This window comes from Procambarus clarkii, chromosome 79 (genome assembly GCF_040958095.1).
Source record: "Procambarus clarkii isolate CNS0578487 chromosome 79, FALCON_Pclarkii_2.0, whole genome shotgun sequence".
NCBI classification, from domain to species: Eukaryota; Metazoa; Arthropoda; class Malacostraca; order Decapoda; family Cambaridae; genus Procambarus; species Procambarus clarkii.
In genome coordinates, this window is record NC_091228.1 from 1,541,430 (window position 1) to 1,613,518 (window position 72,089).

The 72,089-nt window shown below is 43.1% G+C and overlaps 1 protein-coding gene across 1 annotated transcript; it reads left to right on the forward strand.

The window, feature by feature from the left end:
• The first annotated feature begins 8,107 nt into the window (after positions 1-8,107).
• On the forward strand, positions 8,108-17,953 carry LOC123764608 (zinc finger protein 16-like). The gene has a single exon (XM_069314429.1). It carries the CDS (start codon positions 8,165-8,167, stop codon positions 9,188-9,190), a length of 1,026 nt encoding a protein of 341 aa, XP_069170530.1. The 5' UTR covers positions 8,108-8,164; the 3' UTR covers positions 9,191-17,953.
• Positions 17,954-72,089: the final 54,136 nt, after the last annotated feature.

A 72,089-nucleotide genomic window follows, 5' to 3' on the forward strand; every position in this document is an offset into this window, starting at 1 on the left:
CACTGGACTTGTGATCCTGTGGACCCGGGTTCGATCCCGGGCGCCGGCGAGAAACAATGGGCAGAGTTTCTTTCACCCTATGCCCCTGTTACCTAGCAGTAAAATAGGTACCTGGGTGTTAGTCAGCTGTCACGGGCTGCTTCCTGGGGGTGGAGGCCTGGTCGAGGACCGGGCCGCGGGGACACTAAAGCCCCGAAATCATCTCAAGATAACCTCAAGATAGATCCGTGCCCGTACACCCGTTACCTCTGCTGTTAAAAAAGTAGTCAGGATTTCCTGAACTGAAAAAGGTACAGAGTCGGGCATACGTGGTTGTCGTAGCTCAGTCGATTAAGGCAGTGCCTGGGATGACATTTTACCGATGTCAGGGAACGGTAAAATCCTGGTTTGGGCCTCGGAGAGGCTACGGGATCCAGTAAGTTCAGTAGAACTTCGGTTTCACTTTTTTTACCCTGTCGTAGCTCAGTCGATTAAGGCAGTACCTGGGATGCTCCCGGACGCGGACGCAGGTTCGAATCCTCATCACGGCCCTTGTGGATTTGTTCATTTGATGCATCACGTTAGTGTGATCTCTGTGTGTATCAATGAATGATTTTGCTTTTGATTTGTAATATTTGTCCAGTGGATCTTCCTTCAGTCCTAGCCCAGCCGTGATGAAGGAAAGGTGCGTCATGGAGCGCTCTAGAAAGTTGTGAACTTATGAACTAGTGACTTTGATTTCAGAACTTCAGTTTCAACTATTTTACCCTGTCGTAGCTAAGGCAGAGTCTGGAATGCTCCCGGACGCAGGTTCAAATCCTCGTCACGGCCCTTGTGGATTTGTTCATTCATTGATAACTTTGAACAATTCTATGGAAGAAAGGACATGTATGCTCGGGATGGGGTGTATCTATCTAGGGCTAGGGTTGTTGCTGTTGCCAACTAGTTGAAACCTGTGATTGGAGGGGGGTTTGTTTGGGTTTAAACTGTTAACATAAGAAAATGGTAACTGCAGAAGGCCTATTGGCCCATACGAGGCAGCTCCTATTTAAAACCACTCAATCCCACTCATATCCATGTCCAACCCACGCTTGAAACAATCAAGGGACCCCACCTCCACCACGATACGCGGCAATTGGTTCCACAAATCAACAACCCTATTACTGAACCAGTATTTACCCAAGTCTATCCTAAATCTTAACTTATCCAATTTATACCTATTGTTTCGTGTTCTGTCTTGTGTTGATACTTTTAATACCCTATTAATATCCCCCTTTGTTATGTCCATTCATCCACTTGTAAACCTCTATCATGTCACCCCTAACTCTTCGCCTTTCCAGTGAATGCAACTTAAGCTTTGTTAATCTTTCTTCATATGAAAGATTTCTAATTTGGGGAATTAACTTAGTCATCCTACGCTGGACACGTTCAAGTGAATTTATATCCATTCTATAATAAGGCGACCAAAACTGAACTGCATAATCTAAATGGGGCTTAACTAGAGCAAGATATAGCTTGAGAACCACACCAGGTGTCTTGTTACTAACGCTGCGATTAATAAATCCCAGTGTCCGATTTGCCTTATTACATCTTCCCCAATCTTTCCTTCTTCGTAAACCTGTCCTTGAGTCTCGTCCTTTAGATTTCTGCACTCATCTTCAGCTTCCCTATAATGATCCCTTCTCTCTCTCTGAACTTCGTTCTGCCTTGGCCCTCTGCGGTTCTACGGCGGCGGGCTCCGATGGTATTCATTATGAGATGCTTCGCCATCTCCCTCCGAGCACGTCTCAGTATTTACTGAGTCTGTATAATCGGATCTGGGAGTCGTCGTCAGTCCCTGAGGACTGGCTCGATGCCGTTGTCCTCCCTGTTCGCAAACCGGGGTCTCTGGGTACTTCCCCTAAGGACTTTCGCCCTATTGCTCTCACAAGTTGTGTCTGCAAACTCTTTGAACGTATGGTTAACGTTCGTCTGATGTGGTTCCTGGAACACCATCACCTCCTCTCCCCTTCTCAATTTGGTTTCCGCAAGTGCCGCAGCACGACAGATGTCCTGGTGAACTTGGAGGTCTATATTCGTACTGCTTTTGCTGCGAAGACCTCCGTTGTTGCCGTCCTTTTTGACCTAGAAAAGGCTTACGACACCACTTGGCGTTATCATATCCTATCTCAACTTCATTCTTTTGGCCTTCGTGGTCATCTCCCTCTCTTTCTCCGCAGCTTCCTCTCTCGTCGTTCCTTTCGGGTGCGCCTTGGTACCGCTCTCTCTCCCTCTTTTCAGCAATACGAAGGTGTGCCCCAGGGTAGTGTTCTGAGCACTACTCTTTTTCTGGTTGCCCTCAATGGTCTTCTTTCCTCTCTTCCTTCTGGTGTCTTCTCCGCTCTCTATGTCGATGATCTTACCCTTTGTTGTCAGGGTGATGATTCGCCTCTCCTTCAACGCCGGCTTCAACTTGCAATTGATGCCGTGTCGTCTTGGGCCACAGGTCATGGCTTCAAGTTCTCTACTTCTAAGACTTGTGCCATGACTTTTACGCGGAAACGGGTTGTTCTTCGTCCCTCTTTGTCACTTTATGGTCATCCCCTTGAATACAAAGATTCCGCGAAGCTTTTGGGGTTATTCCTTGACACTCGTTTGTCTTGGTCTCCCCATATCTCTTACCTCCGTGTTGAGTGCTCTAAGTCCCTTGCCCTCCTTCGGGTCTTGTCCCATACTTCTTGGGGGGCAGATAGGCGCACTCTCCTTGCTTTACATTCCTCTCTCGTCCTGTCTAAGCTCGATTATGGTTGCCCTGCTTACTCGTCTGCTTCTCCTTCTACTCTTCGCCGTCTTGATGCTTTGCACCATACTGGGTTGCGCCTCAGTTCTGGTGCCTTTCGTTCGACTCCCGTCCTTAGCTTGTATGTTGACACTGGCTTCCTGTCTCTCCAGGACCGCCGTGATCGCTACTGTCTTCGCTATCTTGCGCGGTCCTTGCAACATTCTTCCTCTCGTCTCTGTCGTGCTTTAACTTTTACCCCTCCTGCGGTTCCTGTTCCTCTTCACCACCTCCCTCTTTCTGTCCGGTTATCTCGCCTGCAGGATTCTCTTTCCGTTCGTATTTCTGATGTTTCTCCTCGTGTTGTTCCTTCTTTGCCCCCGTGGAGGGTCCCTCTTCCGCGGTTTTGTACATCCTTGACTCGTATCACTAAAGCTTTTACCCCTCCTGCAGTTCTAAAACGCCTTTTCCTCGAGCACTTTTCTTCTCACTCCCGCTCCGTTTCTGTCTTCACCGATGGGTCTAAGTCAGCGGACGGTGTTGGCTACTCTGTTGTTTTTCCTGATCGCACTTATATGTGTCGCTTGCCTCCGGAGACTAGCATCTTTACAGCGGAACTTTATGCTTTTCTCTATGCTCTTCGTCTCCTGCTTTCTCGTTGTCAGTCTTCCTTTGTGGTTGTTGTTGACTCTCGTAGTGCCCTCATGGCTCTCGGGTGCTTTAATCCAGTTCATCCGGTAGTTGTCGAGATCCAGCATTGGCTGTTTCTCGTTCACAGTAAATTTAAGTCGGTTGAGTTTTGTTGGGTTCCCAGCCATATTGGCGTGTCTTTAAATGAGCGTGCGGATGCTGCCGCTAAGGAAGCTGTCCGCTCTTGTCCCATCTCTCGTAAAGGCATTCCGTATTCCGACTTTTACCCGGTTATCCATTCCTCAGTCCTTACCCGTTGGCAGGCTTCTTGGTTGTCTGTTACTGGTAACAAGCTACGTACTCTTAAATGTTGTGTTTCCTCGTGGCCGTCCTCCTTCCACCGTAACCGGCGGTGGGAAACAGCTCTAGCGAGGTTGCGTATTGGCCATACTCGCTTAACCCATGGTCACTTGATGGAGCGCCGCCCTGCTCCTTATTGTCCTAGTTGCATTGTCCCTCTTACGGTCGTGCATGTCCTTCTTGAATGTCCTGACTTCCAGGACGAGCGTGTGTCTTGCTTTCCGACCGCCCCTCGCGGTCACCTGTCCCTCGATAGAATTCTTGGTGACTCGGATACTTTTGATATCGTTCGCCTTATGCGTTTTTGTTCTCGTATTGGCATCCTTGGTGATATTTAGCGCCCTCTGATTATTTTGCGTATTTGATGGTGCTACATAGCCTTCCCGGTTTGGTGCCTTCTTTTGATAATTACTTACTTACTTTGCCTTATTACGAACATTTATGCATTGATCCTTTTGTTTTAAATTCTTGCTAATCATAACTCCCAGATCCCTTTCGCAATTCGACTTCGCAATCTCAACACCATCTAGCTCGTATCTTGTAACCCTATCATCATTACCTAACCTCAGAACTTTACATTTATCAGCATTAAACTGCATATGCCAATCCTTCGACCATTTCAAAACCCTATCTAGATCAACTTGAAGTGATAGTGAGTCCTCCTCCGAATTAATTTCCCTACCAATTTTCGTATCATCGGCAAATTTGCAAATGTTGCTACTCAAACCTGAATCTAAATCATTTATATATATTATAAACAACAGAGGTCCCAGGACAGAGCCCTGAGGCACCCCACTTACAACATTTTCCCACTCTGACTTGACTCCATTTATACTAACTCTCTGTTTCCTTTTGTATAGCCATGCCCTAATCCAGTTTAATATACCACCCCCCAATACCATGATCGAGACTAACTTTTTAATCAGTCTTTCATGTGGCACTGTATCAAAAGCTTTGCTAAAGTCAAGGTACACAACATCGCAATCCTTACCACTATCAACTGCCTCAACAATGCTAGAATAAAAAGATAACAAATTTGTTAAACATGAACGGCCATTTATAAAACCATGTTGCGACTCAATTATTAATTTGTTTTTCAAGATGAAGACGAATCTATAATAGCAAATAAAATTCGTCTTCATCTTGAAAAACATAAATTAATAATTGAGTCGCAACATGGTTTTATAAATGGCCGTTCATGTTTAACAAATTTGTTATCTTTTTATTCTAGCATTGTTGAGGCAGTTGATAGTGGTAAGGATTGCGATGTTGTATACCTTGACTTTAGCAAAGCTTTTGATACAGTGCCACATGAAAGACTGATTAAAAAAATAGAGTCTCATGGTATTGGGGGTGCTATATTAAGCTGGATTAGGGCATGGCTATACCAAAGGAAACAGAGAGTTAGTATAAATGGAATCAAGTCAGAGTGGGAAAATGTTGTAAGTGGAGTGCCTCAAGGCTCTGTCCTGGGACCTCTGTTGTTTATAATATATATAAATGATTTAGATTCAGGTTTGAGTAGCAACATTTGCAAATTTGCCGATGATACGAAAATCGGTAGGGAAATTAATTCGGAGGAGGACTCACTATCACTTCAAGTTGATCTAGATAGGGTTTTGAAATGGTCAAAGGATTGGCAGATGCAGTTTAATGCTGATAAATGTAAAGTTCTGAGGTTAGGTAATGATGATAGAGTTACAAGATACGAGCTAGATGGTGTTGTGATTGCGAAGTCGGATTGCGAAAGGGATCTGGGAGTTATGATTAGTAAGAATTTAAAACAAAAGGATCAATGCATAAATGTTCGTAATAAGGCAAATCGGACACTTGGATTTATTAATCGCAGCGTTAGTAACAAGACACCTGGTGTGGTTCTCAAGCTATATCTTGCTCTAGTTAGGCCCCATTTAGATTATGCAGTTCAGTTTTGGTCGCCATATTATAGAATGGATATAAATTCACTTGAACGTGTCCAGCGTAGGATGACTAAGTTAATTCCCCAAATTAGAAATCTTTCATATGAAGAAAGATTAACAAAGCTTAAGTTGCATTCACTGGAAAGGCGAAGAGTTAGGGGTGACATGATAGAGGTTTACAAGTGGATGAATGGACATAACCGGGGGGATATTAATAGGGTATTAAAAGTATCAACACAGGACAGAACACGAAACAATGGATATAAATTGGATAAGTTTAGATTTAGGAAAGACTTGGGTAAATACTGGTTCAGTAACAGGGTTGTTGATTTGTGGAACCAATTGCCGCGTAACATTGTGGAGGTGGGGTCCCTCGATTGTTTCAAGCGCGGGTTGGACAAGTATATGAGTGGGATTGAGTGGTTATAGAATAGGAGCTGCCTCGTATGGGCCAATAGGCCTTCTGCAGTTACCTTTGTTCTTATGTTCTTATGTTCTTATGTCAATAGATGATACTGGAGATCTGTGGAGGTGCGACTGCACCCTGCGTGACGGGAGATGTCTCCCGTCTGCCGGTGGTGATTGATTGATTGATGATTGATGAAGATTAAGCCACCCAAAAGGTGGCACGGGCATGAATAGCCCGTAAGTGGTTTTAAGCCATTCCCAGTATCAAGAGCTGATACTGGAGATCTGTGGAGGTGCGAATGCACCCTGCATGATGGGAGATGTCTCCCTTGTGAATGTGTTAAGATGAAGATGAAGCCACTCAAAAGGTGGCACGGGCATGAAATGGTAAGTGGTGGCCCTTTTGAGCCATCACCAGTATCAATAGATGATACTGGAGATCTGTGGAGGTGCGACTTCACCCAGCGTGACGGGAGATGTCTCCCGTGTTTTAAACAGAAGATGAAGATGAAGCCACCCAAAAGGTGGCTCGGGCATGAATAGCCCCTAAGAGGTGGCCCTTTTGAGCCATCACCAGTATCAATAGATGATACTACAGATCTGTGGAGGTGCGACTGCACCCTGCGTGACGGGAGATGTCTCCCGTGTGAATGTGTTAAAATGAAGATGAAGCCACCCAAAAGGTGGCACGGGCATGAATAGCCCGTAAGTGGTGGCCCTTTTGAGCCATCACCAGTATCAAGAGCTGATACTGGAGATCTGTGGAGGTGCAAGTGCACTCTGCGTGACGGGAGATGTCTCCCATGAATGTGTCCAAGATGACGATTAAGCCATCCAAAAGGTGGCACGGGCATGAATAGCCCGTAAGTGGTGGCCCTTTTGAGCCATCACTGCCGGTGGTGGTGGCCGGCTTCTATTTATATGGAACTTGACCAATGTAGGTGGCGCTGGTGTGACGATAACTGGGAGCGGGCTCAGACAAACTAGCAGAGTGCTTGTTCCCGGCTGGTGGCAAGAGCTTGCCACCACCAGGTGTGCTGGGGGTCACTGGTGCTGGAGATTAGGGGGGGAGTAGACCACTGTCTAGACGTCTGAACACTAGCTGTTGTTGTTGCTGTAAATTCTTGAGTGCAATGTCAATGTCAATCCTGACCTTAAAGATTCCTAGAAGGTTGTAACAGATCCCATGAGCACCACACCAGAAACAAATACCTATTTGATATTCCAAGAGTACGACTTAATCAAACTAGAAATGCTTTACAAATCAAGGGACCCAGAATGTGGAATGACCTTCCCAATTATGTTAAAGACTGTACCTCACCCAATCAATTTAAGATAAAAACTAAGTACTACCTAATTAACTCCATGTAAACTACCTCACCCCTAAAATGTCAACCCATGTTTACTATTTTAAACAATGATGTTTGTCGACCAAATTGTATATTTGCTATTTTTTCTGCCATGTTCCCAACTTTTCTATTTTTTTATTTTCTCAACACAATTTATACTAATCTCAATTAGTATTAGGTTTCAGTCTTAGTGTTTTTCCTGCCCGAAACGCTTTGCGTAATAATGGCTTTAGGCATTGTATGTACTAGCTCTATCTATAAATCCATCAATGTTTTGTATCTCACCTTGTATGTATGTACTTTACCTGAATAGTTAGTTTAGTTAGTTTAGTTCATTTATTATGCACCCCATACCCATCTTGTGGGCGGTAGTGGAAAGGGTTACAGAGGCACATAATGGGCTCAGGGACTGAACCCCACAATTCATTTAGCTAAGCAAGTTACAATCTTGATGAGCTAGTTACAAAATTCAATATAAGTCATCACATCAACAATGGGTTCGAGATCGACCTCAAGTACAGGTTCTAAATTAAGCAACTGCTTTACCTGAATAAATATTTGATTTGATTTAAAAATATATATATCATATATTATAGTCTGCCCAAACATTGTCCATAAAAAACGTAAAAGTGTACGTAGATCCCTAAGTGACATGTTACCACAACAACAACCATCACTAAAATTTCCAGTCACATGTACCGGAATACATCCTACAGTCATCAGTAGTAGATAACATAAAACAGAAACTACCAATCATAAAGATGTCGAAACCTCACCAGTGTCCAGTGTGTGGGAAATCTTTCAGCCGTCTTGGATCTGTGAAGACTCACATGTTGCTGCATACGGGTGATAAACCTCATGAATGTCCAGAATGTGGAAAAAGTTTCCGTCATCTTGGATCTATGAAGACTCACATGCTGGTGCATACTGGTGATAAATCTCACGAATGTCCAGACTGTGGGAAAAGGTTCAGTCGTCTTGGATCTATGAAGACTCACATGTTGGTGCATACAGGAAATAAATCTCATGAGTGTCCAGAGTGTGGGAAAAGATTCAGCCACCTTGGCTCTGTATCTAGACACTTGATGGTGCATACAGGCATTAAGCTGCACGAGTGTCGAGAATGTGGAAAAAACTTCAATCGTCTTGAAAGTATGAAGTCTCACATGATGGTGCATACAGATGATAAACCTCATGTGTGTCTAGAGTGTGGGAAAAGATTCAGCCAACTTAAATATATGAAGGCTCATAGGATAGTGCATACGGACGATAAGCCTCATAAGTGTCCAGAGTGCGGGAAAAGATTCAGACAAGTTGGATCAATAAGGAGGCATATGATGTTGCATACAGGCATTAAACTGCACCCGTGTCCAGAGTGTGGGAAACACTTTGGTCGTCTTGAAAGTATGAAGGCTCACATGATGGTGCATATTGGTGATAAATCTCATGAGTGCCCAGAGTGTGGGAGAAAATTCAGTCAACTTGAATCTGTGACAAAGCACATGATAGTGCATATGGGTGCTAAATTGCACGAGTGTCCAGAGTGTGGGAAAAAGTTCAGTCGTCTTAGAAATATGATGAGGCACAGAATGGTTCATACAGATGATAAACCTCACATGTGTCCCGAGTGTGGAAAAAGATTCAATGAGCTTGCAAATATGAAGAGGCATAGGGTAGTGCATACAGATGATAAACCTTTTGAGTGTACTGAGTGTGGGAAAAGATTTAGGCAACGCAATAGTATAATACTACACATATTAACACATCCTGGTGACAAACCTCAATGAGCCTTGTGTCCTGCTTTTTGGAAAAAAGTCTTAATTTTATTTGGCTCCCAAATGATGTTTATAATTAATTTTGTTGGCTTCATTTTCAGTTCCATTAATTTTAGTACAGTATATTTTGATATGCAAATCAGGACATAACTACCAACCAATTCAGTATACTTTTTGGAAATTGAGAGCTACATTTTAAAAATACCATGAATTGACCATCTCAGTTGGACATCTTTAAAAGGTATTTTTGTTTTTTCCATAGTTTTATGTGAACAATTTGCTTCGTCACAAAGGCACAGCTCTGTAATACATGGTACAATTCCTTATATATTTATATATTACATTTATTTATTTATTTATTTATTTATTTATTTATATACAAGAAGGTACATTGGGTTTGTGAGAATACATAGCATAGTATTTACAATCTTGTAAAGCCACTAGTACGTGTAGCGTTTTGGGCAGGTCCTTAATCTAACAGATAATTTTAAGTAGGTAAATTCTAGCAGAATTAATAAAGTGATAAGAAATACATTGCAATACAGAAAAAAAATGAGATGAGAGAGATTAGTAAGTATATTAAAGCACATTGTTAATGTGCTTGATTAACATGTTAATCATCTGTTCTTTAGTAAAAATTACATGCACCTCATAATCCACAGAAGCACAAGAAAAATTGCGATGGTAAAAATACTTCAAATTGTTCATAATGTAATCAAATATTTTGTGTTTTTCCAAGATAAAACAAAATTTAGAACATATTATTAGCATATTTATTATATTTTATTTATTAATGATCTCCATTTAGGTCCCATTAAGAAATATGTCAGCCCATCTTCCTGTTTTGATAGTACTTATAGTAATAATGAGGACCACAGTACATATATCAACGTACAACCTAATTAGAAAGTGGAAATCGGTACTATTGAATTTGGACAAACTGTAAAAAGATTTTCTATTTATGTTGCAAAGACAAGTTAACCTAACCTAACCTTCCTAGACCTAATACATGCTGTCTGAGGCCTAATATAATACTGTACTTATGTGTGCTATACTAGGCCTAGGAATATTTAAGTTTGTTTATTTAAGTTTCATTTTTAGGACTTTATAAACTTAATAGTACCAATTTCTACTATGCCATATACTGCAGGTATGCCAAACCTGTCATATGCTGCAGGTACGTTGACGACATATTTATGCAGATACCTGATAATGGGCGTTTGCAGCCGTTGAAGGAGGCATTTGAGCAGAGTTCGGTGTTAAGTTTCAATTACGAGATTTATAGTGATGGGAAGCTGCCCTTTCTAGACGTAGCAGCTGTGGAAAGGAATGGAGGTTTTCATACTGCAGTCTACACTAAGGAAACGAACATAGAAATGTGCCTGAATGCTAACAGTAACTGCCCGGACTGGTACAAGCGGAGTGTTGTCAACCGAGCTTTCATGCACAGCTCTGGTTGGAAGCGTCAACAAGGAACTATGTAGAGTAAGGCAGATCCTAGTCAATAATGGCTTCTTGAAAGGTTATGTTGAAGGCTCCATTAAAAGGAAGGTGTCATGCCATGCAACCCAGGAAGAAGCAACAAATACAACATTCATACCCCTATCTGACTGTTTTACAGGAACTTCTTTTCCATGACTTACAAAATGAAGGAAAGAGTCCTGGAAAGACACTATTGATAGGAACATTATTCCCCACAGACACCAATCAGAAAATACAATCAACAATATACAGTATTACAAAAACATGAAGACCACTAACCTATTTATGAAGAACTCTCCAGATACCAAATAGAATGCCTTAAGAGAGACCTATGCCTTCACATGCCCACTTGGGGATTGTCAGCCCTAAAGATCTCAGTATATAGGCAAGATCACAACATCTCTAGGCGATTAACAATGCACAAGCAACAAGGCTTCATCAAGCAGCATATAATCTCCTCATACAACCAGACCATCACTAGAGACACCTTAACAAGCAACACTGAAATTATTGACAGGTATGTCGACAGCAAAAGGCTGGACATAAGTGAGGCGCTACACATATAAACGTCAAGACTAGCAATCAACAACCAGTTAACACATAATTACATCCTACCTACTTCAAGACCCCGAGCCAACGCAGAGACAGGATCTAATGATCCTGCCTTAGAAACAAAAACAGCCGTTCCACAAAAACAGCAATTATACAAGTTTAACAAACAGTATTAATTGAAAATAGCAGGACATGGGTTGACATTTAGGGGTAAGGTAGGTTACATGGAGTTTATTAGGTAGTACTTAGCTTTTCTCTTAAGCTAATGTTCTCGCTCTCTCTCTCTCTCTCTCTCTCTCTCTCTCTCTCTCTCTCTCTCTCTCTCTCTCTCTCTCTCTCTCTCTCTCTCTCATAACGTATATTGGCGACTTGTCACCTCTCCTGATGACTATCTCCTTATCACGAAGGCTCTTAGCTGCTGCGAGACGCAAAAGGTTACCACTAAAGACACCTTGCAAGCGGAGCTTATTGCAGAAGGAGGAAAGATTCGAGGTAACTACAGAAGCACCATACTGTCCCCAGAGCACAAAGCGGCAGCTTTTGTGAGAATAAGGAGATAGACGTCAGGAGAGGTGAGAAGTCGCCAATATACAATATTCTTAAAAAAGATGAATATCTGGCAAAAATGAACCTCATACTCTCCGACCAAACTAAATTCCAAGGGGTAACAAAGGATACTACAGTCGAATTGAAAACGAAGGTAAACAGATTGATCGAAACTGTGAACGCCAAGAAATCTGGACTCCACCTGCCAAAGATTATTGAGGAATACAAATCTTGTTATGTGTGTAGGAATGTCAAGATCCACAAGCCTGGAAACCCACTTCGGCCAGTCATCAGTCAGATATCCACACCCACATACAAACTGGCTAAGTGACTCAACTGCCTGCTGACTCCTTATGTACCTTGTGCTTTTAGCCTGAAGTCTCCAAAGGAATTTGTTGACTTGCTATCGTGATCCGGCTTGTACTCCTCTTGACATACCAGAAAGCATACTAAGAAAGCTACTCCAAGCCTGCACTAAAGAGGCATCCTTCTTGAGTCCAGATGGGCACATGTATAAGCAAGTAGATGGGGTTGCCTTGGGTTCCGAACTTCCACATGGGTACCATAGAGCAGAGGGTCTTAGTTGACATGGACTTGAAACCCGCTATATATTGCAGGTATATTGACGACATTTTTATGCAGGTACTTAATGTCAGACATCTGCAGCAGCTGAAGGAGGCATTCGAGCAGAATTCGGTGTTAAGTTTCACTTATGAGACGAAGAATATGGGAAGCTGCCCTTTCTAGATGTAACAGTCATGAAAAGAAATGGATTCTTCCACACTGCAGTCTACACTAAGGAAACAAACATAGGAATGGGCCTCAATGCCAATAGTGACTGCCCAGACAGGTACAAGAGGAGTGTTGTCAACACTTACGTCGACCGGGCTCTCAGTCACAGCTCAGGATGGAAGTAAATCGATGAAGAACTCTGTAGGGTAAGGCAGATCCTAGTCAACAATGGCTTCTCTAACGGTTATGTTGAAAACGTCATAAAAAAAAAGGTGAAATGCCATGCAACCTCTGAAGAGTCAACTAACACAACACTTGTACCCCCTATTAGACTGTTTTACAGGAACTTCTTTTTGATGGTTCATAAAATGGAGAAAAGTGTCCTGAAAGATATTATTAATAGGAAAGTGCCTAATAAACCAAGTTTTTCTGAAATTATATATTTTTCAATTTTTTTTATGAAATTATAAAGCTATCCATTTCATTTATGTATGAGTTAAGTACTTTTAATTTGAGTTAAACCTAACGTAGATATTTGACCGAACCTAACCTAATCTATCTTAATCTAACCTAAACTAAATTAAATTAAGACCATAAATTATGGTCTTAATACAATATAATAATAATAATTCAAATAAACTAATTGGAAACAATTTATCAAAAATAAAGAAAATCACTCGGCCTATTAGGCAAATTGGGCCGCTGCATAGTAGGCCAAGAAGTGCGTTCTGGCTACTAGGTACGACATATATATATATATATATATATTAGTATATTTTGGTAGCAGTCTTTCCTGTAGACATATATTATTAAATATGACCGAAAAAGTAAGATTAATAATTCTAACACAAATTTTCTCAATCTTTCGTACATTACGCTTCACTGTTGGAGGTAAATCAAAAATCACTTCTCCAAAATTCATTTTTATTTCTAGTCTGACGCGACACGGGCGCGTTTCGTAAAACTTATTACATTTTCAAAGACTTCACAAATACACAACTGATTAGAACTTACGTATCTCTGATTTTGTATCTACATTTGAGTGAGGTGGGAGGGGTGATGTGGCATTAACACAAGACAGAACAAGAGGGGATATTAATAGGGTATTAAAAGTATCAACACAAGACAGAACAGAAACAATGGGTATTGAATAGAAGTGTTTGTAGAAAGCCTATTGGTCCATATTTCTTGATGCTTCTATATTGGAGCGGAGTCTTGAGGTGGGTAGAATATAGTTGTCACAACTATATTCTACTTCTGTTCTACTTCTAGTCTAGTCAGACTAGAAATAAAAATGAATTTTGGAGAATTGATTTTTCAATTACCATCAACAGTGAAAAGAAACATAAGAAAGATCGAGAAAATTCGTGTTAGAATTATTAACCTTACTTTTTCGGTCATATTTAATAATATATATATATATATAAACTGAAAACTCACACCCCAGAAGTGACTCGATCCCATACTGCCAGGAGCAATGCAACTGGTATGTATGGTATGTCGGCTACCATCAGTTTTTGTCCGGTCGTGATGATCAAGTGGATTAAGGCGTCCTGTACGTACCAGTTGCGTGGCTCCTGGTAGTATGGGTTCGAGTCACTTCTGGGGTGTTAGTTTTCAGTTGCATATAGTCTTGGGGACCATTCAGCCTTGTTCGCATATATATATATATATATATATATATATATATATATATATATATATATATATATATATATATATATTGTGACGGTAACGCGTTGGTGTTCGGCTGTTCAAAGCTAGGGGTATGGCCTCGTCACATAGAATAAAAAAAATAGAAAATCTGGAACTTCGTCTGTGGTAAGGTAAGGAGAAGTCACACAAAACACAAGTAAATTTTAACAATGGAATTTTAATTACGTTAGATAAACAAAACATGAATAAAATGGACATACAAATTCGTATAATAAAATCAATCAATCAAAATAATAAGAATAAGTAAATGACAAAATGAAAAGTTACGTTAAGACAAGTGAGCAATAACAAGCTGTGCAATATACAATAAAATGAGAGGTGCGGGAATATTGGCTTTAAGCTATCACCTCTCTTAGTACACTTAAGCCAAAGCTCAGTCTACCAGGAAGAAGTGTTAACCGTATGAAAGCACTGAATATTCTAAGGACTGAGGTCGTGGCGGCCCCAGACATTGAGTAGTATGGTGGGTGGAGTGCAGTTGCAGCCAGACCGGCGGCCAATCAGCGAGTAGCCGGCAACAAGACAGGTAGTTTGGCGGTTTGAGGCTGAGCAGGTGTCCCTGGCTGCATACGTTTTGCGCTCTGGCAAACCTTGGAGATGTTGTTGTCGTTGTTGGACATTTCTTCCATAGTAGTTTTATATATTTGTTGCGACGTATTTTTGGAGGGAAGAGCAGGCTCAATCTCTTGAAGGAGATTATCGTCACAATATATATATATATATATATATATATATATACACACACACACACACACACACACACACACACGACCTAAAAAAGGCTTTCGACAGAGTTCCACATAAGAGGTTGTTCTGGAAACTGGAAAATATTGGAGGGGTGACAGGTAAGCTTCTAACATGGATGATAAATTTTCTGACTGATAGAAAAATGAGGGCAGTAATCAGAGGCAATGTATCGGAATGGAGAAATGTCACAAGTGGAGTACCACAGGGTTCAGTTCTTGCACAAGTGATGTTTATTGTCTACATAAATGATCTACCAGTTGGTATACAGAATTATATGAACATGTTTGCTGATGATGCTAAGATAATAGGAAGGATAAGAAATTTAGATGACTGTCATGCCCTTCAAGAAGACCTGGACAAAATAAGTATATGGAGCACCACTTGGCAAATGGAATTTAATGTAAATAAATGTCATGTTATGGAATGTGGAATAGGAGAACATAGACCCCATACAACCTATATATTACGTGATAAATCTTTAAAGAATTCTGATAAAGAAAGAGATCTAGGAGTGGTTCTAGATAGAAAACTATCACCTGAGGACCACATAAAGAATATTGTGCAAGGAGCCTATGCTATGCTTTCTAACTTCAGAATTGCATTTAAATACATGGATGGCGATATACTAAAGTAATTGTTCATGACTTTTGTTAGGCCAAAGCTAGAATATGCAGCTGTTGTGTGGTGCCCATATCTTAAGAAGCACATCAACAAACTGGAAAAGGTGCAAAGACATGCTACTAAGTGGCTCCCAGAACTGAAGGGCAAGAGCTACGAGGAGAGGTTGGAAGCATTAAATATGCCAAAACTAGAAGACAGAAGAAAAAGAGGTGATATGATCACTACGTACAAAATAGTAACAGGAATTGATAAAATCGACAGGGAAGACTTCCTGAGACCTGGAACTTCAAGAACAAGAGGTCATAGATTTAAACTAGCTAAACACAGATGCCGAAGAAATATAAGAAAATTCACCTTCGCAAATAGAGTGGTAGACGGTTGGAACAAGTTAAGTGAGAAGGTGGTGGAGGCCAAGACCGTCAGTAGTTTCAAAGCGTTATATGACAAAGAGTGCTGGGAAGACGGGACACCACGAGCGTAGCTCTCATCCTGTAACTACACTTAGGTAATTACACTTAGGTAATTACACACACACACACACACTAGCTAAACACAGATGCCGAAGAAATATAAGAAAATTCACTTTCGCAAACAGTTGTAGACGGTTGGAACAAGTTAGGTGAGAAGGTGGTGAAGGCCAAGACCGTCAAAAGTTTCAAAGCGTCATATGACAAAGAGTGTTAGGAAGATGGGACACCAGGGGCGTAGCTCGTCCTGTAACTACACTTAGGTAATTACGTACACACACACACACACACACACACAGTGACACCTCGGCTTACGAATGCCCCTCTTTACGAACTTTTTGGGCTACGAACTTTGCTTCAGGTAACGTAGTTTGTTGATACGTGTATGACTGACCTAGCACATGGTGGCACAGCAACTGCACCTCAGTTTACCAGTGCCTCCTGCCTAATGACAATCGCACTTGAATTCTTTGTAAAGAATTTCAGTGTTTTTTCTGTTTTTTTTTGGTATTTGAACATAAAAGTTATTATCATATATATATATATATATATATATATAAATATATCCCCATGGGTCCCAAGCAAGCCAGTGGTAGGATTCAGTCCAAGAAAACACATGTGAGGATGAAAATAGAGGAAAAACAAGAGTTCATTGGTAAACATGAAAATGGAGCTACAGCTACTCCGAGTAGCTGAATCTAAAACAACAACAACTGCTTTCCTCCTCACTTTCGATCTTGCTCAGATGAAGGCAAATTGAATGTCCTTAATTGTGGTTAAGGATATTTTTTTAAAGCATTATATTAAACATTTAAACTTGGAGTAAACAAACTATTTGATATATATTCTGTGTTCAGAGTGAATACATTTTATAAATAGGAATAAAAAAAAATAGTTTTCATCCAGAAATTAGAAACTCATCAGTATGCTTGCTCAATTATTAATTTTTTATTTTTTTTGTTTACTCATTGAATTTTTACTATTATTCATTAGAAGTATTATTAAAATGTCTTCTGTGTTAACATATGACTATAAATGTAAATACAGTACATCCTAAATTTATATTTGCCTAACTAGCATTTATTTCAGAAAAATTTTAGCATTTTAGGCTATTATGTCTTGCAGAGAAATTTATATTAACCCAACCTCATCAGTTATAAATGCCTGACTAGTATTTTATTAGCCCGAATAATAAAATGTTTGTATGAGTGTACTGTATTTCTGTTTTCCAGATTTTTGCATTTATATCCGCCTGACCAGAATTTGTATTAACCTGAGAGTATTCCATTCATGGTGGTTGGCCTAAGCTATGCCTAATTTTCTATTACTTATTAAATTACTGTATTTATAAACATATTTTGAGGGTGCTTTCTTATTAAATTAGGTTAATTTCATTTTAATATTATGGCCTATTTTTAAATACAGTATTGCCTTTTTATTATGTATGATCATATAGGCCTAAGTGTGGCTTGAATTAGAAGCAGCAATTATTGATTTGACTGGTAGTTTCTTTCCTATAATTTGATGTGTGTGAATAATAGACTTTATTGCTTATTTTTACCAGATATTATTCATAGACAGTATAAGGATAATACTTGGTCTTTAATTATGACCCATTTGACAATTTTCTCTACAGCCGAAAGATCCCAGATTTAATTCCACCAGTAGGACAGAATCACTTGGCAACATTTCCTTGCACCTCATACCTCTTTTCACCTAGCAGTAAATAGACACCCAGTTGTTATGTAACTGTTGTTGGTTGCATCCAGAAAAGGGTCAGTAGTTCATCTAGGGGAGTAGACCCTCGTTAATCATAAGCGATTTCTATAGTTCCAGACTATGGGAAACCATACAAGTTTGCAGACCACTCACTGTAGCTAGGATTGTTCGCATAATACACTAATGTACTCAAGTAATGATGTTTATTTATCCTCTGAGACGTCTTTAGTAGTCACCCAGATACTGTTAACAGTTCAGGGGCCCAGTGACGGAGGAGTCTTTTTCCAAATATGAAATATAGTGAAAAATTTTAAACAAATCTCCTGTTATTTGGCATCATCGTTATGAAAATTTTACCCCAATATGTTAAGAAATAGATTTTTTATTATTTTTTTTTAAATAAATGAATGCGCAACAGGCGGCAATCGGTACTGATAATAATGATAACACCTATTTACTGGCAATCAGGGATAAAGAGATGCAAACAGCTGTCAATGCACAAAGAAGACAAGTAGTAGTAGTAAGGAGGGTCTACAAAATGTATATGCAGCTGGTGCCACCTGGAGGGCCAGATTTCACACATAATAATTAGTTAAGATCAATTAATATTAAGTTTTAGTCTTAAGTGTTTTTTTCCCCACCTCTCCTTGCCCGAAATGCTATGCGTACTAGTGGCTTTAGGTATTGTATGTACTACCTCTATCTTTAAATCTGACAGAATGTTTGTACTGTAATGCTGCAACTCTGTATGTACTGTTCCTAAATAAATTATTATTATTATAATGAGATAGTATGTTATGATGCTGTATTTTATTATATATCATATAAATACTGTACATTGCCCAATGGCAATATTTCTTATGTGCCTTTGTACAAAAAATGCTGATCCCCCCCTTTTTTTCATTGTTTATATGTGGATTTTGTTGTGACTTTTACATCTTGGAGAATGCATATCCGGCACTAAGCATGTGAAGTTGGAACGAAATTAGTCAACGTGTTAATCAGCCACAGGTGGCAGAAGTTGCGACTTTTATTTTTTGGGCGGCCGATATATTGACAGATTTCAAACTCTATTCCCTTTGTCTATTTAGGTTGTATTGATGAGTGAGGACCAGATGAGGGCCTTATCACTTATATATGGGCAATAAAGTTACTGCAATATATATATATATATATATATATATATATATATATATATATATATATATATATATATATATATATATATATATATCACACACAGAGATCACACTAACGTGATGCATCAAATGAACAAATTCACAAGGGCCGTGACGAGGATTCAGTAGAACTTCGGTTTCAACCCTTTTAACCCTGTCGTAGCTCAGTCGATTAAGGCAGTGTCTGGGATGTTCCCAGACGCAGGTTCGAATCCTCGTCACGGCCCTTGTGGATTTGTTTTATATATATATATATATATTGTGACGGTAACGCGTTGGTGTTCGGCTGTTTAAGGCTAGGGGTATGGCCTCGTCACATAGTTATAAAAAAAAATAGAAAACTGGAACTTCGTCTGTGGTAAGGTAAGGAGAAGACACACAAAACACAAGTAAATTTTAACAATGAAATTTTAATTACGTTAAATAAATCAAAACATGAAAAAATGGACAAACAAATTCTTATAATAAAATCAATCAAAATAATAAGAATAATTAGATGACACAATGAAAAGTTACGTTAAGGCAAAATAACAAGAAGTGCAACACAAAGTAAAAATGGGAGGTGCTGGAATATTGGCTTAAAGCCACCACTTCTCTCAGTACACGCTAGCGTCTAGCCGGGAGGAGTGGTGACAACGAGAGCACTGAACATTCTGAAGTCCGAGGTTGGGGCGACCCCAGACATCAAGTAGTATGGGGGGGCGAGTGCAGGTGCAGCCAGACCGGCGACCAATCAGCGGAGCCGGCAGCGATCAACATGTAGTTTGGTGGTTTGGGTCCGAACAGGTGGCTGGCTGCATACGTTTTGCTCACCCTGGCAAGCCTTGCTGGTGTTGTTGTCATTGTTGGACATGTCTTCCATAGTCGTTTTATATAATTTCAACGACGGGTTTGTGGAGGGAAGAGCAGGCTCAATCTCTTGAAGGAGATTATTGTCACAACTCTCCCCCGAAGCCTGCGGTTCTGGAAGAAGTACGTCGTTATGTGGTGGAGTAATGGATGGAGTCGCTTCTACTTCATAAACTCTGGAGAGGGCATCGGCTATGGTGTTGTCAGAACCCTTGATATAGCGGATCTCCAGGTTGAAGTCTTGTAAATACAGAGCCCATCGTAGAAGACGCTGGTTGGTGAATTGGGCTTGATGTAGGAAGCGGAGAGGGTTGTGGTCTGAGAAGATGGTGGTAGACCTGGCGCCTTGTAGGTACGGAGCGAAGTGTTGGAGGTTCAGGACGATGGATAGTAGCTCCTTTTCAATAGTGCTGTAGTTCCTCTGGTGTGGTTTCAGTTTGTAGCTGTAGTAGCTGACAGGTAGAATTTCCTCGCCTCGTTGTTGCATCAGGACACCACCAACGCCGGTACCACTGGCGTCGACATGAAGGACGAAAGGCTTGGTGATATCTGGAGAGGCGAGAATGGGGTTAGAACAGAGGAGGAATTTGAGTTGTTCAAAAGCAACGGTTTGCTGTATGGTCCAATTATACCGTTGCTTGGGACTGGTTAATAGAATTAGAGGTGTGGCGACTGTACTGAAATTCCTCACAAACCTACGGTAGTAAGAGGCAAGACCAAGGAAGCGCAGGAGCTGCTTCCTGGTGGTAGGCTGTGGATACTGTTGGATGGCTTGAGTGTGTGAGTCTAACGGAGCTATGCTGCCACTCCCAATAACATGACCCAGATAACGCACTTTACCTTTCGCGAAAGTGGACTTGCCCAGGTTGATGGTGAGGCCGGCTGTCAGGAGCTTTGAGAACAGACGTCGCAGCTGGAGCAGATGATCACTCCAGGAGTTGGAGGCTACGACGATATCGTCCAGGTAGGCGTATGTGTTATCCAAGCCCTGGATGACACGGTTGACAGTTCTTTGAAAGGTGGCCGGGGCATTACATAGTCCGAAAGGAAGGCGTTCATATCTGAAAAGTCCAAAAGGAGTGATGAAGGCAGATATCTCTTTAGCGCGCTCCGTTAGACACACTTGATAGTACCCCTTAAGCAAGTCCACTTGGGACAAGTACTGGGCACTACCAATGGCATCAAGGATGTCATCTATCCTTGGCAAGGGGTAAGCATCCTTGACAGTGACAGAGTTCAGTTTACGATAGTCAGTGCACAACCGCACCTTACCTTGGGGTTTGGGCACCAAGATACAGGGTGAGGCCCAGGGGGACTCACAAGGTGTAGCCAGTCCATGATCCAAGAGGTATTGCACCTCAGCACGCATGACTTCCTTCTTGCTCGGGCTGATTCGGTAGAAGGGTTGACGAATCGGCCGGGTGTCGGGGAGCAGTTGGATGTCGTGCTGGGTAACATTACACTCTTGGGGATCATCTCTGAACAACTCTTGATGTTCTCTGAAGATCTTGACGAGAGGTGCACTATGATTATCCTGAAAGTATTTGGGAAGATCATTAAGGATTTCGGAATTAGAAAGCGCTGACTCCTTGTCAGTGCTTTCGGGAGGAGAAGCTGGGAAGGTCTCACTGTGGATGTAGGGTTCTGTGAATGTGGAATAGTTAGTCAAGACAGTGGGAGGAGTACCATTATATTGCTTCAAGAGGTTGACGTGGCACAGCTGGGTCTTCTGCCGCCTATCTGGAGTCTCTATGACGTAAGTGTTGTTGTTTCTGCACTCTTTGACGCAGTAGGGTCCTGAAAATCTGTTTTGTAAAGGTGAACCTGGGATAGGGAAATAGGCAAGGACGAAGTCTCCCGGCTTGAATTTTCTTACTTTGCTGGTCTGGTCGTAATGAGTCTTCATTCTCACCTGGGCTTTCAATAGATTATCATGGGCAAAGCGGTGGACTCTCTCTAGAATGTGTTGAAGGTTTTGAAGAAACTGGGGCACATTCTGATGCTCACTGAAGGTGGCATCTCTGAGAGAGTCTTTGAAAGCCTTAAGGGGAGTACGGCACTTACGGCCGTAGAGCATCTCATAAGGAGATACTCCTAGGGACTCATTGGGGAGACTTCTGAAAATACACATTATTAGGTCAATCTGCTTATCCCAATCCTTTGAGGTTTCACTACAAAACTTTTTCAAGAGTGCTTTGATGGTCTGATGACTACGTTCAAGAGAACCCTGTGAAGCAGGATGATAGGGGCTGGACAATACCTGTTTGATGTTGAACTCCTCCAGTGTCCTTTTGAAGAGATCACTGGTGAAGTTGGTGCCACAGTCACTTTGAATCTCCCTGGGAAATCCGTATTGAGTGAAGATCTTCAATAGATGTTTGATAACCGTAGCAGCCGTGATGTTCTTCACTGGAACTGCTATGGGAAATCTGGTGGTAGGACACAGGATGGTTAGGATGTAGGCGTTACCTGAACTGGTCCGAGGTAAAGGACCAACACAGTCTATTATGAGTCTGTGGAAAGGTTCCGCAGGCACCTGTATGGGAATCAGTGGTGCTCTGGGAATGGAGACGTTCGGTTTGCCTGCCATCTGACATGTATGACACTGTTTTACGTACTGTTTGACGTTATTTACCATACCTGGCCAGTAGTAGTCTTGACGAATCCCATGGTAAGTCTTGTTGAAGCCGTAGTGGGAGAATGCTCCATGGGCCAGGTGTAGAATAGTGGGCCGCAGGCTGGTGGGAATCACAAGTTGTTCGATGTTGGCCCAATCGTCCTCCTCCTTCAGTTTACTGGGTCTATATCTGCGGTAGAGCAAGTCGTTCTCTAGGAAGAACCCAGGAATACTGTCGGGTTGAGTCTCAGCCTGGAAAAACAATGGTGTTAAAGTAAGATCTTCCCTCTGCAACTTACGGAACTCCAACTTGGTCAGATGCGGGGGGAGTTTCTGAGGGTCTTGAGGGACAGCGGTAGCAGTCGAGTCAGCTGGCTGTGGACGTGCGGCTTGTGCACGGGTGGTCACGAGAACCGGAGGAGAAACTTCATCACTCTCTTGAACCTCTGCTGGAACATACTCAAGAGTAGGGTTTATTGGCACAGAGTTACACACCTGGGGTTTGTCCATGACGATCAGGTTGGTCGGTTGCAGGTCTTCTGCCAAGTCGTTGCCTAGGAGAAGTTGCACTCCAGGCATGGGAAAAGGCTTTTCCCTGACGGCGACTTGGACTTCTCTGTTCACGTAGGGACAATCCAGGTGGACTCTGGCGAGAGGGTATGGAGTGGTAGCAGTGAGGTCAGTGATGAAGACTGTTTCCCCGGTGTAGACTATGTTGGGCACAGCCGACTTCAAGATGATCGATTGTAGAGCCGCTGTGTCCCTCAAGATCTTCAATTTGAAACGTCCCTCCGGATTTGAACCGTTGGCAGAGACAGTTCCAGTATACAGGTGGTTACTGAAAAGAGAAAGATCATTAACATTAACACCAACATTCATCACAGGCTTACCGGACTTAGGAGGAGTTGGTTTGGGTCTTTGTTGGTCAGTGGTTCCCTTGTATTGAGACTTACCACACTTGTCTATGGTATGTCCATAGAGTCTACAATACTTGCAGTACAGTTGTGAACCAGCTTGATCGGGGCTCACTTTCTCGTAACTGTACCACGACTTCTTACTGGAGGATGGTTCAGGTGTCAGCCGGTGGATGAGGCTGTGTCAGCCGACTTAGCACACTTCAGGTAGTCGGTTTCTTCTTTATCTGCTAAGTAGAGGCGGACAGGAGGTGGCACACGTCTCAAGAATTCTTCAACAAGCATCAGGTTGACGAGTTCTGTAAAAGTAGAGACATGTGCTGCTTCCAGCCATTTCATGAAATACCTCCGTTTCGTGTTAGCAAACTCGAGGAAGGTAGTGGTACTTGCCTTCAGGTGGTCACGGAATTTCCTTCTATAACTTTCAGTGGAAAGTAGGTAGGCGTCCAACACTGCTTGTTTCAGAGTGTAGTAGTCATTCTCAGACGCCAAAGTACTGAGTGTGACTGCAGCTCTACCTGTAAGATGGACTCTGAGAAGTGTGGCCCATTGGTCGACAGGCCAACTGAGTTGATTAGCAAGGGTTTCAAAGGTGGTGAAAAACACATCAACTTCTGCTTCTACAAAGGATGGCATTAACTTACTTGCATGTGATATATTAAAACTGACGGGAAGATTGGCAGTAGCTTGCTGGCGTTGAGTGAAGTGTGAAGTTTCCAAGGCGATTTCGCGTTGACGACACTCTAGAGCCAGAGTCGCTTGTTGCTTGTCATGTTCGCGTTGTATTTCCAACTCGCGTTGTTTGGTTTCAAGCTGTACTCGTTCACGTTCACGGAGTAATGCGACCTCACGTTCGTGTTCTTCTCTCCTCAAAGCAGCTTCGCGTTCTTGTTCGTCTCTCCTCAAAGCGGCTTCGCGTTCGTGTTCTTCCCTTCGTATGGCAGCTGCTTCTCTTTGCTGCTCACGTTCAATCTTGGCCAGCTCTAGTTTAAGTTTCATCGTTGCCAAGTCAGTTTTCTCTGCAATATAGTAAGTTTCATGAGTTTCAGAGTCTATCTTACCTTGCTCTAAATAGTAATCCAGCAACAGGTTGTGTAGGTCATTTTTGTTGGCTTGGTAGGGAACTTCTAGTTGATACTCATGTGCAAGAGTTTGTAATTCAGTCCTCTTGGCACGACTTAAAGTTCCTATTTCACCTGCTGGATTTGCACGGAAAGTTTGGAGACGAAACATTGTGAAATTAGCAAATAAAGGTACACGAATATTCAATAACAGTCTTACAGTCTAACAGTCTTAACAGTCTCCGTGGTGTAGTGGTAAGACACTCGCCTGGCGTTCCGCGAACGCTATGTCATGGGTTCGTATCCTGGCCGGGGAGGATTTACTGGGCGCAATTCCTTAACTGTAGCCTCTGTTTAACGCAACAGTAAAATGTGTACTTGGATGAAAAAACGATTCTTCGCGGCAGGGGATCGTATTCCAGGGACCATAGGATTAAGGACTTGCCCGAAACGCTACGCGTACTAGTGGCTGTACAAGAATGTAACAACTCTTGTATATATCTCAAAATAGTGAAATGTCAGAAACAGGACAACGTGGCAACTGGTACCTATCCTGTGTGATCTTTAACAATTAAAGTTAAGTGAAAGATATTAAATGATTAAATTAAATCAAGGGCGCAGGAAATCTTGTACCCGGTACTCATGTAAGAGAATAAGGGCAAGAAAATCCTACTAACAAATGAAACAAAGTTTCGAAAACAAATGAAACAGTTAAATGCTTCAAAAGTAAAATTGGTAGTCCAAGGATGTAGGCATACCTTGCCAAGTCTCTATAGGACATAAAGCAAGTTTTTCCCACTGAATTTAATATGATACTTACAGAATTAGCGAACTTTTGTGCTCTGAAAAAATAAGCTAATTCCCTACCGTTGTATGTATCATCATCTCTGACTGACGTGTAGGGGTGCGAGGTGTCAACTGGTGACGAGAACTGCTGCTGAGGTCCCAATTCAGCAACTAAAGTTCGAGCTAGAGGAACTATGGCCCTCTTTGTCCTCCTACAGTCAGATTGCAGAAGATTGGGTACTCTTGACCCGGGGCAGACCACAGTACCAGGGTACCAATATGATGATCTGTCAGAATGAGAAATATTCAAGGGACATAGATGGTAAACACGAGTAATAACAAGGAGGGAGAGATGACCAATTAAGAGTATGACTGCGGCCTACAGTCACCACGTAATCCAAAGTTGTCTCACCTTCACTATATGTTACTCTCGTAATGCACAATACACCGCACCTTATAAAAAATGAAATTGAATATGAAAAATAGTAAAGCTACGTTAACAAAGTTAAATACGCTTACCATAAATTACCACTTGGCACCAGTACCTGAGTGAAGCTCCCGGACAGGCCCCCATATAACTTGTGACGGTAACGCGTTGGTGTTCGGCTGTTTAAGGCTAGGGGTATGGCCTCGTCACATAGTTATAAAAAAAAATAGAAAACTGGAACTTCGTCTGTGGTAAGGTAAGGAGAAGACACACAAAACACAAGTAAATTTTAACAATGAAATTTTAATTACGTTAAATAAATCAAAACATGAAAAAATGGACAAACAAATTCTTATAATAAAATCAATCAAAATAATAAGAATAATTAGATGACACAATGAAAAGTTACGTTAAGGCAAAATAACAAGAAGTGCAACACAAAGTAAAAATGGGAGGTGCTGGAATATTGGCTTAAAGCCACCACTTCTCTCAGTACACGCTAGCGTCTAGCCGGGAGGAGTGGTGACAACGAGAGCACTGAACATTCTGAAGTCCGAGGTTGGGGCGACCCCAGACATCAAGTAGTATGGGGGGGCGAGTGCAGGTGCAGCCAGACCGGCGACCAATCAGCGGAGCCGGCAGCGATCAACATGTAGTTTGGTGGTTTGGGTCCGAACAGGTGGCTGGCTGCATACGTTTTGCTCACCCTGGCAAGCCTTGCTGGTGTTGTTGTCATTGTTGGACATGTCTTCCATAGTCGTTTTATATAATTTCAACGACGGGTTTGTGGAGGGAAGAGCAGGCTCAATCTCTTGAAGGAGATTATTGTCACAATATATATATATATATATATATATATATATATATATATATATATATATATATATATATATATATATATATTTATATATATATATATATATATATATATATATATATATATATATATATATATATATATATATGTTTCGTTATAAGAACATCAGAATGAAGGTAACTGCAGAAGGCTTATCGGGTCATACGAGGCATCTATTTATATATCCACCCAATCTCATTTATATATATGTCTAACCTACTATTAGACAGTTAAGGGGCCCAGTGTCTGTTTTACAGTTATCCCTAATGTATCCCTATATTTTGTTTTTCGGGTTGGTTATATTTCTTGACTTCATTTCAACACATATTGACCTACAACTTTCACATATTTGAGTATGAATGCCAAGCAATATTTATTAAAATATACAAGAAAATTCATTAATTAGAACTACCCCTATTCATTTTCAATAACTTTAACTTCAATTATATCTAAAACAAGAATTTCAACTTTGAGACCTGATAAAAAACCAGCGTTGAATGTAATGAAACGCCATTTTCTGGGTGAATCCCAGAGGCTCCCCGGAGCTATCCCAGGCTGATATGCTAATGTCAGACTTTGGCATCAGTCATGTGTATGGAGTTCTTAGGCCTACCGGGGACCACAGCCAGAACCGGGCCCCCTCAGAGAGGCAAGGGGAACAATGGCCTATAGAAGCCCCCGTGTGGTTGGAAGCATTTTATGTCTGCCATCGATCGGAACAGGCACCCAGAAAGGTAAGCGCCCCAAAACAAACCCCTATTCTGGTTAAAATTGCTACCAAAAGCCAAACTAGTGGATAGAACTCCCCAATCAAAAACAAACTAGTGTAACGTCACACACCGCCGCGCCGCTGTCTGCGCAGCTCCCCCCTCCCCGGGAGGGGGGAAGGGGGAGCCCCAAACCCTCCACACCGGCTACCCACACCTCAGTTCTTGAGGCTGGATGTCTAAAACGCGAAAAAACGCTGACCGGAGGGAGGGAGGGATGCCTGGGAGCCTCCGGGACTCACCCAGAAAATGGCGTTTCATTACATTCAACGCTGGTTTTCTGGGGGGGAGCCCCGTCGGCTCCCCGGAGGTAACTACCCACAGACGGAAAAAGAGGGACTTACCCGGGAGGCGGTCGTCGTCGCTCACTCCTCAACTCGAAGCCGAGACAACTGGCTGCAACCGCCGACCCAAAGCAACACAGGCCCGATGGGGCCCAGGTACATTCACAAGGTAACGAGCAGCCAGGACCCTGTTCGACCGCCAAAATCCCCGCGCCCGAATATCAGACCAAGACATAGTCCCAAGGACGGCAGCAAGAGCCGCGAACTTATGAACGTCATGGGCACGGGGATAGACCGCAGGCTGGCTGGACTTAATAACCCTGCGGACAACCTAGGAGACCCGAACCCGCAAACAGGGAAGAAGGGAAACCGGATCAACCCACAGCGCATCCCTGGACACAGAAGCCGTGGTGCGCAAATAACGGCGAAGCGCCGTAACCGGACACAAAACATGATGCACCCCCGGCCTGACCAACCAAGCATCAACCACCCATGGACCCCTCCGGAACGCAACAGTCTCATTCTTTGCCAGAAAAGAAGGAGACGGCTGCAAACGAACAAAACAATCACCACGACCAAAAGAGCAGAAACCCCTGCGCCGGAGGAGAGCATGAAGCTCCACTACCCGACCCCAGAGGCCAAAGCCAACAAGAAAAGTGCCTTGGAAAAACAATGATGAACCGAAGGGGCCACAACGAAACGAGGAGACGAAAGGAAAGCGAGCACTCTGTCCAAAGACCAGGACTGCTCAGGCGACGCAAGAGCAGGCCAGAGGTGAAACAATGCACGAGACAGCTTGCGAAACGGCACAGACGTAACATCGATACCGAAAGCAAGCTGAAGCGGCTCCGCCAGCGCCGCACGATACGAGGTGACAGTGTTAGGCATAAAATGACGGTCCTGAAACAACCTCGAGAGGAAGGACAAGACCACCCGAACAGACAAGAAACTAACACGACGAAGACGCAAAAAGAAACAGAAGGACCGCCAGGAAACTTCATACTGCCGCTGAGAAGAAGCCCTCAGGTGGGACACCATCAAGGAGGCCACCTGATCACCATAGAGATGATGATAGACTCGAGTCAAAAAAAAACATACGCGAAGACTCGAGGAGAAGATCGTACCGGCCCGATCTGCTGAAAGAGGCGGAGCCGCGGGAAAACCCTCAGGTTCGGACACCAAGCAACTAGCGCCTGAAACCAAGGCTGGGCCGGCCACCAAGGGGCCAGAAGGACAACTCTCCCCTGGTAAGTCTTTAAGCGAGTCAGAACCTGGAGCAACAGCCGAACTGGGGGAAAGAGGTACAGGAACCCCCACCTCAACCAGTCTAGCCGAAAGGTATCGACCCCGACAGCCTCGCGATCGGGGAAGGGCACCGCATAAACGGGAAGACGCCGCGACCACGCCGACGCGAAGAGGTCCACCTCGGGGCGCTCGAATGTCTGGCAAAGCCAACGGAAGGACTCGTCGTCGACCGTCCACTCCGTGGAGAGGGGAACGAAGCGAGACAGGGCGTCGGCCAAGACGTTGGACACGCCCCGTATGTGAACCGCCAGGAGAGCCAAACCCCGAGAACTCAGCAGATGAGTCACCCGAAGCGACCAACCCCAGAGAGACAAGGACCGCATTGAACCCCCGCGGTTCAGGCAATGAACCACCGGAGAGCAGTCCAAATGGAGTTGAATCATCGATTCGTGGGCCACCCGAATCCTCCCCAAAGCAAACCACACTGCCGCGAACTCCCGCACCGTGCTGTGAACTCGACGGAAGGACGGATCCCAACGCCCCTGGCCGGCTTGGTGAGCACAGGTCACAAAACCCCAGCCGAGAGACGACGCATCCGTGTACACATCGAGTGAGGGCTCGGGTAGGTGCCAGGGCACTGAACCCTGAAAAACCCGAAGAGGAAGCCGGTGACGCAGCAACCGACGCAAGGCCCCCGGGGGTCGAACTCTGCGATCGCGAGAGAGGCGGAAGGGGGAACCCCAAAGGAACCAGAACAGCCGGCGAAGCCAAACCCGACCCAGCGGGTAGACCACCATCGCGAAGTTCAGGCTCCCGCACAGCCCCTCGAGCAACCGCCGGGTGACCCGAGGGCCCTCCAGAAACAGACAAAGGCGGGACCGCAGCCGCAGGAGAGACTCCGGAGGGAGAGACAAGGAGGCAGTTCGAGAGTCCCAAACGAGACCCAGCAAAGTCCGAACCTGAGAGGGAACCAGATGGGACTTCCTCCAGTTCACCAAGAACCCGAACTCGGCGAGCTGGGAAAGAACCAAATCCCTGGCTAGCAAGCAAGCTGACCAGCTGGGAGCCCAAACCAGCCAGGCCAACACCCGAACACCTAGGAGACGCAAATGAGCCACCACAACCCTTGTAAGGAGCGTGAACACACGAGGTGCCAGGTTCAACCCGAACAAGAGACAACGAAAGTGGTAACTCAGACGCCCCACAACAAAACCGAGCCAGTCCCTGAACCGTGGATGAATCGGGACATGCCAATAAGCGTCCCGGAGGTCCAGGGATACCAACCAAGCTCCCGGCTCCAAGAGGAGCCGAACCTGAGACAGTGTAGTCATCCGAAAGAAGGGGCAATGAACCCAGGGGTTCAGACGGGACAAGTCCAGAATGAACCGCAGGTCCGCGCAGTCCCGTTTCGGAACCGGAAACAGACAGGAAACCCATCTGAGGGACGACGTCGTTTCGACGACGCCCATGCGTACCCACTCCAAGACGACTCGACAGAGCGCAGGGGAAGAAACTTGCCCTGCCAGCTCCGACCCCCCAAGGGGGAAGGGGCCACCCAACGCCACTGTAGGCTGCGAGACACGACCCGAAAGGCCCACGAATCGTGGGACCAGGCGCGGGCAAACAGTGCAAGCCGCCCCCCCATCGCCCCGTCAATGGGGCAAACCGCGAAAGGGCCGGCGACCCTTACGAGACCCAGAACCCCGCACAGAGCGAACACCGCGCCGACCAGACGAGGGAGGGTCCGCAGGAGGAGCCAAACCCGAACCTGACACCAGAGGTCTACCACGACGAGAGGAACCCCGAGCCCTGGCATGACCTTTCTGGGAAGACCCACCCCGGGACCCCCGGAAAACCAACAAGTCCGACATCAGACGACAAGCCGCCGACGCAGCCTGAAGAAACTGCGCCACGGCCGACTCCTCAAACAGAAGAGGACAAAAAGGTGAAGAACGCGTAAGAGCCAGAACCCAAGCAGATTCCACGGAGGAACCCAGCACCGTCTGCCGATACGCGAGTCGGGAAGCCTAAAACAGGGAAACCGCATCCCGCAAAATCGGCGTGAACAGCTTCAACAAGGCAGCTGACGAACGCGCAGCCGAGGACAAGGTGCCAGACCCCGGGACGGACCCAAGCGTCCTCACATCCTCCACGAGCCAATCCAAAGACAGCTCTAGGGGGGAAAAGAACTGCAAGGCCAAAGCCAAAAGGCCCCGGACGCCCAAGTCCTCCGCAACGAGTGCCGCCGAAAGGGTGGGAACCTGCACATGGAGCTGAATAACGCCCACATCGCGGGGAAGGGCAGGGGCAAACAAGCACTCATTCAGGTACTCAAGCTCGCCCCCCAGGAAAACCTGAAGCACCGTGGAAGCTTCCCGCCTCTCCAGCGTGCGGGAACGACAGAAGGAATACCAGGAATCCAGAACAAACAAGGGGCAGTCTGCTAGCCAGGACGACTCCGGAACCTCGTAACGTAACAGAGTCAGAAACGGAACGAAGTCCCAAAACTGAATTCGGACGGATCCATTTCCGAGGCATAATCCGGGTCACGCAGGAGGTAAGCTGCAAAGGTCGCTCGCACCACACCAGGTTGGATGCGATAAGCCAAAAACCTCCGGAAGGACGGAACCGACGTACCCGAGGGAACACGAAACCAACGTACCCGGGGAACACAGAACCGAACCCGGGGAGGGGCCGACACCAAATCCAACTCATAGGCAGAGGGGGGAAAAGAAAACCCCACTCCTTGTAACAATAAGCCCCGCTCAGAGGGAAGAAAAACCCAGGCGGGGTCCAGCGGGGCCCAAGGCCCCCAAGTCAGCCCCTCCCCAGCCTCGAGGTCCTTCACCACAGGGCCCGAGGCCGAGTCCTCTCCCCAATCCCCGACCTCACAAGACAAGGACGGAGCAGCCGGAAAAGTTGGAGGAAGGGGGGCTCGCTGGTCAGACCCAGAAGCTTTGGCTGGGAGACAAGACTCGAATGCCTCTGCCGCCCCCACCCGGAAGGGGCACCCCCTGAAGCTGCCCGAGTCTCAAGATCAAGTAACCCCTGCTCCGACCCCGAAACCCTCAGACGCTTCGGGGCCGGAAGCAGGGGGGGGGGACCAGAACGAACAGAAGGGGAAGGACGAGGAGGTGCGGACTGAACCAGGATCGAAGCGACCCCCACCCCCAAGTCCGGGTCTCGAAAAGCAAAGCGAGGCAGCCCCGGGGCATCCGGGTGAGCAATTTCCAATCGAGCGCGTTGCAACAGACGAAACCTAGACTGCAACGCACGCACCGCCTGTACCCGAATAGAATCATCAGAGGATTGAGTAAATTGAGTCACAAGCAAGCAGCAACACTCACAGGACTCAGGGTCGAAAGTATCACTGACCCAATAGGCAGCGCAGCAGAGGCAAAAACAATGAGGGTCACCCTGAGACAAGGGGACCGAGCAACCCTCAAACTCGCACACAGCGAGTGGGGACTCCGGGGTCACATCCATCGGACCCACGCGCCCCCTAGGGGATTCCCAGGGTCCTGAGCGTTTACTTTAAGAGGACTCGCGCTCAGGTAGTCCCAGGCAGGGTGCTACAAACCGGCGCCCAAAACTACCAAGCAAACTTCTATAGCTGAACCCCAGGGACGTGTACACTCACGGGGACCTAGCAGGGGGCGCCACCGAGGAGAACAGTGGAAGGGCAAAAACAAACTGGATAAAATGACAGAACCCCCCACCAGGCAAAAACAAAAAGAAAAACAAAACCCCGCAAGAGGACAGCGAACCCCAAGGAACAGAGCCGGCTGCGATGTCGGGAATACAAGCTGTGCACCACCCTGTGCCCCTACCAGTGCAAACTGCCTCTTACCTGCCGGTAACAAGGGAGAACAGAACACCCAAGAGCCCAATAGGCGGCCGAAAAACCGAAAGGTAAAACGGACCAGCAGAGGCAGACCCCGAGGAGCCTGTGGAATGTGGCCCCAAGCCCCAAGGGCAGTACTTACAGGCACCTAGGGAAGGGAGCCCTAGGCGCATGCAGCCCAAGTACTGAAGATAACTCCTGGCTCTCGCACCCACAAAACCAACACCACACGCAAAGCACAGTGCAGTAGTGACACCGGAGCCAGAGCACACGGCCATCGCCTATAGCATCAGCCTCAAGAACTGAGGTGTGGGTAGCCGGCGTGGAGGGTCTGGGGCTCCCCCTTCCCCCTCCCAGGGAGGGGGGGAGCTGCGCAGACAGCGGTGTGTGACGTCACACTAGTTTGTTTGTTTTCGGTTGGGGAGTTCTATCCACTAGTTCGGGTTTTGGTAGCAATTTTAACCAGAATAGGGGTTTGTTTTGGGGCGCTTACTGTTACGGCCCTCTCGGGACGCAACGGGGTTCTCACTCTGATGTTGTTAGAGGAAGTTATATATATTCACTCCCTACAATACCTCAAATCCTACCTTACTGACAGGCTCCAATATGTTTCTGTGAATAATACAATTTCTCCCACCCTACCCATCAACATTGGTGTTCCCCAGGGCAGCATACTTGGCCCTCTCCTCTTTCTCATCTACATTAATGACCTTCCAAATGCCTCCCAACACCTCAAACCAATTCTATTTGCTGACGACACAACCTTCATTTACTCCAGTCCTGATCCCCTTGCTCTAAATGCCACAGTAAATACTGAGCTAAATAAAGTCCATCTGTGGCTAACTGCCAACAAACTCACCCTTAACATTGACAAAACCTTTTATATTCTGTTTGGCAATAAATCCTCTAATCAAATAAATCAAAATAAACAATACCCAAATTTGTAACAAATTAGATGGCAAATTCCTTGGCATTCTCATTGACCAGCTTGCTTAATTTCCAGGGACACATTCTAAACATATCAAAAAAAGTTTCAAAAACTGTGGGCATTCTTTCTAAGATCAGATATTATGTACCACGCCCTGCCCTGGTGACTCTCTATTACTCCCTTATCTATCCATATCTCAACTATGGTATTTGTGCTTGGGGCTCTACTACCCAAAATCACTTACGTCCTCTAATTACTCAACACAAAGCTGCTATTAGGACAATATCCAATTCTGGCCCCAGACATCACTCGGTACCCCTACTTAAATCTCTGAATATGTTAGACATTAAGTCACTGCACATTCTCTCATGTGTATTATACATATATAAAACGCTAAACTATAATGCCAATCCTGATCTCAAAAGCTTCATAGAAGGTTGTATCAGAATCCATGAGCATCACACCAGAAATAAATACAGTTTTGATATTCCTAGAGTACGACTTAATCAAACTAGAAATGCTCTACAAATCAAGGGGCCCAGAATGTGGAATGACCTTCCCAACCATGTTAAAGACTGTACCTCTCTCAACCAGTTTAAGTTAAAAGCGAAGCTATACCTAATAAATTCCCTGTAACCTACCTTACCCTTCTATTGTCAACCAATGTCTGTTTTTTTTCCTTTAAAGAGCGCTGTTTGTCGACATAATTGTATTTGTGCTGCTTTTTCATCTATGTTTTCATTTCTTGTTTTCATTCTACTCATTATGCTCAATTAGTATTAAGCTTGTCATTTAAGTTTATCATGCCCGAAACGCTTTGCGTAATAGTGGCTTTAGGCATTGTATGTACTAGCTATACCTATAAGTCAAACAATCCTTGTAAATATTTATTGTATGTATGTACCTTACCTAAATAAAATTGTATTGTATTGTATTGTATTGTATATCCGTTCCCAAGCCAGTAGTGGCTATCAAGGGATGTGATCCGTGACGCAAGTAACTTAAAGGGAGTAGGGAAAGAAAGTTAAGAACTTAATATTATAATTATCACCATCACCAATTAAATATATAAAATCAAAAAGTGCACAGGGGGAGGGGTATTAACACTATACAAGGGGATTATTCACAATATAGTCTTCTGCTGAAGACTCTGGATCCAGAAGCTAGGTGCTGAATCCTCGGTGCTTTCTTCGTGGCCTCACAACGTGTCCTCTGAGAATGCCGAGCCTACCCTGGCCACAGGTCAGCCAAAACACAGGTCCACTGGGGGCACCGCCGTGGAGGCCGTCAACCACAAATCCAGCCGGTCTGCTGGCAGGTTCCGGACCCGCAACGCTGGTCAGGCCACTCCACGGACGATATTAGGGTAAACACCTGTCATGTTCACAGAAAATGGTACCATCCGTTTTCTATGTGCGGCGGCTGGGACGCCAGAGAAGGAAGGTAAACAAGAGCATACAGGACGCCCGCCAAGCTTGGTAGCTACTAGTCATGTAATCATATTAAGTATTAAAGTCAGTAACCAAGTCATGACTTTACATCAACCCTACAACCAAGACTTCCTCAGTAACACACAAACACCACATTGGCGACGAGGATGAACTGTGAACGCAGGTATTTGTTCAGTTTCAAACACAAGGGAGAAGCATGCTGCCTGGAGGAGGAAGAGAAGCTGTGAGCGCCATACCCGATGCTGTATGCTAACCGATGCTGTGTGCTAACCAATGCTGTGTGCTAAACGATGCTGTGTGCTAACCGATGCTGTGTGCTACCCAAGCTGTGTGCTACCCAAGCTGTGCTGAAGAAACTGTGTACTGAGGAATCTGCCGACGTTGTATACGAAACGACACTTTGATGTGTACAAAACCTGATGTTTTGGTTACGAAACGACGCTTCGTGCTACAAAATTCATCACACTGAACTGACTGCTGTACCTACTGCTGTACCAACTGCTGCTGTACCAACTGCTGCTGTACCAACTGCTGCTGTACCAACTGCTGTGCCAACTGCTGTGCTGCTGCTGTGAGTAGGAACAACACATGTACACAAGGGCTAGGTAAGAAGTCAGTTGCTGTTATATTGTGCACTGTTGTGAACTTTTGCATTAAAATGCTTGTGTGCTTTGCAAAATTAAAGTAATTACAGTGAATTCTTGACTAACATATACAGTGCAGTAAGTGTTTAATATTCTGAGGAACATTTAAGTGATAAGTTACATTTATTCAGTAAAAAAATGGCAAATATACCTCAGTTTCCTGCATTTGATCCTGACTGTGACCAGACAAACTTGTCACAGAGGTGGGTCAAATGGCTTAAAAAGTTTGAAAATTTGTTGATAGTTTCTGACATCAAAAGTGCTGAAAGAAAGCGTGCCTTTCTACTTCATTATGCAGGTGATAGAGTTTGTGACATCTTTGACACACTGAAAGACACTGGTGGTGCCAAAGATTATGACATTGCCAAAGCCAAACTAACAGAGCATTTCAAACCAAGGCAAAATACTGCTATGGAAATTATGCATTTCAGGAGAGCAAAACAACTCTCTAATGAAACTGTGGATCAATACCACACACGTCTGCAGGGTTTAGCAGCCCATTGTGAGTTTGCTGATGTTGACAAAGAAATCAAACAGCAAATAATTGAAACATGCACATCTACACGTCTCCGTCGAAGAGCTCTAGAACTTGTTGATGATGAAAGTTCTCTTACCAAGATACTGGATATTGCTCGTCGAATGGAAGATGCTGCACGTGATGCTCGTGTCATGGAGTGCAGTGCCAATAACGGTTCTGCCACTGTTACTAACAGTGATGAGGTACGTAAGGTTCAGGGAGGACACCGTGATCAAAGAAGATATCATGGCAAACCTAACAGTAAATTGAGCCGAGAACCACGTCACAACTGGGGTCAAGGAACAAGGCTCAAGCAGTCACAACGACCCACATCAGAGGGTGTCAACAATAAATGTTACAATTGTGGAGGAGACTACCCACACCAAGATAATGTTTGTCCTGCTCAAGGTAAGAAGTGCTATGAGTGTGGAAAACTAGGTCATTTTGGTGCTATGTGTCGTTCCGCACTAAAGAAACCACAGTCAATGAATAAAAGCACTGTACGAGGATCAGGTCATAGGGGTCGAGGTGGTAAACACAATATTGCACCTCATATCCAGAATGTTAATAATGTACAAGACAACATTTCATTACAACCAGTCTCAGATGACAGTGAATGTGATTATACTTATGGAGTACAAGCAATCACAGAATGGAATGATCTTCCAAACAACCCAGAGACATGTGTATACATTGCTGGTATTTGTCTCAAGGTTCTCATTGACACTGGATCAAACATTGACACCATTGCTGAGTGCCACTATGAGAAATTTAAAAAACAGTTCCCAAAGCTTGAGAACTATAATGGCAAAGCCACTGCCTATGCTTCGAAGTTAGCCTTGCCAGTGATTGGAACTTTCACTGCAGAGATTAAGTCAAAGAATGCAATGCTCATTACTACATTCCATGATGTTAGGAATGCAAAGGAGTCTTTACTCAGTTACAAGACTTCAACCAAATTGGGGCTACTTCAGCTTTCTAATGCTGTAGCAGTGGAATCTGCAAACAATGTTGATGGTATTGTTGCTGAATTTTCTGATCGATTTAAATCCATAGGTTGTTATACTGATAGCAAAGTACATCTGCATATCAACCCAGATGTAATTCCAGTTGCCCAACCACATCGCCGACAACCATTCCATACTCGCAAGAAAGTCGATGCCGAACTGGATAGGCTGATAGAACTAGATATCATTGAACCAGTAACAGGCCCAACACCATGGGTAAGCCCAATTGTCACTCCACCAAAGCCGAAGAATCCAGATGAGATACGCATTTGTGTGGACATGCGTGTTCCCAACAAGGCAATAATGCGTGAACGCCATCCTACACCCACTGTAGATGATATGATTTACCGCTTGAATGGTGCAACTGTATTCAGCAAGTTAGATTTAAACAAGGGCTATCATCAGCTTGAACTTGATGATGAGAGTCGCTTCATCACAACGTTTACGACACATCGAGGTCTGTATAGGTACAAGCGCCTGAGTTTTGGTATTAACAGTGCTGCCGAGGTATTCCAGCACATCATCAGCCAGGTATTGCAAGATATACCTAATGCTGACAACATGTCTGATGACATCATTGTTTATGGCCGTACCCAAGCTGAGCACGACAAAGCTCTTCGTGCAACATTGCAACGCTTACGAGAAAAGAATTTGACGCTAAGCCGAGCAAAGTGTGAGTTCAATCAACATAAAATTGAATTCTTTGGACATGTACTTAGTGACAAAGGTCTGTCTCCAGATCCTAAGAAAGTTGCAGATATCAAGAATGCTGCACCTCCTTCAACGTCCACTGAAGTACATAGTTTTCTGGGAATGGCAAACTACTGTTCTCGCTTCATTCCAGATTTTGCTACCATTACAAAGCCTCTACGTGAGCTCCTGAAGAAAAATGCATCATGGTACTGGAGCGATATCGAGCAAAATGCATTTGATGCTGTGAAAGATGCACTAGTAGAGAATGCGACTGCTGCATACTTTGATCCATCAATGGACACTGAGTTAACGGTGGATGCTAGTCCTGTTGGATTAGGTGCTGTTTTAGCCCAACACAAACCTGGTCAACCAGATTCCAGAGTAGTAATTGCCTACGCCAGCCGTTCTCTCACAGATGTTGAGCAACGATACAGTCAGACAGAGAAGGAAGCTCTTGCTCTTGTATGGGGCTGTGAACACTTCAATGTGTATCTGCTTGGTGCGCCCTTCACCACGATGGTCACTGACCACAAACCGTTGGAGACCATCTTCAATAATCCAAAGTCCAAACCACCAGCTCGCATTGAGAGATGGGCTCTTCGTCTGCAACCATACAACTTTACGGTGAAATACAAGCCGGGTGCAGGCAATCCCGCTGATTACATCAGTCGACATCCTGCAAACAGTTTCACCATCACCAAGCATCAGCAAGTTGCCGAGGAATATGTACACTCTGTAACCTGTGATGCAGTCCCTAAGGCTCTCACTCTTGATGAAATCCGTACTGCAACCCTGGAGGACCCAACTCTGCAAGCAACAGTGGATGCATTGACTAAGAAAAAGTTTCCACGCATCCCACCCTCAGGAGTTGACCAAGATGCATTCAAAGCACTTGAACGCATCCAGACAGAATTAAGTGTTACGCAACAACGCGACACTGTGCTGCGAGGTACTCGTATCGTGATTCCAGCTGTTCTCCAGCAACGTGCTCTGAAGCTTGCACATCAAGGACACCAAGGTCTTGTTAGGACGAAACAGCTGCTACGAGAAAAGGTGTGGTTTCCTGGCATTGATCGTCAAGCAAAGGATATGCATGATGCCTGTGTCCCTTGCCAAGCTGCAGTGGATACTTCAAGACCAACACCTCTACAACCTTCACCACTACCTGCTGCACCATGGACGGAAGTATCGATGGACTTCTGCGGACCACTACCAACTGGAGAGTACTTGATGGTAGTCATTGATGATCACTCACGTTATCCAGAAGTAGAAATCATGAATTCCACATCTGCAAAGGCCGTCATCCCGAAACTTGACAAGATCTTTTCAAACTTTGGCATTCCTGAAGTTGTCAAGACGGACAATGGACCGCCATTCAATGGACAAGACTTTGTCAACTTTGCTGAGCATATTGGATTCAAACACCGCCGTGTGATGCCACTACATCCTCAAGCAAATGGAGAAGTTGAGAGATTCATGCAACCTCTCATGAAAGCGGTACGCTGTGCTCATGCCGAAGGACGATCCTGGAAACAAGCTATGTATGCTTTTCTCAGGAACTACCGTGCAACACCACATGGAACACTGGGCAAGTCGCCTGGCGAACTTTTATTTGGACGTCCTATGAGAATCGCACTACCCGTCATGCCAGCCGAGGTAACGGATAAACGTCTCGCTCAGAAGGATGCACTAGCCAAGGGCAAAATGAAAATTGCTCATGATCAACGTGCAAAGGAACAGTTCATAAAGGTTGGTGACACTGTTCTCGTTAAAAAGAAAAAAGAGGGAAAGTTAGATATGCCGTATGATACAAAACCATATAAAGTGATTAGTGTAAAAGGAACTATGGTAACAGCTAGTAATAGAGATAATAGTATAACACGTAATATGGCCTATTTCAAAGTGATTCCAACTAGTGTAGAAAATGATGAAGTGCAAAGTCGTGCAAAAGAAAAAGAAAAAAATAGTTATAACCCGACAAACAATTCATCAAGGGATGTTACTGCATTTAAGGACTCGTCCTAAACGTCATGTTAAACGCCCTACACGATTTGATGATTAATTGTGTTCCTATGTAATGAAAAGTATTTACTTATTATGCTAAACTAAATTTAATATTGTTTGAATAATGCAGATATCTCATTCAATATTTTGTAACTTTGTATTACAGTTTCTTTCATGTTTGTTTAACATTGCATATGTATTTTTAACATTGAAATCCTTTGTGGAAAAGATTAAGTTGTTTAAATTCTTTGTGTGCTTAATTAATGTTAAATGTATGCAGTATCTCTTGATATGGTAATAACTTACTTTGTGTCAATAACTTTGCTTTGTGCTACAAGTATGGTAGACATCCTGTATTCATTCTTTTTAAAGAAAAGGAGGGATGTCATGTTCACAGAAAATGGTACCATCCGTTTTCTATGTGCGACGGCTGGGACGCCAGAGAAGGAAGGTAAACAAGAGCGTACAGGACGCCCGCCAAGCTTGGTAGCTACTAGTCATGTAATCATATTAAGTATTAAAGTCAGTAACCAAGTCATGACTTTACATCAACCCTACAACCAAGACTTCCTCAGTAACACACAAACACCACAACACCCTGGACAGGAGTCTCGTGTGATATCACAAATCACCCTCCTGTCCTCAATACCCCAGTGGATAATCGTCTCCCACAGTCGGTCCCGGGTAATCCTTTTACTACCACTCCACTAGCAGGCTAACACACCACAGTGTTCTTCCGGGGGGGACGACTTCACAACGGCTGCAACAAGGTACAAGGTATGGAGACTTGCTGCCTCGGGTAGACTGACTCAACTCCCATTACAGCAGTCCCAGGTCGACTCTGTAAGCAGACACGTCATCAATAACTGGGACACACTAAGGCACCTCACTTACAGGCTCAGACACAAACGCCCGACACATCCACTTCATAGATGGCGTTGTAGTCTGAGCACCACCTCACCAGAGGTCAGCAGCGGCGGTGTTGTGAGCTACACAGGACTGGAAACTGGCCCTTGTGGCCAGTGTTCGCTGTCCCCACCAGGTGTCGTCGTCCGTTTGGCGGGGGTTTCGGGAGCTGACCCACAGATGGCGCAATCGTCACTGCTCCTGGCTCGGACGCTGGATCCGGGTTCGTAACACTTACCTTTCTGGGTGCCTGTTCTGGTCGATGGCAGACATAGAATGCTTCCAACCACACGGGGGCTTCTATAGGCCATTGCTTCCCTTGCATCTCTGAGGGGGCCCGGTTCTGGCCGTGGTCCCCGGTAGGCCTAAGAACTCCATACACATGACTGATGCCAAAGTCTAACATTAGCATATCAGCCTGGGATAGCTCCGGGGAGCCGACGGGGCTCCCCCCAGAAAATTAAGTTTCTGACCGATTCTCACATTTTTACATATTATGTGCAAAGTTCCTAGTTCTATAACAATCATTGTTTCATTTAGTCATAAAGACAGCATTTGGAGTTATAATTTTTTTACGTATAAATTTGGCACATATTTGGATGGCCATGTTGAAAAAAAATGTTTTATAGTCAATATTCTCAATCAATCAATATTTTTACTCTTAATCAATATTTTTATCAATGATTCATGAACTGTTATATACCATTCTGAGACCACCTTACCTTGAGATGATTTCGGGGCTTTTTAGTGTCCCCGCGGCCCGGTCCTCGACCAGGCCTCCACCCCCAGGAAGCAGCCCGTGACAGCTGACTAACACCCAGGTACCTATTTATTGCTAGGTAACAGGGGCATAGGGTGAAAGAAACTCTGCCCATTGTTTCTCGCCGGCGCCTGGGATCGAACCCAGGACCACAGGACCATAAGTCCCGCGTGCTGTCCGCTCGGCCGACCAACTTCTAATAAAATAATGATTGGTGACATTTAAGATTTTTATCACTAATTTGAAATTGTGATTTTTTTATGATTTTTTTTAATTTTGTAACTTTTTTATTTTCATTGTATGATGTTGATCCATTAGGAAAAGTTAGAGCATTTGTCATGAAGATTATTCATAACAAAATTTAGTGTGTTTGAGGAAGTTTCAGTGCACCGTCACCAGGCCCCCTTAAACTCCTTCCATCCCCTCAAGCAATCAGCCCAGTTGTACAAATTGCTTCAAGGTGATTTTAGATGTCCCATATTATTTAAAACTCCTGCTTATTCCCTGGGGCATCAGTCGACACTAGAGACTTCTGGCAATCGTTTGCCTCAGTGAACAAAATCTAGAGAGCATTGGTTTCTTTCCTGGGCCTCAGTAAAATGAGGTGCAATATGGAGCATGACCATCCAGTGACAATTTCAGAGTGACCACATTAGAGACTATTGATGCCATGCAAAATTGCAAGGAGTTTGAAGGGCCTGGACAATCTTAGTGGTGAGGAGGAATATGCCCGAAACGCTTTGCGTAATAGTGGCTTTAGGCATTGTATGTACTAGCTCTACCTATAAGTCAACCAATCCTTGTAAAAATTTATTGTATGTATGTACCTTACCTAAATAAAAATTGTATTGTTGTTGTTGTATTGAATATGTTACAAATAATTCACTTGAAAATTGCCCCTCAGAATATGAAATAAACTTCTCTTAACAGCTAGGGAAGAGAGAGTGAGGCGTGAATGTATGGGTGGAGACTGATGTCAGGTACACTATTAGATGTGAGCTTTGGGATATATGTTACAGCAACAAAGGGGCCTGACAGCTTAGTGGACAGCGCTTCATAATAATAATAATAATAATAATTTATTTAGGAAAAGTACATACATAGTTGCAGAGTTACAGTACAAACATTCTGTTTGATTTAAAGTTAGAGGTAGTACATACAATACCTAAAGTCACTAGTACACATAGCGTTTCGGGCAAGGTGAGGTGGGGGAAAAAAACACTTAGACTAAAACTTAATAGTAATTGAGCTTAAAGTATAAATTGCGTTGAAAGAAAAAAATAATAAAAGATAAAAAAAAGGGGGAACATGGTAGAAAATAGCCAATATACAAGTTGGTCAACAAACAGCATTTTTTTTTTAACTAGAAAGACATGAGTTGACATTTAGAAGGTAGGTAGGTTACATGGAGTTAATTAGGTAGTACTTAGTTTTCATCTTAAACTGGTTGAGAGAGGTACAATCTTTGACATAATTGGGAAGGTCATTCCACATTCTGGGTCCCTTGATTTGTAGAGCATTTCTAGTTTGATTAAGTCTAACTCTTGGAATATCAAATAGGTATTTACTTCTGGTGTGGTGCCCATGAGTTCTGTTACAACCTTCTTGGAAGCGTTGAAGGTCAGGATTGATATTACATTTCAGAGTTTTAAATATATAGAGTACACAAGAGAGGATGTGCAGTGGCTTAATATTTAACATATTCAGAGATTTGAGTAAGGGTACCGAGTGCTGTCTGGGGCCAGAGTTAGATATTGTTCAAATAGCAGCGTTGTGTTGGGTAATTCTAATTTGGGTAATTCGCTTCAGATTCGTAGTCCTGAGGTTCCGGGTTCGATCCCCGGTGGAGGCGGAAACAAAATGAGCAGTTTATTTCACCCTGATAGGAGGGAGCCGGTCGGCCGAGCAGACAGCACGCTGGACTTTTGATCCTGTGGTCCCGGGTTCGATCCCGGGCGCCGGCGAGAAACAATGGGCAGAGTTTCTTTTACCCTATGCCCCTGTTATCTAGCAGTAAAATAGGTACCTGGGTTTTAGTCAGCTGTCACGGGCTGCTTCCTGGGGGTGGAGGCCTTGTCGAAGGCCGGGCCGCGGGGGCACTAAAGCTCCGAAATCATCTCAAGAAGATAACCTGATGCTTCTGTTCACCTAGCAGTAAATTGGTACCTGGGAGTTAGACAGCTGCTAAGGGCTGCTTCCTGGGGGTGTGTAACAAAAAGGAGGCCTGGTCGAGGACTGGGCTGCGGGGACGCTAAGCCCCGGAATCATCTCAAGATAACCTCAAGAAGATAACATCCGATTCTGCTTAAAACGTTATTCTGTTATAACGTAAGAACATGAAAAGGGAAAACTAATCAAATTTATATTGCTGCATGTGAGGTAGGTCCTATTTACACTCAACATACAGCATAATGGAAATTGTAGAATGCATATTGCCCATGGAAGCCAGCTCCTATTTAATAATAATAATAACAAATGTTGTCAAAGACAAAGTTTGTGTATGTATTGTATATACTTGTATTGAGGAGTCCCTCTTGCAAGGTCAAACTACAAACCTTCCCTAGAATGCAACACGACATACACACACTGTTACGAACCCGGATCCAGCGTCCGAGCCTGGAGCAGTGACAAACACGCCATCTGTGGGTCAGCTCCCGAAACCCCCGCCAAAAGGACGACGACACCTAGTGAGGACAGCGTGTACTGGCCTCGAGGACCGGTTTCCAGTCTGGTTCAGCGCTCAACACCGCCGCTCCTGACCTCTGGTGAGGTGGTGCTCCGACGACAGCGCCATCTATGGACTGGATACGTCAGGTGTTAGTATCTGAGCCTGTGAGTGTGATGTATTAGTGTCCCAGTTATTGATGACGTGTCTGCTTACAGAGCCGACCTGGGACCACTGTGTTGAAGGTGAAGTCAGTCTACCCGAGGCAGCCAGTCTCCATACTGTGAAGTTTGCTGCAGCTGTTGTGACGTCGTCCCCCCCGGAAGAACACTGTGGTGTGTTAGCCTGCCAGTGGAGTGGCAGTGAAAGGATTTACCCGGGACCGACTGTTGGAGACGATAATCCACTGGGGTATTGAGGACAGGAGGGTGATTTGTGATATCACACGAGACTCCTGTCTAGGGCATACCCCTTGTATCGTTCGTGGAGTGGCCGTACCAGCCTTGGTGGCTCAGTACCTGCCAGCAGACCTGCTGGACGTGTGGTTGACGGCCTCCACGACGGTGCCCCCAGTGGACCTGTGTTGTGGCTGACCTGTGGCCAGGGTAGGCTCGGTATTCTCAGAGGACACGTCGTGAGGCCACGAAGAAGGCACCGAGAGTTATGGCACCAGCGTCTTCAGTAGAAGACATCAATTGAGGATTAATCCCCTTGCAAAGTGTTAATACCCCTCCCCTTTGTGCACTTATTTATTCTTTATATTTAAACGGTGATGGTAATTATAATATTAAGTTCTTAGCTTTCTTTCCCTACTCCCTTTAAGTTACTTGCGTCACGGATCTCATCCCTTGATAGCCACTACTGGCTCGGGAACGGATACATTATATCTTCCTCTAACAACATCAGAGTGAGAACCCCGTTGCGTCCCGAGAGGGCCGTAACATAAATGGCATCCCCAGCGGGATCCGTCCCCTTGTTAAGTATGTTTGACAGGGGTGGTGAAGTGGCGTAATCCCTGTATATAATTCCCCCTGTGACGATTGAGACGTTATACGTCCTGTGCGGTGCTCAGAGTGGCTAAGTGCGATATTGTGCAGTGCGGTGCTTGCTGTGATTAAGCGATTAAGTGCAATATTGACTAGTGCGGTGCTCAGTGATTCAGTGCAATATTGTAGAGCGAAGTGTTCGCTTGGACTCAGTGCAATATTGGGTAGTGCGGTGCCCGGAGTGATTACGTGCAATATTAGCAAGTGCAGAGTTTGGTGCAATATTGGCGTAGAGCAGTGCTCGGTGTGTTAAGTGCTAACGTGTAAGCAGTGTGTTAAGTGCTAAGTGTTCCATCTGTGACAATGGCAGACAAAGCTACCATCGATGATCTGGACGAGGTTCAGGCTTTTCTGAACAGAGAAGATTGTCTTGCCAGATTAAAATATCTGAGTAAACCAGAGCTTGTACTAGTGAGCGCCTACCTGGAGATCAAGATCCGTGCCAGTGATTCCCGTGTGGAGATCTTGTCCAAGGTCCACCGGCACCTGAAGGCAGAAGAGAAACAGGAAGGCGAGACTCCTAGTACAAAGGAAAGTGCAGACATAGCTTCCACGGAAAAGGAAGATAAGGGCAGCGACGTTGACAGTGATGCAGGCGAGCTTAATATCAGCTTCCTAACAGTCAAGATGCGTGCCCTAGAGATCAATCGTGAAATAGAATGGAAGAAATTAGAAATGGAACGAGAGAGACACGATAAAGAATTAGAGATGAGACGTTTAGAATTAGAAGAAAGGAAAGCAGAGAGAGAGAGAGAAGAGAAACGAGAAAGAGAAAGAGAAGAACGAGAAAGAGAAAGAGAAGAACGAGAAAGAGAAGAGAGACGAGAGAGAGAGAAGAACGAGAACGAGAGAGAGAAGAACGAGAACGAGAGAGAGAAGAACGAGAAAGAGAAGAGAAACGAGAGAGAGAAGAACGAGAAAGAGAAGAGAGACGAGAGAGAGAAGAACGAGAACGAGAGAGAGAAGAACGAGAGCGAGAAAGGGAGGAAAGAGAGAGACAACATGAACTAGAAGTGTTGCGATTAGGCGGTGGTCGGAGGCAAACAACGGACACCAGTAGCTTCGATCCGGTACGCAACATCAAAATGGTCCCCAAATTCCATGAGAAGGAGGTGTCAAAATTCTTTGCAGCCTTCGAGAAAGTCGCTGCCTCTTTGGAGTGGCCAAGGGAGAATTGGGCCATCATGATACAGTCAGTCTTGACTGGGAAGGCCCAAATCGCCTACTCTACGTTATCCCTTGACGACTCCAGCGATTACGATATGGTGAAGAAAGTGGTGCTCATGGCGTACCAATTGGTACCTGAGGCATATAGGCAAAAGTTCAGAAACCTGAAGAAGACCTCAGAGCACACTTTCACCGAATTCGCCACCATCAAGGAGCGACTTTTTCAAGAATGGTGTGCCTCTCGGAAGGTGGAGACCAGGGAAGACCTCGAACAGCTGATTCTGCTCGAGGACTTCAAGGATTGTTTATCTGGAGACCTCAAGACGTACTTGGAGGAACAGCAGGTAGAGACCTTGAGTGCGGCAGCCACCATGGCTGAAGAGTACATCCTGACTCATAGGCCGTCTGCTAAGTACGTCTCGAGGAATTACCAGCGCCGGTTTGACAGACCTCACGACGAAGAAGAAGAAAGACCCGTCCCACGAAGTGCTAAGAAGACGCCCCCAAGTAGCCCCCGAAGAACAAGTCCTAGCAGTCCGAAACACCGGAGCCCGAGGAGGAATATGGTGTGCTGGACTTGTGGGCAGAAGGGACACATAGCTGCTAGGTGCCGAGGCAGAAGAGGTGGCAGCGCACGAAGGGAGGTGATGTTGATGAGCTGTGTTACATCACCAGTAGGAAACCAGTCTACGACGACGCAGGAAGGACCATGTTTGTTGGCCTCTCACACTTCAACCGGGTATGTAACGAGTGATCATACTGGTAGATCAATTGTAGTGCTCAGAGATAGTGGAGCAGCCCAGTCCCTGATCGTGAAGAGCTCGTTACCCGAGGGAGTAAGTGTGGATGGGAGACCAGAGGTTATCCTGGTTGGGTTTCCGAGAACGCAGTATTTCGCCCCCTTAGTGCCAGTACATCTCGACTCGCCTTATTTCAGCGGCACATGTGCGTTGGCAGTAGTCGATACCCTCCCTGTGGCTGGGATTGACGTGGTACTAGCCAACGACTTGGTGACCGATTGGAGCACCAATCGTCCCAAGGTTGCGGACGAGTCTACCAGAACAGCACGGTCTGAGGTAACAGGCAATGGTAATGTCCAGGTAAAGACAGACCCGGATGTAAACATATTTAATTTGTCCTCTCACCCGCAGATCGACGATATTCTAGCAGTGTCTCCTGATTCTCTCGACGAGGAACATGAAGTTAAGAAGGCAGAGGTACCTGAGCAAGAAGAGAGGCCTTGTGTGCGGGCACCCACGGATACCAACGAGTCTGGAGCGAAGGCGGATGTGTGCTTGCGGTATGGCAAGTTACAGCATGTAGTGAACCAGCCAGAGATTCCCCAGACGTCAGAGGTAGGTGCGGTGTGTTCAAAAGGTCTAGTGCCCTCTTCGGTCCAAGCCAGGCGTGTGGATGTGGCCGGCTAGGGACATGACTGGCTCGGGAAGCTTATCCCTCAATTGGCCTCGTGTTTCTTAACGATGCTTTGTTTGATTCTCGTATGTGTTCTCGTTTGTGCTCTCAATGAGGACCGGTGGACGACCCGACGAATGATGGCTCCCATGAACATCGCGAAGAGGTCCCAGGGATTGGAGATTTGTACTGCAAGTGTTGCAGTTGAAGAAGGAACCTGGGAGGTAATAGATGATACAGGAGGTAAGATATGTGATAATGTGAGTGACTGTTTCCGACAGGTTGACACCCCCCGCGTGACTGCTGAGCCTCAACACAGCGTTATACGGAACGTTGGTCGACCTGACGGGGGCAGAGCGAATGCCATCTTCGGTGAGCAAGCAGCCCTGTTGGAACTAGGTGTGGGCCTAGTAGAAGAGTGTATAGTAAGTACTGACTTGCCCATTGTCGCTATCACTCTGAATTATCAGACCCCTGTATTCCAGGTTCCTGTCTCCCTGAAGGACCATCGGACTGGCACCAGAAATGCCGTCTGTGGTCAGCCATCATCGGTGCCACGACATAGAGAAGTGTCGAGTCACCCCAGATCGTGTCAAAACCAATCCGTACTAGAGAGGTGTGAGATGATGCCCCTGCTTGACATCGCAGTGGAGATGTGGACGATTATATCAGGCAGATCATTGCCTTCTATCTACAAGTTCCCTTTGTGCCAGGGTTCCTCAGTACAGTTCTGTAGACGTGACAGCCTCGACATCCCAGATTATAAAGCATGTGTGTCCATTTGGAGTTGTGTCGTCGTACTAATTTGGTTTGTGTTTCTTTTTATAGAACCCCAAACCAAATTCTTTTTGGTGGGGAGGTGTTACGAACCCGGATCCAGCGTCCGAGCCTGGAGCAGTGACAAACACGCCATCTGTGGGTCAGCTCCCGAAACCCCCGCCAAAAGGACGACGACACCTAGTGAGGACAGCGTGTACTGGCCTCGAGGACCGGTTTCCAGTCTGGTTCAGCGCTCAACACCGCCGCTCCTGACCTCTGGTGAGGTGGTGCTCCGACGACAGCGCCATCTATGGACTGGATACGTCAGGTGTTAGTATCTGAGCCTGTGAGTGTGATGTATTAGTGTCCCAGTTATTGATGACGTGTCTGCTTACAGAGCCGACCTGGGACCACTGTGTTGAAGGTGAAGTCAGTCTACCCGAGGCAGCCAGTCTCCATACTGTGAAGTTTGCTGCAGCTGTTGTGACGTCGTCCCCCCCGGAAGAACACTGTGGTGTGTTAGCCTGCCAGTGGCAGTGAAAGGATTTACCCGGGACCGACTGTTGGAGACGATAATCCACTGGGGTATTGAGGACAGGAGGGTGATTTGTGATATCACACGAGACTCCTGTCTAGGGCATACCCCTTGTATCGTTCGTGGAGTGGCCGTACCAGCCTTGGTGGCTCAGTACCTGCCAGCAGACCTGCTGGACGTGTGGTTGACGGCCTCCACGACGGTGCCCCCAGTGGACCTGTGTTGTGGCTGACCTGTGGCCAGGGTAGGCTCGGTATTCTCAGAGGACACGTCGTGAGGCCACGAAGAAGGCACCGAGAGTTATGGCACCAGCGTCTTCAGTAGAAGACATCAATTGAGGATTAATCCCCTTGCAAAGTGTTAATACCCCTCCCCTTTGTGCACTTATTTATTCTTTATATTTAAACGGTGATGGTAATTATAATATTAAGTTCTTAGCTTTCTTTCCCTACTCCCTTTAAGTTACTTGCGTCACGGATCTCATCCCTTGATAGCCACTACTGGCTCGGGAACGGATACATTATATCTTCCTCTAACAACATCAGAGTGAGAACCCCGTTGCGTCCCGAGAGGGCCGTAACACACACAGACACGCAGAAATGCAAGGAGCCAGCAAACAAGTATGTCCCAGTCCAAAAGGAAGACAACAAATGAAGATGAGAAACCCATGGTTTAATCAGAGATGTAGGCTAGCTAAGCAACAAAGTAAAAGGGCATGGTGAAACTATAGGAATAACAGGACACGAGAGCAGAGAAAGATACCAGAGTGCCAGGAATGAATATGTCAGGATGAGAGGAGAGGCAGAAAGACAATACGAAAATGACATCGCGAGCAAGGCAAAGACTCGACCTAAATTGCTGCACAGCCACATCAAGAGGAAAACAACAGTAAAGGAACAGGTAATGAAATTAAGGATAGGGGCAGAAGGAATCACCATAAACGACAAGGAGGTGTGTGAGGAAATGATTAAGAAATTCCAGGTCTTCACCTTAGAGCAAGGAGAAATTCCAGAGATAAGAGAGGGAATAGCTAACCGGGAACCACTGGAAGAGTCTGAGATTACCAGCGGGGAAGTAAGGAAGTGTTTACTAGAGTTGGATGTGACAAAGGCTATAGGCCCAGATGGAATCTCCCCTTGGATACTAAAGGAAGGAGCAGAAGCACTGTGCTTACCACTCTCCACAGTGTATAACAAATCACTGACAATAGGGGAACTGCCAGAAATTTGGTAAGCAGCTAATGTAGTCCCGATATATAAGAAAGGGGATAGACAGGAGGCACTGAACTACAGGCCAGTGTCCCTAACCTGCATACCATGCAAGATGATGGGGAAGATTGTGCGAAGAGAGCTAGTGGAACATCTGGAGCGAAGGAACTTCGTAACATAGTATCAACATGGGTTCAGGGCAAGTCCTGCCTCACAGGGTTACTAGTAATTAAATTCTACGACCAGGCAAGAAAGAGAGGGATGGGCAGATTGCATATTTTTGGATTGCCAGAAAGCCCTTGTGTTACGGCCCTCTCGGGACGCAACGGGGTTCTTACTCTGATGTTATTAGAGTTATATCCGACCCCAAGCCAGTAGTGGCTTTCAAGGAATGAGATCCGTGACGCAATAAACTTAACAGGGGAAGGGAAAGAAAGTTAAGAACTTAAGACTATAATTTTCACCATCACCAAATATATAATATATAAAATAGTGCACAGGGGGAGGGGTATTAACACTGTACAAGGGAATTGTCTTCGTACTGAAGAATCGCACAATCGTCTTCTCCTGAAGACTCTGGTTAAACTCTCTCGGTGCTGAGTCCTCGGTGCTTTCGTGGCCACACAACGAATCCTCTGAGAAGTTGAGCCTACCCTGGCCACAGGTCAGCCAAAACACAGGTCCACTGGGGGCACCGCCGTTGAGGCCGTCAACCACACGTCCAGCTGGTCTGCTGGCAGGTTCCGGATCAGCAAGGCTGGTCAGGCCACTCCACGAACGATATAAGGGGAACGCCCTAGACAGGAGCCTCGTGTGACACCACAAATCACTCTCCTGTCCTCAATACCCCAGTGGATGATCGTCTCCAACAGTCGGTCCCGGGTAATCCTTCTACTGCCACTCCACTGGCAGGGTAACACACCACAGTGTTCTTCCGGGGGGACGACTTCACAACTGCTGCAGCAAAGTACAAGGTATGGAGACGGCTGCCTCGGGTAGACTGACTCAACTTCCATCACAGCAGTCCCAGGTCGACTCTGTAAGCAGACACGTCATCAATAACAGGGACACTAAAACACCTCACTTACAGGCTCAGACACAAACGCCCGACATATCCACTCCATAGATGGCGCTGGTGTCTGAGCACCACCTCACCAGAGGTCAGCAGCGGCGGTGTTGTGAGTTGAACAGGACTGGAAACTGGCCCTTGTGGCCAGTACACCTTGTCCTCACCAGGTGTCGTCGTCCATTTGGTGGGGGTTTCGGGAGCTGACCCACAGATGGCGCGGTCGTCACTGCTCCGTGCTCGGACGCTGGATCCGGGTTCGTAACACCTTGATACAGTACCACACAAGAGGCTAGTAAAAAAGCTGGAGATGCAGGCTGGAGTGAAAGGGAAGGTACTCCATTGGATAAGGGAGTACCTAAGCAACAGAAGACAATGAGTCATTGTGAGGGGTGAGGTCTCAGATTGGCGAGACGTCACAAGTGGAGTCCCGCAGCTGGGGTCAGTCCTTCGACCTATACTGTTTCTGATATATGTAAATGATCTCCCAGAGGGTATAGACTCGTTTCTCTCAATATTTGCTGATGACGCAAAAATTATGAGGAGAATTGAAACAGAGGAGGATAGTAGGAGGCTACAAGATGACCTGTACAGATTGAATGAATGGTCCAACAAATGGCTGCTCAAGTTCATCCCAAGTAAATGCAAAGTAATGAAACTAGGCGGCAGAAAGGCCAGGCAGAAGGATACAGAATGGGAGATGAAGTACTTCATGAAACGGACAGAGAGATAGATCTAGGGGTTGATATCACACCAAACTTGTCTCCTGAAACCCACATAAAAAGAATTACGTCTGCGGCATATGCGAGACTGGCTAACATCAGAACAGCATTCAGGAACCTGTGTAAGGAATCATTCAGAATCTTGTACACCACATATGTAAGACCAATCCTGGAGTATGCGGCCCCAGCATGGAGCCCGTACCTTGTCAAGCACAAGACGAAGCTGGAAAAAGTTCAGAGGTATGCCACTAGACTAGTCCTGGAGCTAAGAGGCATGAGTTACAAGGAAAGGCTGCGAGAGATGCACCTTACGACACTGGAAGACAGAAGAGTAAGGGGAGACATGATCACTACCTACAAAATCCTCAGGGGTATTGACAGGGTAGACAAGGATAAACTATTCAACACTGGTGGTACGCAAACAAGGGGACACAGGTGGAAACTGAGTACCCACATGAGCCACAGGGACGTTAGAAAGACCTTTTTCAGTGTCAGAGTAGTTAACAGATGGAATGCATTAGGCAGTGATGTGGTGGTGGCTGATTCCATACACAGTTTCAAATGTAGATATGATATATAGAGCCCAGTAGGCTCAGCAATCTGTACACCAGTTGATTGACGGTTGAGAGGCGGGACCAAAGAGCCAGAGCTCAACCCCCGCAAGTACAATTAGGTGAGTACACAATTGCCTAACTCCTGGGTATACTTGACAAAATTGTTTTCATTGCTTTCTGTTGGGGGGAGGTTACAATTTTCACCAGTTAGAGGTTGTGATGGTGCACCTACCTTTCTGGGGGCTTTCCCCAATCGATGGCAGGTACCACAGATATCACATCTAGTGTCACAATTGATATGTCAATCAAATCAAATGTTTATTCAGGTAAAAGTACATACATTCAAGGTGAGTTACAAACATAAAGTTGGATTTCTTGAAAGAGCTAGTACATACAATGCATAAAGTCACTAATACACACAGAGTTTCAGGCAAGGTGTGGGGAAAAACCCTTAGACTAAAACTTAATACTAATTGAAATCAAAACATAAATTAAGGGTAAAAAAGGATTGAGAAAAAAAAACATGGTGGAAATTCAGCAGTTATACAAGTTGGTCAACAAACTTTATTGTTTGAAAATAGCAAGACATGGGTTGACATTTATGGGGTAAGGTAGGTTACACGGAGTTTATTAGGTAGTGCTTAGTTTTTATTCAACTGGTTGAGAGAGGTACTGCCTTTGACGTGATTGGGAAGGTCATTCCACATTTAATACCTTCAGTCCTACCTTACTGACAGGCTCCAGTATGTTTCTGTGAATAATTCCATTTCTCTGACACTACCTATAAACATCGGTGTTCCACAGGGCAGCATACTTGGCCCTCTCCTCTTTCTCATCTACATTAATGACCTTCCAAATGCCTCTCAACACCTCAAACCAAACTTATTTGCTGATGACACAACTTTCATCTTCTCCAGTCCTGATCCTCTTGCTCTAAATGTCACTGTGAATACTGAACTAAATAAAGTCCATCTTTGGCTAACTGCTAACAAATTCACCCTCAACATTGACAAAACTTGTTATATTTTGTTTGGTAATAAATCCTCAAATGAAATTAATTTAAGAATAAACAATATACAAATCAGTAGTAAAGTTGATGGTAAATTCCTTGGTGTCCTCATCGATAACAAGCTGAATTTCCAGGGACACATTCTAAATATAGCAAAAAAAGTTTCTAAAACTGTTGGCGTTCTTTCTAAGATCAGATATTATGTTCCTCACCATGCCCTGGTGATGCTCTATTACTCTCTCATCTATCCTTATCTCAACTATGGTATTTGTGCTTGGGGTTCTACTACCCAAAATCATTTACGTCCTCTAATTACCCAACACAAAGCTGCTATTAGAACAATATCTAACTCTGGCCCCAGACAGCACTCGGTACCCTTACTCAAATCTCTGAATATGTTAGATATTAAGTCACTGCACATCCTCTCTTGTGTACTCTATATATTTAAAACTCTGAAATGTAATATCAATCCTGACCTTCAACGCTTCCAAGAAGGTTGTAACAGAACTCATGGGCACCACACCAGAAGTAAATACCTATTTGATATTCCAAGAGTTAGACTTAATCAAACTAGAAATGCTCTACAAATCAAGGGACCCAGAATGTGGAATGACCTTCCCAATTATGTTAAAGACTGTACCTCTCTCAACCAGTTTAAAATGAAAACTAAGTACTACCTAATTAACTCCATATAACCTACCTCACTTCTAAATGTCAACCCATGTCTTACTATTTAAAAAAAAAAATAATGCTGTTTGTTGACTGTTACGACCCTGGGTTCTCCAGTGGAAACCAGAGGTCAAAATTGAGCTATTAAACTTTCTGGTAGTACAGTTGGGTGCATCTTGAGCGACAATTGTTTGTATCTTCCCTGCCAGACGTAAGACTATTCTTGTTTCTCAAAGAGCATTTAAAGACTGAGCTGGGGGGTTGATTATTAAATAATAACATAGGCACCAACTTTGCTTACTAATACTTTCTAATCATTTGTAAAGTAACAACACGTTGCATAGGGGAAGATCTTTAATGTGCTTAGCTGCACGATCAATTAGGCTCCTTCCGGCACCACGACATGCGGGAGGCCTAGCTGGTCGCTAAGAGCGCCCTTCTCTGGCTGGCGTTCATGCGGACGAGACCTACTCTGTGGCTGCACCCCTAATCTCCTCCCTTCTCCTCTTACTTATTTCCCTTACCTTAAGTTCCTGTACCATTAAGTTAAGTATTGTATGATTTCTAAGTGTATCTACTCTGGTAGTAACGATTGGTGAGACCTGGGGGTAGTATTTGCCAGTGTTTTGGGTACCCCTAAGTGTTGTGTTTTGTATTAGGGTACCACGTGGTGTCTCTACCCTAAGCTGCATCCAGCTTCAGTGCTTATCCAGTAGTACTTTACCCTAGCTTGTTATTAGTGTAAACCTTTTATCCTGCCTAAGTGGACCAAGGCTTTTAACGTAAGTTAGTGTGGTAAAGTTATTATTATTATTGTTATTGGTGTGAGTGTATATGGGGGGTTGTTAAGGGGTTAATAAATAAGTACATGAATTACAGAGTATCCCTTCTTCCTGTGTGGAAGCGCAGTGATCAACCCTTAGACTAACATATATGGTCTAGTAGCAAGTTATTACTACTGTGGATAGTTTATTTTGGGGGCCGGGCCTTTTAGCTCTCCCATATTTGATATTCTTGTCTTCTAACTACCCTTACCCCTTAATAGTACCAAGTCCCCCATAGAAGCCCCACACACCATATTTTATAACATTGACCAACTTGTATATCGGCTATTTTCTACCATGTTCCCCCCTTTTTTTTATCTTTTATTATTATTTTTTTCATTCAACACAATTTATACTTTAAGCTCAATTACTATTAACTTTTAGTCTAAGTATTTTTTTCCCCACCTCTCCTTGCCCGAAACGCTATGCGTACTAGTGGCTTTAGGCATTGTATGTACTACCTCTATCTATTAATCCAACAAACGTTGTAAAATCTCTTGTATGTATGTACCTTACCTAAATAAACATTTATTATTTATTATTATTATTATTATTATTATAAAAGTACTTAATTTCATTTTCATTATTTCTTACCTAGTGCTTTACCTCCCACTGTATCTAGTGCTGCTCAATCTCCCAATATATGTACCTAAGCCACATAACTTTACCATTGTAATCTTTGATATCATGATATCATGGTTGTTATATTGAGTGCATATTCTAGTGCGTTATTCCATGAAATGATGAACAACAAGGTGAGGATTGCTGTAACATAGCCAACACCCTAATTAATTCAAAGATCAGTGTCAATGTTCAAATCAAATCGGCTATTAGGATAGATAAAAACAATCCCCGTACCAGTAAGAGAATGCTCATCAAACTTGCAAATCCCTCTGCGAAGTTTGACCTCATACAATCAGCTGCTAAGCAAAAAACCAACCTCTATATAAATGAGTGTCTTACAAAGCAGCGTGGATCCCTCCTCTACAGGCTGCGCCAAATTCGCAAAAAAAACCTGGTCTTATCAAGCAGTGCTACACTAGGAATGGTACGATTTTTGCGAAGAAGGAAATTACAGGAAAAAGATATGAAATAAAATGTGACCAACAACTCCTGGCCTTCTTTAGTGATTGTGGTATATCTGAAAACCTGAACCCGACCAATGCCAGTACTTAAAATAACTCTTTCAGTGCCTGAGCCTAACCTAACTTAATCTACCTTTGTCTAAGGTGCTGTCTCTGCCTTACCTTTTACCTAATGTTCTCTCATTCATATAATTTCCTAAATAATCCATCAAGTCTCCATGCACTTATGCAAGCATCTACCTCAGTTTCGTTGTAAAATTTTACTCTTAAATCTAATCTTACCCTATTCCATTTATATTTTAAATTTATTTGTATTGATCTATATCATTTATTGAAATCAATTATTGATCTCATTTTGTTCTTTTAATTAAATTCATACTAATTATAAGTTAAAACTAGCTTAATAAAATTTATTATCTTTAAGATTATTTTACTTTACAATTATCATTTGTCAAATTTTTTTATACATTCATCTTGACAGTCTCTACTGATTTTTTGTTCTCTCCACCAAACTTGTGCATCCTCCATGGCTATCTAGTGACCTTAATTCTACCTCTAATTGTTTCAATTCTTTTGTTTACTTGCATTTATTGTTGTGTTTTGCCATAATTATTCTCTAATTTAGCAGACTCAATACTTTGTAAGCTCTTATTGTATTGTTATATTATTATATTGTTGTGTTTTGCTATAATTACTTTCTATTTTACAGCAGATTTGTTTTCATCTGTTCCTGTAACTGCTTATCTTATTGTATCGTGACATACTTATCTATATTGATATATATTATCTATCTATTGTTACTTACAGTGTACCTGAGAGTACTTGTAAGCAATCTACCTCATTTTTCATTTTTGCTCAATTTCTTTTTGTATTGCTTAGTCTTGTTTATATTTTTGTTTTGTATATCTATATCTTGTGTTTTGTATAGTCCATGTTTATATGTTTTTTCTTTAATCTCATTTATTACCTAGGTTGCCTAGCCTAGCCATACTCCCTTTCTCCATTGTACCCCTGTAAGCCCCTTTTGTGGTTGTTTTGCACAGTATTGTGTACTTTTTTTTCCCTATTTTATAGCTTATTTCTACCTTGTAATTTGCCTTTCTTTCCTTGTTTTTCCTGCAATCAGCTTTTTTTATGCAGTCAAGTATAGACCCAGAACTTAACCTCTTATCCACTATCTATGACAATAATCACTTTAATGATCTAAATTGCAGATATTTTGCAGCACATGATGTAAACAATGTAGTAACTCATTGTCACAATATCTCTGTAATCAATTTGAACGTTAGATCCCTAGGTAAACACTTCGATGATGTTAGTGCCTTGATTGAAGCTATTGACAACAAATTCTCTTTTATTATACTTAATAATAATAATAATAATATTTATTTAGGTAAAGGTACATACATAAAGAGATTTTACAAAGTTTGTTGGCTTTATAGATAGAGCTAGTACATACAATGCCTAAAGCCACTATTACGCAAAGCGTTTCGGGCAGGAAAAAACACTAATGACTAAAGCTTAAAACTAATGGGTAAAAAGAACAAAATGTGTTGAGTACAAATAAAAATAGAGGTAAAAGAGGGGGGAACATTGTTGAAAAAGCAGCACAAATACAATTACAAATTATTACAGAAAATTACATTCAAACAGCGTTGATTTGAAAAACAAGAAAAAACAAAAAACATACATGGGTTGACAATAGAGGGGTAAGGTAGGTTACAGGGAATTTATTAGGTATAGCTTCGTTTTTAACTTAAACTGGTTGAGAGAGGTACAGTCTTTAACATGGTTGGGAAGGTCATTGCACATTCTGGGCCCCTTGATTTGTAGAGCATTTCTAGTTTGATTAAGTCGTACTCTAGGAATATCAAAACTGTATTTATTTCTGGTGTGGTGCTCATGGGTTCTGTTACAACCTTCTATGAAGCTTTTGAGATCAGGATTGGCATTATAGTTTAGCGTCTTATATATGTATAATACACATGAGAGAATGTGCAGTGACTTAATGTCTAACATATTCAGAGATTTGAGTAGGGGTACCGAGTGATGTCTGGGGCCAGAATTGGATATTGTCCTAATAGCAGCTTTGTGTTGAGTAATTAGAGGACGTAAGTGATTTTGGGTAGTAGAGCCCCAAGCACAAATACCATAGTTGAGATATGGATAGATAAGGGAGTAATAGAGAGTCACCAGGGCAGGGCGTGGTACATAATATCTGATCTTAGAAAGAATGCCCACAGTTTTTGAAACTTTTTTTGATATGTTTAGAATGTGTCCCTGGAAATTCAGCTTGTGGTCAATGAGAATGCCAAGGAATTTGCCATCTAATTTGTTACAAATTTGGGTATTGTTTATTTTGAGGTTTATTTGATTAGAGGATTTATTGCCAAACAGAATATAGAAAGTTTTGTCAATGTTAAGGGTGAGTTTGTTGGCAGTTAGCCACAGATGGACTTTATTTAGCTCAGTATTTACTGTGGCATTTAGAGCAAGGGGATCAGGACTGGAGTAAATGAAGGTTGTGTCGTCAGCAAATAGAATTGGTTTGAGGTGTTGGGAGGCATTTGGAAGGTCATTAATGTAGATGAGAAAGAGGAGAGGGCCAAGTATGCTGCCCTGTGGAACACCAATGTTGATGGGTAGGGTGGGAGAAATTGTATTATTCACAGAAACACATTGGAGCCTGTCAGTAAGGTAGGATTTGAGGTATTGTAGGGAGTGTCCTCTGACACCATAATGATGTAATTTAAGAAGAAGGTTTTGGTGGTTGACAGTATCGAAAGCTTTACGCAGGTCCACAAATAACCCAACAGGGAACTCATTTTTATCAAGAGCTGTATGAATCGAGTTAAGCATACTAATAAGTGCATCGTTAGTGCTTTTTTTGGGCCTGAAGCCATATTGGCAAGGGCTAAGTATATTGAGTTTGGCTAGATATGAGTAAAGCTGCTTATAGATTAGTTTTTCAAACATTTTTGACAAGTTTGGCAGGATTGATATAGGTCTGTAGTTGTTAACAACTGTGAGATCACCACATTTGTGGACAGGCGTTACTCTCGCTTTTTTTAGAATATCTGGAAAGGTTTGGAGTTCAAGTGACTTGTTGAAGAGCAAAGCAATAGCAGGGGCTAAAGATCTGGAGGCTTTTTTGTAGATTAAAGTTGGTATCTCCTCAAGGGCACCAGACTTGGTTTTAAGGGAAAGGATTATCTCATTGACGTCAGTGGAATTAATAGGCTTTAGGTACAGAGACTGGGGATAGTTACCTGTAAGATAGTCCTTAATGTCAGTACTGGAAGATGGAATATCATTAGCAAGGGATGAACCAATGGAAGAGAAGAACCTATTGAACTCAATAGCAGAATCAGAGGCTGAAAGCTGACCATCGTTATTAGACAGGAGAGTCGGTTTGTTATTTAAAGACTTCTTTGATCCCAATATTTGTGAAATTGTTCTCCAAGTTTGTTTAATGTTGCTCTTTATTTGGGTAAATTTATCTTCGTAGTATTTAGTTTTGGCTCGTCTAATTATCTTAGATAGGAATAATGAGTAATTCTTTGAGAATTCTTTGGAGACAATTCCTAACCTATACTTCTTCTCAAGGTCATGTTTTTTATTAATAGATTTAAGTATTCCCTTTGTAAGCCAGGGATTGTTAAGCCTTTTGGTTGTGACTTGTTTTGTAAGCATAGGACAGTAGGTATTATAAAGGCTAAGAGTTTTTTGAAGAAAAGATTGAACTGCTAGGTTGATGTCCTCTATATTACCTAATTCGGACTCCCAGTTGACATTATCAGTAGCAGTTATAAAATTGTCTATAGCAGTTTCATTGTGTAGTCTAAAACGTATCTCTCTTGACTCAAGAGGTGGTTTGCTAATGTTAGTTAAGAGAAATGTGGGGTAATGGTCTGTAGTGCTATCGGTGATTATACCTGAAGTAAGCGGAGAGGTTATGTTTGTCCAGATGTGATCTAGAGTCGTGGCAGTGCTATCAGTGATTCTAGTAGGTCTAGTGATTAAGGGTATGAGGAAGCAGGAATTCATACAGCTGAGGAAGCTAACAGCAGTAGGGTGTTCTGGCTCGCAGAGGTCAATATTAAAGTCCCCTGCGATAATTAGGTGGTTTTTGTTCAGTCTGTTATCAAGTATTAGATTTCTAAGGTTTGAGTTGAATACGGACACATCAGTGCTAGGAATTCTATAAACTGCACCCACAGTCAGGACAGACTCGGCACCCTTGACTCTGAAGCTGGCGAAGATATACTCCCCATAGCAGTCTCTAGTTCTAATTTCTTTTAAGCATGTTAGTTCTTGGTGGTAGTAAAGAGCAGTGCCACCACCTCTCTGAAGTTGACGACAGTTGTAGATTGCTGAGTAGTTAGGCATGTTAAAGAGTTGAGTAGTATCCTCTTTCAACCATGTTTCAGTAAGTATAATAAAAGAGAATTTGTTGTCAATAGCTTCAATCAAGGCACTAACATCATCGAAGTGTTGAACTTACTGAAACATGGTTGAAAGAGGATACTACTCAACTCTTTAACATGCCTAACTACTCAGCAATTCACAACTGTCGTCAACTTCTGAGAGGTGGTGGCACTGCTCTTTACTACCACCAAGAACTAACATGCTTAAAAGAAATTAGAACTAGAGACTGCTATGGGGAGTATATCTTCGCCAGCTTCAGAGTCAAGGGTGCCGAGTCTGTCCTGTCTGTGGGTGCAGTTTATAGAATTCCTAACACTGATGTGTCCGAATTCAACTCAAACCTTAGAAATCTAATACTTGATAACAGACTGAACAAAAACCACCTAATTATCGCAGGGGACTTTAATATTGACCTCTGCGAGCCAGAACACCCTACTGCTGTTAGCTTCCTCAGCTGTATGAATTCCTGCTTCCTCATACCCTTAATCACTAGACCTACTAGAATCACTGATAGCACTGCCACGACTCTAGATCACATCTGGACAAACATAACCTCTCCGCTTACTTCAGGTATAATCACCGATAGCACTACAGACCATTACCCCACATTTCTCTTAACTAACATTAGCAAACCACCTCTTGAGTCAAGAGAGATACGTTTTAGACTACACAATGAAACTGCTATAGACAATTTTATAACTGCTACTGATAATGTCAACTGGGAGTCCGAATTAGGTAATATAGAGGACATCAACCTAGCAGTTCAATCTTTTCTTCAAAAAACTCTTAGCCTTTATAATACCTACTGTCCTATGCTTACAAAACAAGTCACAACCAAAAGGCTTAACAATCCCTGGCTTACAAAGGGAATACTTAAATCTATTAATAAAAAACATGACCTTGAGAAGAAGTATAGGTTAGGAATTGTCTCCAAATAATTCTCAAAGAATTACTCATTATTGCTATCTAAGATAATTAGACGAGCCAAAACTAAATACTACGAAGATAAATTTACCCAAATAAAGAGCAACATTAAACAAACTTGGAGAACAATTTCACAAATATTGGGATCAAAGAAGTCTATAAATAACAAACCGACTCTCCTGTCTAATAACGATGGTCAGCTTTCAGCCTCTGATTCTGCTATTGAGTTCAATAGGTTCTTCTCTTCCATTGGTTCATCCCTTGCTAATGATATTCCATCTTCCAGTACTGACATTAAGGACTATCTTACAGGTAACTATCCACAGTCTCTGTACCTAAAGCCTATTAATTCCACTGACGTCAGTGAGATAATCCTTTCCCTTAAAACCAAGTCTGGTGCCCTTGAGGAGATACCAACTTTAATCTACAAAAAAGCCTCCAGATCTTTAGCCCCTGCTATTGCTTTGCTCTTCAACAAGTCACTTGAACTCCAAACCTTTCCAGATATTCTAAAAAAAAGCAAGAGTAACGCCTGTCCACAAATGTGGTGATCTCACAGATGTTAACAACTACAGACCTATATCAATCCTGCCAAACTTGTCAAAAATGTTTGAAAAACTAATCTATAAGCAGCTTTACTCATATCTAGCCAAACTCAATATACTTAGCCCTTGCCAATATGGCTTCAGGCCCAAAAAAAGCACTAACGATGCACTTATTAGTATGCTTAACTCGATTCATACAGCTCTTGATAAAAATGAGTTCCCTGTTGGCTTATTTGTGGACCTGCGTAAAGCTTTCGATACTGTCAACCACCAAAACCTTCTTCTTAAATTACATCATTATGGTGTCAGAGGACACTCCCTACAATACCTCAAATCCTACCTTACTGACAGGCTCCAATGTGTTTCTGTGAATAATACAATTTCTCCCACCCTACCCATCAACATTGGTGTTCCCCAGGGCAGCATACTTGGCGCTCTCCTCTTTCTCATCTACATTAATGACCTTCCAAATGCCTCCCAACACCTCAAACCAATTCTATTTGCTGACGACACAACCTTCATTTACTCCAGTCCTGATCCCCTTGCTCTAAATGCCACAGTAAATACTGAGCTTAATAAAGTCCGTCTGTGGCTAACTGCCAACAAACTCACCCTTAACATTGACAAAACTTTCTATATTCTGTTTGGCAATAAATCCTCTAATCAAATAAATCTCAAAATAAACAATACCCAAATTTGTAACAAATTAGATGGCAAATTCCTTGGCATTCTCATTGACCACAAGCTGAATTTCCAGGGACACATTCTAAACATATCAAAAAAAGTTTCAAAAACTGTGGGCATTCTTTCTAAGATCAGATATTATGTACCACGCCCTGCCCTGGTGACTCTCTATTACTCCCTTATCTATCCATATCTCAACTATGGTATTTGTGCTTGGGGCTCTACTACCCAAAATCACTTACGTCCTCTAATTACTCAACACAAAGCTGCAATTAGGACAATATCCAATTCTGGCCCCAGACATCACTCGGTACCCCTACTCAAATCTCTGAATATGTTAGACATTAAGTCACTGCACATTCTCTCATGTGTATTATACATATATAAAACGCTAAACTATAATGCCAATCCTGATCTCAAAAGCTTCATAGAAGGTTGTAACAGAACCCATGAGCACCACACCATAAATAAATACAGTTTTGATATTCCTAGAGTACGACTTAATCAAACCAGAAATGCTCTATAAATCAAGGGGCCCAGAATGTGGAATGACCTTCCCAACCATGTTAAAGACTGTACCTCTCTCAACCAGTTTAAGTTAAAAACGAAGCTATACCTAATAAATTCCCTGTAACTCACCTTACCCCTCTGTTGTCAACCCATGTATGTTTTTTGTTTTTTTTTGTTTTTCAAATCAACGCTGTTTGAATGTAATTTACTGTAATAATTTGTAATTGTATTTGTGCTGCTTTTTCAACAATGTTCCCCCCTCTTTTACCTCTATTTTTATTTGTACTCAACACATCTTATTCTTTTTACCCATTAGTTTTAAGCTTTAGTCATTAATGTTTTTCCTGCCCGAAACGCTTTGCGTAATAGTGGCTTTAGGCATTGTATGTACTAGCTCTATCTATAAAGCCAACAAACTTTGTAAAATCTCTTTATGTATGTACCTTACCTAAATAAAATTATTATTAATATTATTATTATTATTATGAAATGATCCTCAAATTGTGCTTCAGTGAACCAATTGATAACCCTAAAATTTTACCCTAACTGTAGTAATCCGTATCTTCATAGATTTTTGTTATTATTATGTGTTAATCTAATCTTTGTTTATTTGTGTCAAAATTTCTTACAATGTACCTGTGAAAATGTTTTGTCAATTTTACTGGAATTTATCTACTTAAAATTATCTGTTAGATTAAGGACTTGCCCGAAACGCTATCCGTGCTAGTGGCTTTACAAAAATGTAAAATCAACATTACTATGTTCTCTCTAAACCCCCAATGTACCTTCTTGTATATAAATAAAAGATAAATAAATAGTGGCTCTACAAGATTGTAAAACGTCAAGTCTCTGTACTCTCATGAATCCAATGTACCTTCTTGTATATAAAGAAATAAAATAAAATAAAATAAAATAAAATAAACATTCTTAAACCTAAATTATTTACTGACGATAATACCCTCATCTACTCAGACCCCCAACCCACACATTTTAAATAATGTTGTAAATAATGAATTAAAAAAGTTCACTTATCAAGCAAAAACTCACACTAAACATAGAAAAAACCGTCTACATCTTATTTGGAAGTAAATCAACAAATGAAATTCAGCTTCAGATAAGCAGTGTTAACATCAGCAATAAAAATGATGGAAAGTTCCTTGGCCTGTACAAGAAGACTCAACTTCAACACCCACATACAACACGTAACTAAGAAAGTCTCTAAAACAGTTGGTATACTCTCTAAAATCAGATATTATGTACCTTACTCTGCTCTCCTGTCACTATATTATGCACTAATCTATCCCTATCTTAGTTATGGTATCTGTGTATGGAGTTCAACCTCTGCAAACTACCTCAAGTTCATCATCACACAACAAAAATCTGCTATCAGAACAATAACAAATTCTGCTTTCAAGCAACATTCAGCCCCTCCCCCCCTGTTTAAATCCCTAAACATGCTAAACATAAACTCACTCTACACATTCTCTTGTACCATCTACATTTACAAAAACCCTGTTCTTAAATGCATACCCTGATCTGAAACTCTTCCTGGACAGATGTAATAGGACCCATAATCACCACACCAGTAATAAATATCTCTTTGATATCCCCAGAGTTAAACTTAATCTGTGTAAACACTCTATGCAAATAAAGGGACCTAGTCTATGGAGCTCACTCCCTAACCTAACGAATTGAAAAGCTGTGCAACTTTTGCATTATTCAATAACAAAACCAAAAATTACCTAATTTCATCTTCATAGTTTCCTACCTAGTGCTTTAAACTCCCAATCTATCTAGTGCTACCCAATTCCCCAATATATATACCAAGCCAAATAACTTTACCAATGTAATCACTGATATATTATATCACGGTTATTATATTCAACACATATTGTGTGCTACCCAATCCCTCAATACATATGTACCTAAGCATACAACTTTTCCATTGTGATCATTGTTGTCATCTTATATATGTACTATCAATGTGCTTTAATGTGGCTACTAATCTTTGTCAAATTTTCTTACTATGTACCTGTTAACATTTTATAAATGTTGCTAGAAATTACCTACTTAATATTATCTGTTAGATTAAGGACTTGCCCGAAACGCTATGCGTACTAATGGCTTTACAAGAATGTAAACACACCATGCTATGTACTCTCATAAATCCAATATACCTTCTTGTATATATATAAATAAATAAATTAGTATCCCACAACTTTTAGTCCATTTTCTTCCTTAGGATATTCTCTCAGAAATGTCACTAGTAAAGCACAAGCTTAAACTAAGTCCCCCTTCGTTTGCTTGTGTTTTTCATTTATTCTGTCTAAGGTCCAAAAGCTTAGGTTACAATAACATATAGGTATACTTGAATTGTTTCTTACATTGTTTACGTGGAAACCGTTTTGTAATCTGAGTACAGAGTATGAAGCTATCATTCGTTCTCAATGTGATAACTATTACAGTAACTATTATTATCAAGTATTTATGCAAATTTCTTTCAATAAAATAGTAATTTTATTCCCTTATTTACTAATGTTTTCATATAGTAAATTTTTGTATTAATATAATAAAATCTTATATAGTGATTTTAAGAATTCATCAATTATGAAATTTGCTCCCAAAAATAGCCAAAAATACACAAGTTTACTCGGTTTTTGAGTATAGATGAATGTAACCTTCTGTATTTTTGTCGGATGAATAATCCATAATATATACTATATTAATCATATATTTAGTAATGAGAATTTACAGTTTCCTCTTTCTTATGTACATTAATGACCTTCCAAATGCCTCCCAACACCTCAAACCACTTCTGTTTGCTGACGACACAACCTTCATTTTCTCCAGTCCTGACCCCCTTGCTCTAAATATCACAGTGAACACTGAACTGAATAAAGTCCATCTCTGGCTAACTGCCAACAAACTCACCCTCAACATTGACAAAACGTTCACTATTTCGTTTGGCAATAAATCCTCAAATCAAATTAATCTCAGGATAAACAATATCCAAATTTGTAACAAAGTAGAGGGCAAATTCCTTGGTGTTCTTATAAATAACAAGCTGAATTTCCAGCGACACATTCTAAATATATCAAACAGAGTTTCAAAAACTGTTGGCATTCTTTCTAAGATCAGATATTATGTACCTCGCCCTGCCCTGGTGACGCTCTATTACTCTCTCATCTATCCTCATCTTACCTATGGTATTTGTGCTTGGGGTTCTGCCACCCAAAATCATTTATGTCCTCTAATTACTCAACACAAAGCTCCTATTAGAACAATATCTAACTCTGGCCCCAGACATCACTTGGTACCCTTACTCAAATCTCTGAATATGTTAGTTATTAAGTAAGTAACTGCACATCCTCTCATGTGTATTTTATATATATACAACGCTGAACTGTAATGTCAATCCTGACCTTAAAAGTTTCCTAGAAGGTAACAGATCCCATGAGCACCACACCAGAAATAAATACAGTTTTGATATTCCCAGAGTACGACTTAATAAAACTAGAAATGCTCTACAAATCAAGGTGCCCAGAATGTGGAATGACCTTCCCAATTATGTTAAAGACTGTACCTCACCCAACCAGTTTAAGATAAAAACTAAGTACTACCTAATTAACTCCATGTAACCTACCTCACACCCAAAATGTCAACCCATGTCTTCTATTTTAAACAATGTTGTCCGTTGACCAAATTGTATTTTCGCTATTTTTTCTGCCATGTTCCCCCCCCCCCCTTTTATTTTTTTATTTTCTCAACATAATTTATACTTTAATCTCAATTAATATTAAGTTTTAATCTTAGTGTTTTTCCTGCCTGAAACGCTTTGCATAATAGTGGCTTTAGGCATTGTATGTACTAGCTCTATCTATAAATCCATCAACGTTTTATATCTCACCTTGTATGTATGTACTTTACCTGAATAAATATTTGATTTTCTTTGATTTTCTTTGATTTGATTTGATTTGACATGGGAGCCACCTTGAGTGATCTGCAGAAGGCTGACCCCACTCTTGCAGAATGTCACAATGTAGCTCTTTCTAAGGAGGAGATTGTAAATGCAGTGACTGGTTACTATTACAAGGATCAGATTTTGATGAGAAAACGGAGACCACAGAGTTCTCCCTTGTCAAATGAGTGGGAGATAGTACACCAGGTTATGTTGCCTACCTGCTATAGAGCGAGAGTTTTGGCAGCTGTTCATGATGACCCTATGGGGGGATATCAAGGCATTAACATTACTTATCATAAGATCTTTAAGTATCTCTACTGGTTCAAGCTGAAAAGCGATGTGGCAAAATTTTGTAACTCATGTGTCCCGTGTCAGCTTATTGTGAAACCAAGCCAGACACCACCTAAAGCTCCTCTAAGGCCTATTGTTGTACCGGAGGAACCTTTTTTTCATGTGGTAATGGACTGTGTTGGTCCATTACCTAGGACCAAGTCTGGTAATATTTACTTGATAACCATGATGTGTATCATGACCTGTTACCCGGAGGCTTTCGCTATAAGGAACATCCGAGCAAGGACTGTCGTTGCTTGTATGTTGCAATTTTTCTCTACTTTTGGACTGCCTCGGGTCGTGCAAACCGATAATGGTACTAACTTTAAGTCTGATACGTTTGTAATTCTGTAATACATTTGTAATTCTGTAATTAAGAGTAATTCTGTAAGGAGAATGGAATAACTCATAAGGTTTCTAGCCCATTTCATCCACACAGTCAGGGGGTAATTGAGCGGTTCCATAACACTTCGAAACAGATGCTGAAGACATCGTGTGAAAATTCAAATAGGGCTTGGGATAAGTCCTTGCCATATGTTTTATTTGCTGCTCTAGAGGGGGTTACAACGTTTACTGGGTTGCTCTCCTTTTGAGTTAGTCTTTGGCCATAAAGTCTTTGGACCCTTACAAATGTTACAGGAGAATCTGTTAGGTAACGTAACATTGACCGAAGGTTCGGCTTTCTTTGCACAATACCACCAGAGACTCAGTGACTGTAAGTGGCTGCATTAAAATATCTCAGGAAGACCCAAGAAAACATGAAGGAACGACACGATGCTAAGGCTAAGTTGAGGGTATTTCAGCCTGGTGACGCTGTCCTCGTAATAAAACCTCGATTGGGGAACACTGTCTCACAAGTACAAAGGCACTATATAGTGACAGAAAAGGTTGGGGACCTCACGTACAAAGTAAGACACTCTGACAAATGTAACCAGGTGATGCTGGTACACTGGAACCGTCTGAAGAAGTTCCAGGGCCCCATGCCTGTCACTCTAACCAATGTTTCCTTTTCCAGTGAGGGAGGGGATAATTGTCCTGGGGACCCAACTAATCTCATTTTCAATAATTCTAGTTTTGTGAATGCAGGGGGGAGGCTGTCCCATTTGCTGATGTTCCAATGTAAAGAGGTACAGTCGTTACTTGGCGAATTCTCCAGTTTGTTCGGGGAGGTCCCGACCCATACTGACACCATCTACCATGATGTCAAGTTGATGAATTACACCCCCATTCGTATTCAACCCTACTGCATGAGTCCGGGGAAGAAGGCCATCGTGCGGAAAGAAGTAGACTTCCTGCTCATTTGTAGAGTAAATCTGAGTAAACTTGGGATAGGACTGCTGTACGATAAGTTGAGTAGTCTGCTGGCAGCGAGTGAGCTGGGGAAGGAGAAGGAGACGCTCTCTCTTCTCTGTTGGCTGGCTGTGGTGAAAGGAACCTCCTCCCCTTCCTCTCGTTTCTTTATTTCTGTGTCTTTGATACCCAGCTAAGTATACTGTGTAGCGTTCTCATTGTCTGGCATAGGCATGTTCTAATGTGCAGAATAATATACTTTGTATGAATTAGGTGTTCCTAGTGTTTGTATTACTAGTTATTCTAAAAGGGGTCCAAGTGGAACCACGTGGTCTCCCTACCCTAAGCTGACTCAAGCTTCTAGCTCTCCACTAGTAGTACTTTACCCTAGCTTGTTCTGTGTGTAAACCTTGTATCCTGCTTATGTGGACCAAGGCTTTTAACGTAAGATAGTGTGGTAAAGTATTTATTATTATTGTTATTGGTGTGAATGTATATGGGGGGTTGTTAAGGGGTTAATAAATAAGTAAGTTAGCAAAGGAGCATCCATTTTTCCTGTGTAGGAGATCTTTGATCAACCTCTAGGCTGACTACTGGTGTAATAAGCCACTACAAGTTTATTTCTATATATTTCTATATAGTGGGGGCCAGGCCTTTGAGATCTCCCATATTTGATAACCCTTAATGCTAACTACTACCCTTACATCCATGTTATTCTAGATCCCCCATAGTACAGATTTCCCTTATCTAACAAGTAGGGGCCTGACCGGGAGGAACAGTAAATTGAAAAAAAATGTAATTTTTGAGTGCCAAAACTAAAAATTCTTGTTTTCCGCAGAACGGTTGTGTGTTAGCCTAGGGTCCAGCTCATCTAGCAAAGGATTCATTTTTACTGACTGAACACCCAGCTGGATCTCTTCACGATTGAGGTAAGTGTGGCCTTGTGTTGGGCCCGTGCAAAGTTTTGTTTTTTCCAATTTTTATTTTTTAATTTTTTCTTTGGCTAGGAGCTAAATTAATTAGTGATGGAGGCTAAAATGCAGGAACTGGCAAAGGATCCTTCAGTGATAGAGATCAAGGAGCTTACCAAGTTTAATTTAGTATTGTTAGGCAAGGAATTTGGCCTAGAGTTAAATGACACGGATAAAAAGTGGACTTTGGTGAATGAAATATTACAACATTGTATGGATCAAGAACTATTGCCAGGTGATACACCTTTATGCCAACCTAGCCAAGCGGAAAGTGCAACTCATAGGGACAGAGAGTTAGCTCTAGAGTTAGCAAAAATAAAATTAGAGGAGCAAAAACTCAAAACCAAGGAGGCTAGAATTAGAGCGAATGCCACTGGACCTCCACCTGCCGGGGATTCAAACCCCAGGCATTATGAGAAAAAGCATAACTTGCCTGAATTTTCAGAGTCGGACCCTGAAAGGTTTTTCAACCATTTTCAGAGATTGGCCATGTCCATGAACTGGCCAAAGGAAGAGTGGGTGAAAATCCTACAGGGAAGACTTAGGGGTAAGGCCCAAGATATTTTTATAAATATGCCTAACGAAGAGTGTTTTGAATATGATAAAGTCAGGGAACGTATTTTGCGGGCATATGAAATTACGCCTGAAGCTCACCGCCAAGCTTATCGCAACCTTAGGCCTACTCACAACCAACGGCTCACTGAAATTGCTAATGATCAAATTAGATTGTTTGATAAATGGATTCGCTCGGCGAAAGCCGAAACATACGAGGCACTCAGGAAGGTAGTTTTAATGGAGCATTTTATAGATAATATGCCAGAGAATGTTGCACAATTTATTAGAAGTAGAGTAGAGGTAGATTCTAAAATAGGGGATTTGGCCAAGATGGCAGAAAACTACCAGTTGGCGGGCAAAAGGCCCGATAAAAATAATTATACCCAACAGAGTAGCAAAACTTATACCCACAGCCAGTCCAGACCAGCTCATTCTAACCCTTTAACTACTGCACCTTCTGTTTCAGACATAATTAACCCTGTTAAATTGTCTAACCCCACGACACCTAAGAGTGAACCGAAGGGTAATTCTGTTAGTAATGTCTCTTCTCCCCGACGTATCTGTGGTCACTGCAAACGTCCAAACAACGTTATTAGCCGTTGTTGGCAACTGTACCCGGAAAAAAGACCCAATGCTCTAGTTGTGACACAGGGCTTGAGGCCTTCGGAAGGGTTAGGGAGTAAGACCTCCAACCCACAGTGGTTGGACTTGCTTACCCTATTCTTATCGAAAGGGAGACTACTTTTGTCTGAGGGTTCTTCCTGGAAGGACGTGGTGATCTTCAGAGACACCGGTGCCATCCAGACTTTAATTTTAGAGAGTGCTTTGCAAGGTGCCAACACTCTCGACACTGGAGAGGTGGTACTGGTCGAGGGTGTCACTAGTGATACTCGAGCAGTACCCCTCCATAAGGTTACCCTGGAATCTGATTTCCACAAGGGTGTTTGTACAGTCGGAGTCACTTCGTACCTACCTTTCCCTAATGTTGATGTAATAGTTGGTAATGATTTAGCAGGGGATAAGGTAGGGGACTCCAGACTGCCTATTATGTTGCCTACCCCTAAGGTTTGCCTGGATCTACCTGCCGCAGAGGATAATGTTGTGTACCCTGCGTGCACGGTGACCCGGTCTATGGGACTTCAATGTAAGGGGCAGCCCTGTGCTTGCCAAGGTTGTAAATCCCGAGGACACGAGGAACTTTCCGAGTGGTGAAAGCCAAGTGGACCTTGCGGACACGTTCATGGCCCGACTCGATGACGTGGCCGAGGACATTGTGGAGAGCCTGTCACCGCCGCCTACCGAGAGTAGTGGGAAGGTGGAGGAGAACCCTGTTGAGCCTCGGCCAATGGTATCTGACCAAGGTCTGGACGCCTCCTTGAGTGAGTTACAGAAAGCTGACCCCAGTCTTGCAGATTGTCATGAGGCAGCCATCTCTATGAAGGAAATTGTAGACGCAGCAACTGGGTACTACTACAATGATCTGATTTTGATGAGAAAATCGAGACCACAGAGTGCTCCCTTGTCAAAATGAGTGGGAGGTAGTCCACCAGGTTATGTTGCTGACCTTCTATAGAGAAAGAGTTTTGGCAGCTGCTCATGATGATCCTATGGAGGGACATCAAGGTATTAATATTACGTATCACAAAATCTTAAAGTATTTTTTCTGGCCCA

Excerpts from the sequence above, each read along its gene's own strand:
- LOC123764608 (XM_069314429.1), top strand. The coding sequence starts at position 8,165 with ATGTCGAAACCTCACCAGTGTCCAGTGTGTGGGAAATCTTTCAGCCGT.